Genomic DNA, 70,777 nt, shown 5'->3' with positions numbered 1-70,777 from the left:
AGAAAGAAAGAGAAAGGAAGGAAGGAAGAAAGGAAGGAAGGAAGGAAGGAAGGAAGAAAAACTCAGACAGACAGACAAGACAAACCAGGAACAACATTGATTCTTTGTTTAAGGAGCGAATTCCACTGAGCAAGGACTAATCCAATTTTGGGTGTCTGATCTAGGGCTGTGCTTCATTGGGGTGTGGCATTAGTCACCCCAGTGAGTAACCTAAGAGATCCCCACAAATAAGGCTCTTAAGCGTCAGGAATGCATTTTTTCCTACAACTTCAGAGGCTACAAATCTGAGGTCAAGGTTTGGACAGGGCTGGGCTCACTGTTCAAGGCCATTTCTTGCTTGCTGGATTCTGCTGACTACATCATAGGGCCTTCTATGGCTTCTGGCTGCATTACACCAGTCTCTCCATCCATATGGGGCGGCCCTCTCTTTTTTTCTTATTAGGGATCAACCTAATCCAGAAGGACCTTGTCTTAACTAAATATCTCTAAACTCAGTATTCCAAGCAAGGTCATATTCTGAAGTTTCAGGTGAGCATGAATTTGGGGAAGCACTGCTACTCCAGATAGAAGGAGGATTGTCTTGTATCCCATTCTGTCGGTCATCTGCCATGACATGCGCAGTTTTGGTCATGCTAAGGTTTGAGAGCTTAGCAGGCTTTTGGAAGGCAGGCAGATGGCTAACATTTCTTTAGGAACCGTATGGTGAGACCTTGGGGGTTCTTCTTGGGATATGCAGGAACTAGCCTTGCTGGCTTCCACATTCTACTGCCTACTGACAGTACATTTAAGAGAAGGTTACATGGTCACACAAAAGTCTTCATTTTGCAAACGGGAACGGGAAGGTTTCAAGTATGATGATCCAGTGGTCACTCAGCTAATAAGCACCTAACAATCTGGGGGTCAGACCCAGGTCATGGCTCAGGTTTCTTGCCATGTGATTGTTATATGCCTTTCCCACATCTTGGACTTTACTGTCCCCTTTGTGAGTGGCACAGAAGGTGGATGGCTCCCAGGATGAAGACAATAGAGAAGTGTTCAGCTGGGCTCTTAAGATAGACTGTCTGGAGTTCAGCTTCTTGAGCTCTTTGTATATATTGGATATTAGTCCCCTATCAGATTTAGGATTGGTAAAAATTCTTTCCCAATCTGTTGGTGGCCTTTTTGTCTTATTGACAGTATCTTTTGCCCTACAGAAACGTTGCCATTTTATGAGGTCCCATTTGTCGATTCTTGATCTTACAGCACAGGCCATTGCTGTTCTGTTTAGGAAATTTTCCCCTGTGCCCATATCTTCGAGGTTTTTCCCCACTTTCTCCTCTATAAATTTCAGTGTCTCTGGTTTTATATGTAGGTCTTTGATCCACTTAGACTTGAGCTTTGTACAAGGAGATAAGAATGTATCAATTCGCATTCTTTTATATGATAACCACCAGTTGTGCCAGCACCCAGTGGAGGAGCTAGAAAAAGTACCCAAGGAGCTGAAGGGGTCTGCAACCCTATAGGTAGAAGAACAATATGAACTAACCAGTACCCCCAGTACCTCTAGCTGCATATGTAGCAGAAGATGGCCTAGTCTACCATCATTGGGAAGAGAGGCCCCTTGGTCTTGCAAACTTTATATGCCCAGTACAGGGGAACACCAGGGCCAAGAAGTGGGAGTGAGTGGGTAGGGGAGCAGGGCGGGGATAGGGTATAGGGGACTTTTGGGATAGCATTTGAAATGTAAATGAAGAAAATATCTAATAAAAAGAAGATAGACTGTCATGGCTGGCAGACAGGGGTAGAATCCCACACCTGTAGAGGCTTCCTGTATCCCAACCATATTTGTCTTCTGTGTTCCCAGTGCCTTCTGCCAGCATGACTCGCCTGATGCGGTCCCGCACAGCCTCTGGTTCCAGTGTCACATCCCTGGAAGGCACCCGTAGCCGCTCCCATACCAGCGAGGGCCCCCGAAGCCGCTCGCACACCAGTGAGGGGTCCCGTAGCCGCTCCCATACCAGCGAGGATGCCCGTCTCAACATCACCCCCAACTCGGGTGCCACCGGAAACAATGCCGGGCCCAAGTCCATGGAGGTGTCCTGCTAAGCATCAGTCTGTGCATCAGTCATCCTGGACTGGTGGCCTCTCCCTTAGCCCCCAACCCTTGCCTGCCACCCTACGCTAATGCGGTATTAATCTAAAGCTGCTTTTGTAAGAATGAACTCTGGCGGTGGCAGACCCAGGTTGTTCTGGCTGCCTCCTGGGACCAGGGTGGGTGGTGGTGGACCCAAGGCAAGAAGCAGTTCAGTGTACTGTTCTGCTAGCAAGTGGCCTGGTGGACCCTCTCTCTACCCTCAGACACCAAACTGCCAAAACTAAGAAATATATAGCTGTAACACTGCCTGGCTCCAAACCCAGGCTGATCCAGCATCCTGGTTCACAGGCGTTTTGCCAGCTCTGCCTACTTCCTGTTTCCTCTCCACTAAACTCATTCCTGGAAACAAACTTCTGTTTTGAAAGGAGAGGGAGGCAGGGAAGTTGGGCGCCTTATTTTAAGTAGGGAAACCAAGAAAGGGAGAGAAAAAGGCGGGGTTTAGGGCAGGTAGAGGAAAAACCAGTCTACTAGGCTCTCTTGAAGGAATTGATTTTAAAGTTCTGGGCGCTGAAACCCACAACCTGTTTTTCTGGCAACCTTTCAACGTGCAAGAAAAACTGAAAACAACCCCCCCCTGGCTTTATAGAGAAACTGATTCAGCAAATGTGGGGCGTCATTGATTTAAGACTCAGTCTGTGTGCCCTACTGGACCCGGCTCCCGTTCCACAGTGTGAATGAGTGGATGATACCTCTGTCCCTGGGGAAGGTGGGTTTGATTTATAGTTGTATTCTTTGAGGCAGAGGGAGAACCCAGCAGGTGACAAGGGGTCCTTGTCTGGGATGAGTCTGTAGGCATGGGAAGGGTGGGGATAGAATGTCCGTGGGATTCTGATGACTCATGGTAGGGCCAAGTGCAAGAACCTGGTGGGTGTGGTTTCACTGATCTGGAATCTCGTGTGACCGAGCCACACCTTGTCTCCCATAATTGATGTCTGGCATTGATTTGAAACTTGATAACTGAATGTCTCTTAACTGGCCCACCGTTGGTTCTTCAGGGAGAACCGCGGGTTCTAGTGGGGAAAAGACTGCTTTTGGATTCTGTACATTCCACGGGGACTTGCTTCCCTCCCCTGCCCCGCCTGCTGACTGGGTTCGTAGCATTGGCCTCTCTAAGCCATGCCAGCCTAATGCCCACGCTCCATACTACTGCCTTTTGATTCTTACTGTGGCTAACCTTGGACCTTTCCTATAGGAAATGTGATCAGATCAGAGACACTTGACCGTTGGGAGTCAGCCCTCAAGGCCTGGAGAGTTCCAGGATCTTGGAGTTGCTAGAGGAAAAGTAGTTACGCCCTATAGGTGACATGAGTGTGACAAGGGATCAGTTTACCTGCCAACTCCTACCGTGGAGTCTTCCACTGACCTTGCGTAGAAAGATCACAGAGATCCAGGACAGGGTGACTGAGTGCTGACAAGAAATCACTGTATACGTCTTTCCAGGGCAGTTTCTAAATAAGATGTTTGTATTTATTTCCAGACCAATAAATTTGTAACTTTGCAGTGGCTTGTGTCTTTTCCTTTCTCTAGGAGGGTGCGTGTGGCATTGTGGAACAGGAAGTGGGGGTGGGACTTTATCCTTGACACTCAGAGCCCCTGCTGTGTGCCCCTTACTTTTGGAGTTCTTTGCCACAGAATGACACTGACCAGTAGAACTGGCACCATCTGTCACATAGGTTTCTAGACTTTCTGGTAGTGATAGTAAAGGAAGAAGAACCAGGCAAGGATACATCCCTGTAGCCTAATCTATCTAAACGATCATCATTTCTATGCAAGCAGTCAGGCATACATATCTTTTTATACAGTAAGGAATCCAGTGTGCAGGCAGCCTCGCCACACACCTACTAACAGGTCACCATAGTGACGAGAGAACACTTTTCAAGCTGGAAGAAGAGGGAAGCATATAGCTAAAAACGACTCCTGTTCTCACATCCTATGGGAGATGTTTGCTTTGTATGTTTGGTATATGTGTGTTGTATGCATGTTGCACTTGTGTGTACATTTGATGGCCTGAGGTTGGCACTGGGTGTCTCTCTGTATTGCTCTCCATTTTACTGTTTTTGAGTCAGTTCCCGCAGCATGTTTGCATAGCTGGTGCTCCCCAGGGTTAGTTTGTCTGAGGGTGGCTCTCCATCTGAAGAATCTATTTCCCACCCGGATGATGGTTTGTGGAAGGCCATACAGTAACGGTTGGGAGCCTGTAGGGGGTGAGTGTTGTGTGCTAAGTAAGTTGCTTCCAAGAAAGTGAGGAGGACAAGGAGAGGAGCTCCTTGGCCCAGCCCAGCATATATGATGACCCTGGCTGGGGACCAAGGTCATCTCATCTCTGAGAATCCATGCTGTGATGTGGCCCTTGACAACATGCAACGAAGACACTTGAAGGCTTGGAAGATGTCTCAGTTGGTAAAATACTTCCCTTGCAAGTGTGACGACCTGAATTCAATTCCCCATAGCTCACATTAAAAACAAACAAACAAACAAACCCCCTAAAACTAGGTAACAGGCTCTGTATTTAAGAACATTGGCTGTTGTACTAGAGTGCCCAGTTCAACCTGAAGCATCCTCATGCTTACATGGCTTATAAGTGTCTGTAACTCCAGTTCCTAGGATCAATACCCTCTCTACATAGGCACAGAACACACATGTGGTATAGACTTAAATGCAGGCAAAACATCTACACACATAAAAAACTTATGGTGGTACATGCTTGTCATCCCAGTGCTGGAGAGGCAGAGATAGAAAGATCACTAAGGGTACTCTGGCCGATTAGGTTAGCCCACTTGATGAATTCCAGGCCAAAGAGATGCCATGTCTCCGAAATAAGTAACACAGAGCAACAGGACAGATTATCTTCTAGCCCAAGAGCACAAAAATATACCTGCCCAAGAAGGGGCTCTTGACTTCTGTGGCCATCCTCCAGCTGAGGAAAACCTTATATAGCTCTCAAGTGAGCCTTGGCGATGGTGTTTTATAACAGCAATAGAAAAGTAACTAAGGTGGGCTCCAAAGAATCAGTGAAGTTGAGTTGATGAATTGACAGTGACATCACTGATTGACGGACAAGTCCCTTGGTACAGATACCATTGTCATTCATCGTTGCTCTGAGAAGTGGTTCCTGAATGGCCCACATTCTTAGGAAGCAAGGAGATTTGCAGATATGAAGAGTGCTGATGCATACTGTATACTATCCTATTTTTTCTCACTCATAAACTACTGATTATTTTTTAAGAATGTGTATTATATTTATTGAGTGTGCGTTCATGTGTGTGCGCAGGTGTGCGCGTGCTTGGAAGCCCGACGTCAATGTCAGACATCTCCCTTCGTGGCTCACTATCTTATTCTTTGAGGTAGAGTCTTTTACTGAACCCTGGACTCCTAGGTTTGGCTAGACTGTCTGACCAGTGAGCTCCGGGGGAGTCTTCACTCCCCAGAAAGAGTAGTTTCCGAACCTCAGAGAGACTCAATGGCTTAACGAGCCATTTTCAGTGGATTATTATCTCCCTGCCTATAAATGGCTCACACCCTCCCCTATCAATGTCTGGGGATGGTGGAATATCTGTGAGCTCCAGGGATCAGCACTGTGGGCCTGAAAGGTTTTTACTGGCCCTAGGTACCTTTGTTCTTCCATTAAATGGTCCCGCTCAGACTAGCAAGACACAATAGCTTTGATGTGGTTTTGGGTTACCCTCCCTTTCCTCTGTTGGCATTTCTTATATTATCAGTGAGTCTGCTTCTAGCAGCTCTTGCTCTTTTTACTGAAATGGATGAAGAAACCACATTTTTTTTTGTATTATATAAAAGGCAGAATAATGAAGCTTAGAGTGTAGAGCCTGAGATATGCTGTATAGAGTGTACCAAATGGTGAAAAGACTGTGCCAGCATCTCCTTAGAATCCATATGTGATAGAAAGATACCAGATTCCAACAGGGCATGGATTTCTGAGTACACAGTGTCACTAAGGTACAAATAGGTAGGTGGATAATAAGATAGATAGATAGGCCGTGCGTGGTGGCGCACGCCTTTAATCCCAGCACTCGGGAGGCAGAGGCAGGCGGATTTCTGAGTTCGAGGCCAGCCTGGTCTACAAAGTGAGTTCCAGGACAGCCAAGGCTATACAGAGAAACCCTGTCTCGAAAAACCAAAAAAAAAAAAAAAAAGATAGATAGATAGATAGATAGATAGATACATACATACATACATACATACATACATACATAGATGATAAATAATAGATGATACATAATTAATAGAAGATAGATAGATAGATAGATAGATAGATAGATAGATAGAAAGAAGATAATTGATAAGTAGGTGATACCTGGAGATATATGAAAGATTTATAATAGATAGATAAATAGATAGATAGATGATAGATGATACATACATACATACATACATACTTACATACATACGAGTGACGTTTTACTTTTTGGGAAAGTGGCCTTCCTGCTCTGTTGCCCAGGTTGGCCTCAATACTGTACACCCAAGAAGTTGTTACACCTTAGCCTATGGAGCAGGATGACAGGATCTTCAACCCTACCTAGCAATTACTGTATATGTTTTCACAATTTCCTTCAAGTCTCATTTTCTTCAATTTCAACCAGATAATACTGAGTAATATTGAATAAAGTTCATTCATTCCCCCTGAGTCTGATGCACTCATAGGACTCTGGATTGCAACTACACATTTGTTTTAAATCCTACTTTGTATTTTGATTACTTCACAAAGCAGGTTTCTTGTGGCACTTTCTTACATACTTTTTTAGTTGTTTTTCTTCCACACCCTCTTCTCCACAATCTCCTCACCCTCATTCCCCTTATCCTTGTCCACCCGCAGCATTCTGCTTTCCACTTTCATGTTACACACGTCTATCACCCTCTCAAATTCTCTCCCTTAAAGCTTATTTCCCCTTTCAAGGCCATCTTTCTGCTTCTCTGGAATCTATCTATAAACATTCAATTCCTACATAAATATGTGTACTGGCTGGTTTTGTGTATCAACTTGACACAGGCTGGAGTTCACACAGAGAAAAGAACTTCAGTTGAGGAAATGACTCCATTTTCTCAATTAGTGATCAAGTGGGGTGGGCCCGTTGTGGGTGGTGCCATCCCTGGGCTGGTAGTCTTGGGTTTTACAAGAAAGCAGGCTGATAAAGGCAGAGGAAACAAGCCAGTAAGTAACATCTGTCCATGGCCTCTGTATCAGCTCCTGCTTCCTGACCTGCTTGAGTTCCAGTCCTGACTTCCTTTGGTAATGAACAGCAATGTGGAGGTATAAGCTGAATAAACCTTTTTCTCCCCAACTTGCTTCTTGGTCACGATGTTTGTGCAGGAATAGAAACCCTGACCAAGACAATACACACATGAAAACTTAGAAGCTAGATCCATATATGAGAGAAAGTGCATGACATTTCTCTATCTGAGCTGCAGTCATTATAATATTTTCCAGTTCAATCCGTAATCCAGAAAATTCTAGCCCTTTGTTCTGTCTTACAGGTCAGTAAAATTCTATTGTGTGTATGTAGCTTTAAGGTTATTTTCATTCCCTGCTTGTTGTGAATGGATTGGCAATGAATATTGGCAATGATATCTGCATGGTGGTAAGATAGAGGGTCCTTCTGAGAAGAAGAAAAACTATACTTGAGCATAGAGGCGTTAATGGAAACAAGTCATGTGACTCTCCTAAACGGGAACTAGGTTTGTATTGGGATATTGCTCGCTTTGGGAGAGATGGACTAGAAACGGCTGAGAGAATCCGTCACCTCACCTGCCACAGCCATCAGCTCAGCTGCTCGTCTGGCTAAGCAATGCCACGTTGTGCAGAAAGGGCTGCCATACCCTTCTTGCCTTAGAGAGGCTGGTCAGTAAATGCAAAGTCACAATTTAAAACAAAAATACACCTGGGAAGATCATTTGGTGATTAAACAGTTTCCTAGTAAAGTGGAAGAGCGTAACTAAATGTTGATGGCAACTCATGTTTACTTCCTCAAATAATGCCGGCACGAAGTGTATAGATGCATACGCTATTATCAATTCTTTTTTTAATCAGATATTTTCTTTATTTACATTTCAAATGTTATCTCCTTTCCTGATTCCCCCTCTGAAAACCCCCTATCCCATCTCCCCTCTCACTGCTTACCAACCCACCCACTCTTGCTTCCCCACCCTATCATTCCCCTACAGTGGGGCATCGAGTCTTCACAGGACCAAGAGCCTCTCATCCCATTGATGTCCAACAAGTCCATCCTCTGCCACATATGTGGCTGGAGTCATGGGTCCCTCCATGTGTACTCTTCAGTTGGTGGTTTAGTCCCCTGGAGCTCTGGGGTTAATTCTTACTATAAGCCAGCCAACTATCCCATTTGCTATGAAACAACTCAGCTAGTGTTCATGGGGGTGCACATGGCTGCACATGCACAAGAGTGTGAGTGCATGGGGAGACCAAAAGTCAACGTCAGTTGTCATCCCTCAGTTGTCACACACCTTGTCCTTTCCAGGCAGTCTCTCATGAGCCTGAGTTTTGCCAATTCAAGTTGACTGTCTGCCCAGTGCATCCCAAGGATCCACCTGTATCTGCTTCCCATACAGTGGTCTTATAAGCACCTGTTGCCGTGGTCAGATTTTTTGTTCTTAATGTTGTCTCCGTGGGGATCAAACTTAGGTCCCTCAGGCTTGCAAGTTAAGCCTCTTACCTTTATGTTAGCCCTCTGTTTAAAAAACCAAACATGCAAGGCGCACTCTACCAAGAGGTAGGTGTTATCCTTTTGTGAGTTTTCCAGTTGAGGAGAGTGAGGGGAGACATGCCAGAAAGCAGCTCAGAGTTTTAAGACCCAGCTGAGCCCTAATGGCAGGTCTGTTTCCATGACACATTGCAGCCTGTTTTCTGCTTCTCTGTGCTCCCTTTGGTACTGAGGACAGTATGTAATAGATACTCGCTGTCCATCCATTTATCTCTCCACTCTCCATCATGTTCCTGACACTGTGCTATGTAATCATGGCCCTGACCTCAAGGTACCCAACATCTAGTTAATGTAGCAAGCTGTTAAATAAATGAGTCAGCATATGAATGGAGGAGTGGATCCTAAAAAAAAATCCCCCTTCCATTTATGCTTATCTTTGCACTTAGGTATATTGGCAACTCTGGTTGTTATGTAACATTTTATCCAAAGCTCAAAGCTTGTTAAAATCCAAGAAGTTATAAAAGAAACTTGTGAAGCCTCAAAGACAGGCTTGTTCTTAAGACAAAAGAAAAAAAAATTCTAAGAGTCAAGAAGCAAATGACTCAGGATACTCAAAAAGTTCCTAAAACTAACCAGAAATACAAGTCTGCATCCCTAAGCCTATGGAAATAGTAAGAACTACTCAGGAAACAAAGGCCAGTTTAACTGCCTAAAACAGACTGATCAGCAGGGTTGCTGAAAAAGTCAGATCCACTGAGCTGCCCGAGAGAGATGCTCTGACCTGTTGAGCTGCCTTCGAGTCATCCAGCGAGCAGGAAAAGTCCCACTTCCCTGAGCTGCCACTCATGCTGGAGCGCATTTTCTGCGGTGCGGCAGCCCTAAGTCATACCCACTTCTGGGAATAACCTCTGATCTAGACTCCGTAAGTAACTGGTCCACCGGGTCAGGCTTTGGTGCTATCCCTTCTATGCTGGATGGCAGAGTGCCCACCTGGGATGAGTGGGTGTTGGTTCAGGTCTGTCCTGGAATAATGTGTCCCAACGCTGGTGTCCCCTGGGCTTCAGAATCTGTGCTTCTAGGCTCATCAAACACTTATGCCATTTTTATTCCCTTCTATCCAATATCTGGGACTTCATTTCTCCAACCCGCACATTGGCTGAACACATCAAAGTCCTTGATCTTTGCCTCCTAACAACAGAATTTAGAAGGAAAAAAAAAACCCCAAAACCAGAAAACACCAAATCAAAGAAGTCACTGTTGCTGATGATTTATTGCTTTAAGGAGAAAAGCTGTAAACAAAGAATTTGAACAATGAAAACTCATCATGGTTGAACAAACGCATTCCCTGCTACACAGATCATGAGAAAAATGAGGAATGTGGCAAAATGTGACAGGCTGCCCAAGGGCTAGCTCTCCTCTATTAGGACATTCAAAGGTGTTTCTTCATGCGGAATCACTTACAAAATGGCAGGAGGAATATTTAAATACTCAATCACAGTTTGAAAATAGATAAGTACCTACAAATACACACACACACACAGACACACACACACATACATATGCAGGACTCACAGCTAATCATGGCCTTCTGCTTCTCAACCATTCAGGGCTGTCACTGTGGGTCCTTTGAGTAAAAAACCAAGTCTTTAAAAAGAAATGACAGAAGTCAATGTTATAGTCACAGGCTGAAATGTTCTTCACAATCTCTATGCATATGTAGTTCAGAATTAATTAAGGTGGTTACAAACAGTCATATCATGTGAAATTACTTTCTTTGATCAATCTCTAATCACCCTCAAAATTAGAATTTCTGCACTGTCCTGTGAGTTGACTCTGGTGACCCTGGAGCCTTTGGTTTAGGAACAGGAAGATGGGCCGGGTGTCAGGAGAGATGGCATGGGCGTGTTACATGACACTGGACTTTGGAGTTTATCTGCAGTGCCTCGGTTGGTAAGAACTTGAGCAAATCACTTAACACCCGGAGACTTTGCTTTCTCAGCCCTAAAATGGGCATCAGTAACGCCCTGGCTCTTGGGCTCACTGAAAAGGTTGAGTAAGCCTTTGTGTCAGGAAAGCACCGAGAAGCAGTCTTGGCTCTCCAAATGCTAATTGTAAGGTCTAGTAAGCTGCAGGTTCACAAGCTCAGGTCTCCGTGTCCAGTGACTAAGCACACCTAAGAACTTCGCTCTTGGTGCAATAGTGAACCTCTTCAATGAAGGTTAGCTCATCCTCATTGCTTTAGTTTCTAAGCATCTGGGGTTGGGGAGGGTGGTGGGACTTCTGAAAGCTTTCAAATATGAGTTTCCAATAGTAGTCCTTTAGGTTCTGTCAAGATCTCTTCCCCTGATAGAGTGGACTAAACATGTTTCTGGGGCTCAGCTCCTCAGTGCCTTTGAGCTTCAGCATTTCTATTTATTGAGTGGAGAAAGATTGTGTACTGAGCATGGCTCTACGAAGTGAGAGCCTGACAAAATGCACCATAGGGCTTAGCACCAAACGAGCTATCAATAATGGACTTTTGTTTTGAACTATAATTGATATTCTTAATTTTCCTTGAACCAGGCCAAACAATTACAGGCTGTTTCTGACTATTAGGAAGAGCTTCTTTATATTACATCCAAGTCTTTTTTCCCTTGGTTCAAAGACGGTTGGTCCCTCTGGTCGTTATGTATGCCAGGTCCATTTCTAAATAATGATGGAGCTACCCTGGCCAGCCCTTTTTCCTATTCCCAATGATCACCCTGACTCCTTTGGCTGAAGATGCTCAGCTCAGTTTCCCAAATGAGGATGGATACCTGGGAAGACCCTAGCTTATGGCTCCTATGGACGTTCCTACAGAGTTAGTTGTTAAGGCAGATTTTTCCAATCAAAGAAAATCAAACAAGATAACACATAAAATTTACCTAATTAATAACCCACAGTGGTAACTTATCTTTACATACAAGTACTTGTACACATATGAACATACATTTACTCAAAATACTAGGCCTCACTTAAGAGGGGATTTTTCACTGTTAAGATGAGATCCTGGAAGATATGGCTTCTAAGGAAAAATAGGAGTATATATATAAAATGTATTTTCTTCCCAAAATAATCTTAAGCACCACTGTTTGCCTTGCATAAGGGCAGGCCTTTGGGAAGTTGCAGGAAGGAGGGGAAATCTCAAGTCCCCTTTCCTACTTACAAATCCATTTTTGAGTGTGTATCGTTCTCCCATATGCCCACCATGTGTGGTGTGGGGCAAACTGAATCATCTTATAAAAGCATGCTGTAAGCTGGTTCTGATTCCAGGGCAGGAGGAGCCACAGGGGATGATGCAGTTGTCCTGTTCTGTCCAGTTTAGGTTGATCTTTAGTCCCTAGACATGCTCTCCTCTCATGTGAAAGGGGCTAGAGAGACAATACTAAGAGGGCAAGCTGCTGACTTCCGTATACTTTCCTGCCCTGACATGTTTGGAAGGTCCAGAAGCAAAGGGGAAATATGAAGGCAATCTATCTGACTATGAGTCTTCAGATAGGTGACTTTGATCGAACTTCCTATCCTCTATGAGTTGATATTTCACAGTGTCAAGAACAGAAATCATGAAGGGAAGTCCTGTGTGTTATCACCAAGTTTCAATGAGTAAATGTGTGGCAAATACTGAGAACAGTGGGTAGCATGTAGAGCGCACCCGATAAAAAAATGATGACAGAAAATTCTACCTCTAAAATAGGTAACAACCTCATTACCACTTAGGAAGAATCTCTTTCTTTAGCTTACAAACTCTTTAGCATTTACCACTATTAAATAGATCTCCATTTCTAAATGGCTGGTCGACTTCTGTCTTCAGACCAGAAAACTGGATTAATTTTCTTCATAGACACTAAGGCTGTAAAGTAGGTCACTGAAATAAAAAAGATGTGTCCTGGGTCCAGGGACTACTGTGGCATTACCACTCCAGCTAGCGGTCACCCAGGCCAGGGAAGGGTGATCCACTTGTTTAGTTGATGCACATACACATATTCTGTTAGGTCTGGTGTAGACTTCAAAAGAATCTTCTAAGGGCCATGAGGACATCTTCCCATCTTACTTTTTGAGACAACAGACAAGTCACTTTAAGGTCCCTACAAACTCCCATGAACCCTAGGGAGAGAGAGGCCCAGATTTGGCTAATTGTCCTAAGAATTGGCCAGCAGCAGATTCAGTGACCTGCCCAGCTGTGGCTTGAAAGATTGGCTGGCCTTGTCCCATCCCTATGGGATAAATTGGGGGCTACCATCTATCTGCAAAAATAAAACTTCTCAAATTATATTTCTGATCAACAAGAACCCAAGTTTTAGTTCTTCATAGTGTATGGGGAGAGGGGAGAAATTGCCCAAGTTAATGAAAATGACTTTCTTTTCTTTTTCTTTTCTTCTTTTAAAAACGATTCTCAATTGCAAAACAGAATGACACAACTATTGTCCTCACCTGGAAAATGTTAGGTGACTTGTGATATACAGACCTGTGGAACGAGAGCACTTTTGGTATGTTGTAGGCAGAAGTACCCAGGATAGTATCATTTGGCAGGGGCAAAATAATAGCTTATTCCTGTGTCCCCAATTGCATCCAGCTGTGTGAAAGGATCCCAACGACCTCAGGCTTGGCATTTGAAGAAGGGGTCCGTGATGCTGGTTCTTCAGCTGATGCTTTTCCTTAGACAGTCCCATCACAATTTCTGACAACTTGCACAGGCTGGAGCCAGACTAGCTGGGTCAAGCTTGGCTCTCATTGTGAACCGTCAGAGATGTGTTTTCTTTGGAGTGATGTAGAATGTCCCCAAGGAGGAACCCATTGTCTGAGCCTGAGCAGCCCTCTCCTGAGCCATTAGGATGGTCAAAACAGGAACAGAAACCGGGAATTCAGAATCGAGTAGGAAGTAGATGAAATAAGGCTCAATTGTGAAGTCCTGGACCACAGAGGGCTGGGTTGCTTTGCAGCATGGAACTTTACCCTGAGCCACACACCCACCTAATTGGCAATCTCTGCGAAGTCAGGGTAAGATTCCAAGTCAGCAAAGATATCGTTAGGATTTCTGCAGCTTAGGTTGCAGAAGCAAGCATTAATCCATAGGACCTGCCGGGAGAAACCTGGCCCCTCTGGACACTGGAAATCGACACTGATGGTCTTGGACTTGTAGGGGATGCAACACCTATTGTCAGTACAGACTCCACAGTACTTGGGCCGGAAGGTGCGTGTGCTGACACAGCCTGCGAGAGTGAAGTTCGTGGCCTCCTCTGGCTGGTACACAGCCAGGCATTTCTTCCCAGCCTTCAGGAAGGGAAAGGAGCCTTGGTTAGTACTGGTGATGTATAGCCACCATGCTCTGTCCAAGTACCAAATGCTCCCTTCCCATCACTGTGCATGGCAGGCATCATCTTTGCTCCAGATTCACAGACTCTTTAAGCAAGGAAGGACATCAGCCAACAAAACAAGGCCTTGCCACATAACACAGGCAACCCGAGGATTGCAGAAGGGCATCACTACGCCCTTAGATATCACAGCTAGCAGTCTCCCTTCTCTCCTGATTTTTCTTTGTGCCATGTTGGTACCCATATGTCAGTGTCACCAGCACAAGAAGCCTCTTTTAGCTAACCAAGCTTCCCAGCTAGCAAGCAGCTGAGCTGACATGGAATTCCATGATTAAGCCAAGGCACATTTTACTCTCATCTGTTCCCTTCTACCCCACCACCTCTCTTTCTCACAAATTCAGAATTGACATTATTCAAATACATTTCTAGCCTTCTATGAGTCTGTGGGCTCCTTGATACTCAGACCTCTTTCTGTATATCGCTAGTATAATCTTGAAGCTGGCCTACAGTAGGCGATTACTAAATGCCCTGTGCTAGTGTTAGGTTTTATTATCAGCACCCTAGCAGAGCTGGGCTCAGAGCACATCCAGTGTGGGTGGAGCATGCAAATTATCCAGTCGGGGGAACAAACCTACCTAGGGTAGATGATCATGGAGATGGGAGAGGAATCGTGAGCTTCTAGCGAAGGGCCCAGACTTGTGATAGATTTTTAGAGCCCAGATTAGGGTCATCGTTCCTATTGCTCCTTATATTGGGTCTTTCCCACCCATACTTCCAATTAGGAGACATTCAATAAGGACCTGCTGGCACCAAAGGTCAGCACAGCAGAGTGTGACGAGTAGAAAGGAAAGTGTGTATATCCATCAAAGATGACGAGGTGCTGTGTTAAGGATAAGGAGCAACCCGCATATCCGATGATGATGGTGGTGGGAAACAGGGTTGTCCTGGTAACTGGCAGCCTTTCCTTCGCATCTGAAGAACCTACCCTGCTTCGTCCACAAATAGAGCCAGGGATGAGCCCTGCCAAGTTTTCTTTGCTTGATATGATCAGGTAGGTCAAGCACTAAGGCGTGAGTGAACAGTACTGAGTTACACAGGATAGACCCATTTCTTTTGCAGTTTAGTATACATGTCCTTGATGCTGTTCTTGTCTCATCTTAGACTCTCAAAGCTGGGGGGAGATTCAGGGATTAATACCAATGTTATATTCACGGGACAGGGACTGAAGCTTAATGATATCTGGAGACTAGCCACAGCTGCGAACACTAACAGTAGAGAGGCATCTGACACCATGTGTTTCAAGCTCTAGTTTACAGTCCTCACATTACCCCAGTAGCTGTCCTGTGTCGGTGGATATGGGAAGAAGCCAGGGGGATGAGGGAGAGATGATGCAGGTCCTTCAGAATCACAACATAAAGAACCCAGATGGCTCCTGATACCCCCTTGGAGTGACTTTGCTTCTGATAGGATGGGAACTACAAAAGCATTCTTTCAGTGGAATCCATTCCTGACTATCCTAGCAGCCCCAATCCCAGGCCCGCCAGGCCCCTTTCCTTATTTCCATCTTATAAATGACTCCCAAGAAGTTTAGTGGTCAGGCTCAAGCCAGCTATACATGCTCACCATGCCTATACCTGCCCAAGGGACCTACCCCTGCCCTGGACTTACCTTGATGTGCGCTCGGATGTCCACATCACATGGCCGCAGGTTGCAGAGGCGACTTTCCTGCTCTGGCCAGCACCGGGCATTGACGTTAGAGATCCGAGTGGAGATGCCTAGGCCACAGGTGGTTGAGCAGGGGCTCCAGGGACTAGTGTAGGCTATGCAGTTCTCGTACCGTTGTTCCACGGCGCCCGACGCTGCTGTAGAGGAACACCACAGTACCTATGAGTCGGTAGCCTTCATGAGCTCCGGCAGCCCTCACCGTTACCATGAAAAAAAAGAAAACCATTTAGAGTTCATGAGACTCAGAAAGAGGCAGAGACCAATAGATAGGTGAAAGTTTAAGACAAGGACAGAGACAGACAGAAAGAATTGGGCTCTTCCTCCCCACAGGAGGACTAATTACCTTTTACTTAGTAGCCACACCTAGGTAGGGGGATTACGTTCTCCTCCCCAACATTGTCTTTTCTGACCAAGAGATGCAACATAAAAATCACAGAAGAATCATCAATCTAATTATCATTAGAGCTGAGTGGACCCCAGGTTTCTATGATGGTTACTATCACCTATAAACTGGACAGGGTCTAGAGCCACCCAGGAGATGGAGTCTGGCAAGGACTTTCTACATTGGGCTAAGTGAACTGAGAAGACCCACTTTAATTATGGGCACAAATGGGGCTTCCAGACTGAATAGAAAAGAGAAAGTGGGCTGAGTACCAATATTCATCTCTCCCTCCTTCCAAACTGGATGCCACATGACCAGACGCCATCTCCTGCTCCTGTTACCTTTCCCACTATGGTGGGTGGTATCCCTTTTTGTTGTCATTAACGTGAGATTTTCTTTTTATACTTATTTTTACTTGTGTGTCTGTGTCTATGTCTGTGTATGAATGCCACGTGTGTGCTTGTCCTGGGATAGACTAGAAGAGGGCATTTGAAGCCCTGGAACTGGTATTACAGGAAGGTATAAATGCTGGGAACCAAACTGGAACTGAGCCACCTCTCTTGCCCCTGCATCCCTTCTTAAAATTGGAAGCAAAATAAACCCTTTCTCTTGTAAATTGCTTTCTTCAGGTATTTTGTTACAGCAACCAGAAAAGTAAGTAATACAGTGACCACCTACCAGCTATGTGATCTTCACACAGTTCTTACCGGGCCTCAGTCATCACATTAGAAGGATATCTATCTACCTTGTGGGCCTACTAGAAAAGGGTGGAGATTTTGACTGAGTTTATGCCGTGCATCTGTAAGGCACGGAGCAGGATCGTTTAAAAAAAAAAAAAAAAAAAAGAGCCAGGCATGGTGGCGCAGGTCTTTAATCCCAGCACTCGGGAGGCAGAGGCAGGCAGATTTCTGAGTTCGAAGCCAGCCTGGTCTACCGAGTGAGTTCCAGGANNGCCAGGGCTACACAGAGAAACCCTGTCTCGAAAAAAAAAAAAAAAAAAAGGCACTGCCCATCCTACAGCCCCTCAGAAATGAAGTATATATCTGAAAGTTCAAAGGTGAGTCCCGTATCCTAGCACCTGACATCCCATCTCAGGAATTCCAGAATGGAGTAGCTGAAGACATAGGCTTGTGTCACAATTCCTGGGTCCATCTCTCTGCACTGCACTAGTTTGCAAGTTGTGTGATCCAGTGAGCTGGCTCTCACCTATAGGCTTCAGTTCCCCCTGCATCAAAGAGATCAAGAACAGAGTTCCCAGGTCTGGGGTCTGAGAGGACAGCATCGCGCATGTGACAGCGCATCGGATGTCCCTGGATTAGTGAATCCCTCGACATGCCAGCTGGTCCTGTTACTCTGTATTCTTTGCTCCTACCTGGTCCTATGAACATACAGAACCCAGCATCTGATCAGTACATGCATAGCCAGAGGTAAGCAGGGGAGAGTGGTGAGCTATGGAGGGAGACAGACAGACAGATGGCAGGTGAGGCAGAACAGCCTGCGGAAAGGTGGGGCAGACAGATAGACAGACAGACAGACATTTCACCTGTGTACTCATAGTAAATAGAAGAAAGGGATTGGGGAGAGACAGAAAGGAACCACGCACACACACACACACACACACACACACACACATTCACACACAAACACATACATGGGAGAGAGACAGAGACAGACACAGAGATGGAGAGACAAAGAGATAAAGAAAGACAGACAGGAGAGAGTGAGAGCAATGGCAGACAAGGTAATCAAAAACTGGGGGAAGGAAGAAAGGAAAAAACACACCAGGCAGACAAGGAATCTAGTTAGGGTAACATAGAGCTCTTCATACAGTCCCTGGGGCTTGCAGGGATGCCGCAAACATTGCTGGCGAGTGAATCTGGGAGTGAATTTAAGATAGGGAGGGCACCCACACACAGAAGGGAGACAGCAATGGAGGCATCCAAGGACAGAAGCGGGCAGTCTGGGATGAGCTGGCTGGGAGCCTGTAGCAGGCATGGAGGGAGGGATTTGCCAGGGAGGATGAGAGGATAAAGGGCTTTGGTTTCTGGGTCTCCTCCATATGGCTCCAGGGCCTCCGCCTGGGATGGCTAAGAACTGGGTCACTGGGTCACACACAACGGGGCAGGCAGCCTCTGCCTCCCTCCACCACCCAGGGACTATTGTGCTATACTGAAAGCAGGTTTAGTAAGAAGAGCTGTCACTCTTCCCTGAGCTACCAGGGACTAAACCTTCCCTGCTACTGGCTTTCATCTCTACCACATTGTTTCTCCGTGGGGGAGATTTTGTCCCCTAAGTCACAGTTGTTAAGGTCTGGAGTTGTTTCAGATGGTCACAACTTGGGGATGTGTTGCTGTCATCTAGAAGGACTGGCTAGGGATGCTGCCAAGCCTGGAATGCCCCTTTCCTCAAACAAACAAACAAACAACAAAAATCTTCTAATCCTTAGCGCTGCTGGCACCAAGGCCAAGAACACAGCTCTGCACAGGCTCTGAGAAAACCCACATACTTAGACATTTTACAAACATTAGCACCCCAAAGCCCAGTGGTAGGCAGTCTTCCATCCTTTGGCGTCACCTGCCCCAGAGGCATTTTCCTCTAGTAGTGCCTGCATTCCGAGGCCACTGTGTCGGAGTCTCTTGGGTTCTCCTCATTTCCCCAGACACTGTCTCTTCATAGTCCCTGGCCTCCTTTTTCTCTTGTCCACTCCTCAAAGGTCATGTTCTACTCCAGGCTCCTCCATCTCACCACGTGTGCTAGTCCCAGGACATATTAAAGACCAGCAGCTGCTCTCTCTCTCAGCAGAGCTCTCTTCCTGTGGGACTCCCTCGTGAGGTTGCTCTGACTGGACATTTCTCCCTGGGAGCGCTCCTCAAACTCAGCCTGCTCATGCCAAGCAGCCCACCATCTCCCTAAATGTGCTCCTTCGCTGTATTCTCTCCTGGGCAGTGGCCAGCCCCAGGAGCCACCCTGATTCCTCCCACCATGCCATATGCAACCCAGATGCCAGGCCTTGAGGTGTCCTCCAGCACTGCTTCTTGTCCTTATCCTTTACACCCTGTTGTCCCCTCTGCCCTAGTTCAAAAGCTAACTATGCATAAATATCCACCAACATCCAATCAGACACCATCTGTGCATATCAATCCTTTATCTACCCATCTGTCACCCATCCATCCACTGAAATTATCATCATCTACCTATGTATCTATGTATCTATCTACGTATGTATGTATATATGTATGTATGTTTGTATCTATCTATCTATCTATCTTATTCCACATATCTGTTTTTCATCTAGTCTATAACAATTTCCTCTCCATGCATGCCTTCATATACCCATTGTCTTAGTCAGGGTTTCTATTCCTGCACAAACATCATGACCAAGAAGCAAGTTGGGGAGGAAAGGGTTTATTCAGCTTACATTTCCATGCTGCTGTTGATCACCAAAGGATGCAGGAGTGGAACTCAAGCAGGTCAGAAAGCAGGAGCTGATGCAGAAGCTATGGAGGGATGTTCTTTACTGGCTTGCCTCCACTGGCTTGCTCAGTCCACTCTCTTATAGAACCCAAGACTACCAGCCCAGAGATGGCACCACCCACAAGGGGCCCTCCCCGCTTGATCACTAATTGAGAAAAGGCCTTACAGCTGGATCTCATGGAGGCATTTCCCCAACTGAAGCTCCTTTCTCTGTGATAACTCCAGCTGTGTCAAGTTGACACAAAGCTATCCAGTATACCCATTGATTTAGCTATCATCTATCCATCCATCCACCCACCCATCCACCCACTCATTCATCTTGTATCCATCCATCTATCCACTTCACTTCCCTTCTTCCACCACTTCTCCTCTAGGCATCTATCCATATATCTATATATTGCTGATGCAGCACATACCCATCATCTAACTGTGATCTATTCATTCATCTATCCAGCCACCTATAGCCAAACACCTATGTGGCTACCTCTGCAAAGACCAGCTGGATATTTTCCAACTATCTTGGAGCAAGTGCACCACGCTCCAGTAGGCAATGGTGAACAAATCACATCCCTGTCCTCCCTCACAGGGCTTCTTCTTATTAGGCTTACCTAGATAAAGTTTCATCTGCTCACATGACTATAGCAATAGAACCCTTGAGTTATCTGGAAAGTCCACCTACTCCCTCCAAGGCACTGCCACCTGCTCCTCTTTCTAGGACCCTACCCACTCCCTGGGATACTTTAATAAGATAATAGAGGACTGAAAATATCATGCCAGGCTTTTAAGCTGGGAGAAGCCCATAAGGTAGGCAGGAAAGATGGTGTCATTTGGATTTTTATAGACGGAGAATTTGGGTTCCAGACAGCATATCTCTAAGGCCATATAACTGGTGAATTATGGAGAGAGTAATGGCCTGGGGGCTTGATTTATGAAGAGAACATTAGGAATTTAGGGGCTCTGTGTTACTCAGGGATTCCACTTGCCCCTGCCCATACTTACCAAAGGCTCTGGTGTCCAACAGTGCAGTCTGGCGTGGTCTCCTTGCGTCATCATCACACACCCACTGCTCACAGCACTGGCCAGGGACTCTCACATGCCGGGGCTGGCGGCACCAGAGGCGTGGGGGTCTGGGGCTCAGGCACAGTGGCGTGCAGCCCACCGTGCCATCGATGCAGGTACAGTTGTACCTGCAGTTGGGTTGGAAGGACTCGCCATTGGTGTAGCGCACGCCATCCAGGACACAGCCTACACCGACCACCTCTGTAAACACAGGTAGCAAACATGTCAGGCCAGGAGGTATGGGCTCCGTGCCAAGCTACTTCTGTGCAGTTTCCCTCTGCCTTAAGATGCCATGCCAAGAAATCGCTCATGTGAGAAAAGAGGGCCTGGCCCACGTATCAGCTGGCTGCATCCCAAGGACAAAGAGAGGGTCATGTGAAGAGGTGGGGTGCAATAGGGAGAAAGGGAGAGAAGGTACTGTGAGGGTGCTTCATGACATCAGGGGACAGCCACTGAAGGCCATGCTAAATGTTGGGTGGAAGAGTCTAGCGCCTTAGCGCAAGAGCTCAGACATCTTTATTCCTACAGTGTCCCAACACTGGTACTGGTGCATGCCTGTCCAAAGGAGGAAAGCTTACACAGGAGACCAGAACCCAGGAATGAAGTGGGCTGCCTTCCTCAGCACTGACTGTGGAGCTGGGGACCCAATGCTGGGCAGGATGACAGTGGGCTGGTCCTTGAAGTTCTCACGATAAAGTGGGAAGATGGTCCAATGGTCGTAGGAGTGATTGTTGATGGTGACAGCCACTGTGATAAGTGTTGGGAGATAAGGGAACAGGGTATTGGATGTACATGTGGCTATAGACTGAGAGCAAGTGGACCAGGAAGATCCTATGGACATGAGAGGGCTTCCTTCCTCAAAGACCAGAATGAGAGGGAGCCAGTCCAGGTGCTGATGACATTCTTCCTGCTAGGGAGGACATCTACTAGAGGTGTAAGAGCCTGATGATGGAGTAGGCTTGGGAGGTTGGGGTGGAAGAGGGACAGGAAGAGAGAAAGAAAAGGGTGTGTGTTGGAGAAGATCAGATATAGCTTCCTTCTGTCTCAGAGGAAGTTGTGGAACCGTCAGTTTCTATAATTCTTACCGGCACAAGTAGGTGTTCAGTAAGTAACTTGAATGAATGAGATGAATTATATACTTCACAAGAAAACTTGTGGTGCTAAGTACACAATAGGCAGGAGAAGGCTACAGGATGGCACCTCAGTGACCCAAGCAGAGGTCAGTGGCTTCTCAAACCAAAGCAAGGAGGGAAGCTCAGCTTCCAGACACATTGGCAAAGACTCTCGGGAGTCAAGGAAGACTTTCAGCACTCTGTACTCAGTCCGAGAAAATGAGATCTTCCATCATCTCTGGAGGAGCTGAGACTGGGGCCAGAGTCTTCATTAGACATGAGATATAACTATGTAATTGGTTATGCAAGCTGGCTTTTTGTGGTTTAGCAAACCACTGGGTCAGACTCTAACCTTGGTGCTATGTGTTCCTTGGGGATAGCATCTGGAACTGTAGGCAAGGGGTCCTGGGACAAGAATGCCCACAGAGGAGGGACAGCTAAGAATCTGCTGATTGCAGTAACTCTGTCCTGTCTCTGGGATTGGTGGGGGTGGTGGCGAGCAGAAGCATCAGGGTTCCTGGCAGGAGCAATGACTTCTGTGTTTCCTGGCACATTTTATTTTGTTAGGAAACACATTGTTGCTTCCATTGTTATGTATAACAAGACAGTCTCAGCAAGGTGGCATTGGTGCAATCTGGCCAAGGAGCAGCATGCTTGGGGTATGTACATCTATCTTTCCATTGCTACCATTCTCTGAATAGCCAGGAAGCAGGTGCTGGCACACTTTGACACAGCTTCTGGTCCATGATCTCACTCAGGTCTCCAGTGATGACTTCATCAGGAGAGCTTTGTTTACTTCACAGAGACAGGAGAGGTCTGGGAGAGGAGGGGATTTATTGGCTCAGAGAGCTGGTGAATGACAGAGTGGAAACAGCAAACCGGAGTCCTTCCTTCTACCTGACACTAGAAGAGGAGGGAGATGAGAGGAGAGGAAGAGGAAACAGAAAGCAGGATGTGAGGAGGCGCTTGAGCTTTGCCTCCTCAGTCACCTTGCCACTCCCTCAGATGCCAGGAAGGTGTGTATGTGCATATGTGTACATGTGAATGTGCACACACATGTGCATATGCTAGTTTGTATGTTTATTTGTTTACAAGAACATGTATGTATGTATATGTTGTGTAGACAGATATATGCATGATTATATGAATCTCTCTCTCTCTCTCTCTCTCATGTGTGTGTGTGTGTGTGTGTATGTGTGTGTGTGTATTGGGTGTGAGAAGGCTGAAGTTTGTTTTGCCCTCATGTGTAAAGACACCAGTCCTGGGTTCTGGAGTCAATGGCAAAGCAATCCATCCTTCCTTCCATCAGCTTACAGGAACTCACAGAACAACCTGTAAAAATGCTAATACCCAGGCTACATAACATGAGGCAGGCCTAGATGCTGGGCCACTGCTTCCCTCAGTGTTGGCATCTCTGTAGACTGGTTAATGGGACCCACGGGCAGCTGCTAAAACTGTCCCACATAGACCTAGGGGAGATCAGGGCTGTGATGACCACGCATTATCCCTCAGCAGAGGTGGGGGCCCTCTTGGTGCACATATAGCCTTTCTACTTTCCCAGGGGACTAGTCATGGGTGAGGGGAAGCAGCCAGTGCCTCGCTAACCTCTCTTGAAAGTTCAGATGAGACCTGGCTAGGCTTCTTACGGCTAAAAGATTTGCAGCCACCAAGCCACCATGCCCCTTTACAGGGACTTTCATGTCCCTCACCATCTGTGGTTTTGTTGGAGTAGGAACGTGGCTTGGGTCCTATACCCTTACCTTCACATTGTTCAGAGTCAATGGGCAGATGGGTGGATAGAGGCACACACAGGCCTCCACTAAGTTCCTACTGTATCTAAGCATGTGACAACCTGAATTCCCACAGGGGTCCCCACTCTTCATCACGTTGTCCTTATTGAGGACTCGGAGGCTTAAAAGGATTGGACTCCAGCTTGGGTATTCTAATCCCAAGCACCATGCTAGATTTTCCTTTCTCCCCTTTAGCAGCACGCAGGGTATGGAGGTCCCGGAATGAGACCTCCCCACTATGGAGGAGGATAGCCATGGACAGAGTGGAGATGATTTCCATGGTGCAAGCAAAAGCCAGTTGCCATCCCCCTGCTTCCCCCTCCCTGCTCAAGGCTGATCTAATGAAGATCCTCAGGTGCGTGACCCAAGGCCAGCTGTAGCAAGAGCCGGAGCAGTGATTGAACCCCACGCCTATCAGCCTGTAAACACTTCTGTTTCCTTTGCCAGACCTTTTTGCTCTAGTGCCTGTTCAAGCTCCATTAGGGCAGTGTTGGGGCAACTGAAATAGTGGAACCGTTTAAAGTAGAGGGCACTGTGCCCATCCCTGTGTTTAGGTTGGCCTGGACACCCTTTTTAAAAGTTTCTCTGAATGTAGCTCTAGTATTTACCAATCATACGCAAGCCTAATTTCCTCCTAACAGCTGAGCAGACGAGGTAAGACTAGACTCACTGTTCTGCTTGGCTTTGGTGGCCCAGGATAGTGACTATGGACAGCCAAAGCTGGCATTTACTGGCTTGCCGATGGCTCTTCTGAGCTCCCTGGGCCCTGGGTGGCAGCAGCTGATGGCTTGTTTTTCACTTGCCTTGTCTTGGCCTAATTCTCTGTAGACAAGTTTAGCTCATCCTGAGGTCCATCCACTAGCTAAGCTGATCACGTGCTGACAGACTGTTTGCACGAGATGCTCTGTTGTCTTGGGTCTCACAGATACTCTACACTTCCATGACTCGCTTTGTTTTTCGTATGTGGGCCTCATGAATTCTGACATTATGTCATATTTCTGGGGGAATGCTTAGAGGACTCAAGTGAATTTTGTATATATTTGCATATGTTTACATATGATACATATGATACACACACACACAAACCCACCTCTCTCTCTCTCTCTCTCTCTCTCTCTCTCTCTCTCTCTCTCTCTCTCTCGTCAAGTGTTAGAGTTAGAGATGAAAATGGCTCTGTGGAGGAACCTTTTGGAACTTAACAATGGGCTGGAACATTTCAAGCTCCTGTAACTCCTGTTTTACTCTATTTATTTCAAGGTCTATAAACCCACACAGTCAGGGAACTCATGCCAAATGCCTAAACCTACTGAATCCTTCCCTTAGATTATTGATGTTTTATTTAATTTTCCTAAATATGTGGAAAGGAAAATTTCCTGGTGGCAGGGAGCTAAGGGATGAGAGTGGTTTGCCGTGAGATCTGCAATTGGCAACTGTGAGGGTGAGGTGGGTATGGGTGGTGAGCAGGAAAGAAAATCTCTGGATTCATGACACAATGTCTATGGCGTGTAAGATCCCATTATGGCTTTGGAGATTAGTGTAATAGCAGTGAACTGAGTTACCTTTCAAATGACCTTGACGTACCTGCTAGCAGGGAGAGGAATTACGACCTGGTCTCCTGTGCCTGGTCTTATAAGGGATTCCAGCACAGGGAAGATGGTGACATCTCCCCGGGTTATGGAAGAACGTAGATGACTGTTTATAATGTCAGTCTTAGCACAGCAAGCAGAGAGCACCCGTGACTCAGGGGTTTATTTAAACAGGTCTGGGTTAATGCTCAGGAAATACATTTTAATCAGTGCATACGCACAGATTATGGTGCAAGTCTTCTTTGAACGTGTTTTGTGGCATTATCAACAACAACAAAAATCCAGCAAGAGTTAAAAATCACAGAGGATGGGGAAAGCAGAGGTATTTATTTGAAAAGCCCAAGATGTAAATCTAAATAAATGAAAAAAATAAAAGAAAATAAACAGGAAGGGTCACAAAGGAACCAGGAGGCTCAGACACTGTTTACTGACTTGGATTTGTGTGTACAAACCTCATCGATACCCCCCCCCCCCACACACACAATGGGAATATGAAGTATTGGGTAGGACTAAGGATCGCACTGTATATGAATGGATATTAGGGGACACATGGACCAAGAATTATGGAGGAGTCTTGATTGAATAGTCATGGGGGAGGAATTTCTGTATTTACAAGATTTAGAGGAGCATTTCAGAAGATAGACTGTCATGTCACATGGCAGACCATTATTCACCATCATGTTGGCTCACACTACATGGCCAGGCAATGATGAGAGGATTCAGACTAAATAAAGAGAAGCAGGAGGCAGTGAACTCCCAGAAACATGGTCTCTATGAACAGCCAGGACAGAAGACACAGGATGGATCCTGTAAGAATAAACAACAGTCTTCCCCAAAACACAAGGATGCTGTACACACCCAAACCAAAGAGAGCAAAGGCAGCTAGAAGCACCAGGAAGAGCAGATGGTACTGTGAAAAGTGGCAACTAAAGCACGTATAGCATTCAGGCTCTAGTGAACATAGTCATAGCATAAAATACATTCATGATTACAGAGCCAAAAGTCAGGACAAGGACATTTGGAAGATAACAAAGATATCTGATGGCATCAGGGAGCGAATCCTTCAACTATCCCAGAGGAGTGGTAATAAGTGACACAAATTAATATAGCAAGGTATAGTATAGTATAGTACAGCACAGCAGAGGTAAAATCTCACAGATGACATTAGACATTTATTATGTAGTCATACCTATAACAATAAAGGGCCAACAAGTTAAAAGTAGTGGTGGTCAATCACAAAAGAACACACATGATATGCACTCACTGATAAGTGGATATTAGCCCAGAAATTTAGAATACCCAAGATACAATCTGCAAAACACATGAAACTCAAGAAGGAAGACCAAAGTGTGGATACTTTGTTCCTTCTTAGAATGGGGAACAAAATATCCATGGGAGGAGTTACAGAGATAAAGTTCAGAACAGAGCCTGAAGGAATGACCACCCAGAGACTGCCCCACTTGGGGATCCAGCCCATAAACAACCACCAAACCCAGACACTAGGCAGATGCCAACAAGAGCCTGCTGACAGGAGCCTGATATAGCTGTCTCCCGTGAGCCTCTGCCAGTGCCTGGCAAATCCAGACGTGGATGCTCACAGTCATCCATTGGACAGAGCACAAGGTCCCCAATGAAGGAGCAAGAGAAATACCCAGAGAGCTGAAGGGGACTGAAGCCCCATAGAAGGAACATCAATATGAACTAACCAGTACCCTCAGAGCTCCTTGGAACTGTTCCACCAATCAAAGAAAACACATGGTGGAACTTGTGGCTCTAGCTATATTTGTAGCAGAGGATGGCCTACTCGGTCATCAGTGGGAGGAGAGGCCCTTGGTCCTGTGAAGTCTCTATGCCCCAATATAGGGGAATGCCAGGACCAGGAACGGGAAGGAGTGGGTTGGGGAGCAGAGGGAGGGGGGAGGGGATAGGGGATTGTTGGAGGGGAAACTAGGAAAGGGGATAACAATTGAAATGTAAATAAAGAAAATATCTAATTAAAAAAAAAAAAGAAAAAGAAAACAAGCCAAATAAGAAGTATTTGGAGCTAGAAGAAAGAATAAAAGCAAAAGCAGTAAAAAAAAAAAAAATAGTGGTGGTAACTGGAAAAGCAGGGTTGCTGGGAAATGGGAAATGGTGCAGGCTGCTGGTTTTGCTATTTCATAGTCATTGGCTTTCATATATATATATATATATATATATATATATATATATATATATATATATTTAAAGGACCATTAAAGCATTTGAAGTATGGCAGTGACTCCACATCATTTAGAGGCCATTGGACATCTACTGAAGAGTCTTTTCTACCAAGAGAATGGAACTAGGTTTGACTATTTCTTGGCAGAATCTCCTTCTTTAGGGGAGGGGGGTGTCTCTAATAGGAAGAGAGCAAGACGTAATATCTTAAGGACAAGAAGAATGCAGTTATTAGTCTCTTCCAAGTATGATCCATTCTGTGGCCTCTAACTGTGGATTGGTTGGACTTTTGTTTCCTGACCAGCTAAGCCTGGGCAGCTGAAGGGCTGTGGGTATTCATGGGCCAGAGATAATAAGGTGTGGGGGCAGTTGGAAGGTATGGAGTCTCTCACTTACGTGCACACACTCCTATTGCGTACCTCGGGCGATCCCCACTGTAATCGCAGTAGAGGCCCCGGTGTGGGTCACAGATGGCAGCCTCTGTGCAGTTGTCCCCGAGCTGCTGGGCACATATCTTACAGCATTCACAGCCATCTGTGATTAGGCTAACGCCCAGCGGGCAGCGAGGCGGGGATTGTGGGCACTCACATGGCCACTTGCAGAATTCGGGGCGTGTAGTCGTTTCCTCTAGTGGTGCTGGGGTGAAGGTCATAGTTGTGGGGGTTGGAGAGAGGGCCTGTGGAGGAAGGGCAGAAGTGAAAAGGGGTTGTTGAGTCCAGAGTTTCCAAGCCCAAAGAGCTGCAATTGCCTTTCCACCTTCAGTGTGTTTAGAGGATTTCACAATTATTGACTTCCACGTGATCAACAGACAAACATCGATTTTCTTTCAATAAAGCCAGGAAGATTAAGGAGTTCAAAGTTCAGAGGAATCAGAACAATTCCCAGCCAGTGGAGTACTGGGGCCTCGTATCCACCTTGGCCCACCTTGGCTTCCTTCTTTCCTTGGTGTCTTTATGGTCCCCGAAGTACCTTTGGTGGCACTGAGTTATGGAAGACACAGAGCCCTGGATTGGGGCTGTGCAGACTCCAAACCTCTCCCTTCACAGAGTCTTCTGTACCTGGTGGAATCAGATAGTTGTGTGTGTGTGTGTGTGTGTGTGTGTGTGTGTGTGTGTATCTAGGCCAGAAGACATCCTCAGCTGTTTTTTTGTTTGTTTGTTTGTTTGTTTTAATCAATGCTACAGAACTTGGTTTTTGTTTTTGTTTTTTGTTTTTTGTTTTTATTTTTTGAGACAGGGCCTCTCCCCTGGATAGCAGGCAGGTGGAAGGACTCTGGTATCTAAGCACAATTCCTCAAAGATGCCTGTATCTCTGTAATCCATGCACATCCCAACCTGGATGACTACCTTCCTGACCCCATCTGAGTACCTCACCCCGCACTAGAGAGGAAACTGAGAAGGGGAGAGAGAATCCCCTGAACCCCTTTGTTCCTTCTGGGCTATTTCAGCCATTAAACAGATGTTCATAGAGCTAGCCTGGAGCCTTCTCTACATTTTAGACACTTGAAGACAAAATTGAGAAGGTCCTGTAGATGAAGCTTATGCAGCACATAGGAGAGACACGCATTAGAAGTTGTGAATCATAGCATAAGGCTCTGGGTCCCGTGGAAAGTGCAAAGAGGCTCTCTGTGGTTTGGGTCAGGAATAGCTCTGGCTAAAAAGGAGTGGAGTTGAACTACTGCATTAGTCTGACCTGCAGGACCTGGTCCTGGAACATCACAAGTGCCTAGATACTGATGCAAACAAAAGAAAGCCTAGAAGCTTATAGGGTGACTCTGGTCAGCCTGCATTGCTCATAGCCTGAATTTCAGGCCCAGACACATCCCTTCCAGGGCTCAGCCTGGTGCATCCTTTCCCTGCCTAAAGGCATCTTCCCTATGTCTGAGATAAATGTCCCTACTCTCTATGACCTGCTATGACACTCTGAGTTCTTAGTTACTAGACGCTTGTAGTGCATGGAGTGCCAGGCTGCCTTGTTGGTGACAGACACAGTGGCTTTTCTGTTAGGGTTCTGTTTTTCTCTCTCTGCCTGAATATAACATACTGTGCACAGTGCACAGTGTAGGGTTCTCGAGGTATCAACCTGCAGAGGGATAAAAGTGTTGTGGGATACTTGACATCATACTCTGAATCAATCTCTTCTCTCAGGGTTAAGCTTGGGAATCGAGAAGAACACAGAATCCAAGAGGGTTAGATGGGGGTGTTTCTAAGTGGGTTTGGAAACACATACCAGCCCCTCTGAAGTCTGTAACTGGATACAAGATGTCACTTTGTGAGCAGTTATATAGAAACAGGTCTACTGGGTGTGGAAACACAGGGACTTAGCATATGAAGACCACTTAGAGCAGCATACCTCCCCAAACCTGTGCCGCTCATTGGAAGCTCTATAAGCGGGTGTACCAGACTCTATGAGAACATCAGCAGACTCATCCCTTCATCCCAGGTAAGCAGCCTCAATAGGCAGCCTTCTCTCTTGGTACCTGCCTAGAGGCCCTCAGGCATCTGGGTAAGGAATATATATAGGAAGGCCAGACAGTGACTGGATGGGCAAAACCTTCCTTGGACCAAGTCTTAGCCGTTGGTGCCATCTAGTGGTATCAAGGCTTCCAGTTCGCCTAAGTAAGAGCTCCCCAGGCTCTTCCAGGCTTTGATGTGCGGCTGCCTGATTCATGATGTCTTGCCCAGCTTTACTGTCCAAGATGTATGACTACAGGCCAGTGATGAGTTCAGACGCCTAATGGTAACCCTCGGTTACATACACATAGCTTTCTTCAGGGAACTTTTGCCCCTGAAGTAAGGCTGTTCAGGCAGAAAAATGCACGCCAGCTCATTGGCTAATGAATCTACAGATACTTAGCAAACACCTACTGTGTGCTAAGCTCTGTGATGGGTTGAAGGAAGCAGCATTGCATAGAATCACTCCCCTCACTAACATAACCAGTGGTGATGTATACATGATAACTGTAACCAAGGTGATCAGCGCTACAGTGACGTCACTGATTCATTTTGCTTACTCAGCACGGCTCTAGCTTTGTGCTGGGTGCCGAGGACACAGTGGAGGGAAGCAAACAGACGTATATGACTTCAGGAGTAGAAAGAAAGAATGTGGTGGGGGGTACAGAGTGGCGCCAACTGCTTCCGGGAGGTGATAAAGCTGTGGAAACGACGATGGAAGAGCAAGAATGGACCCAGGATAAGGAAGGAGGGTAGGGGACAGCATGCAGGGCAAAGTTGGTGGCATGCAGTGTCTGGGGGTGCAGGAACATGTGTGCAAATCAGAGTGGGTCTGACGAGGCAGAGGCTGGCTGGCTGCTGATGCCTATAGCGTACATTGGCCAAGAGTAGCTCCGAATGCCTCACTCACTGAGAGATCTTACCGGGAGATGCTCGGGGAAGATCTGGACTCAGTGATCTTACCGGGAGATGCTCGGGGAAGATCTGGACTTGGAGTAAATCACAGTGAGTCCCCTGTGCCAAGTCTTTATTTATCATCATTCCTGTGGCACAAGGGTTTTCTGTCTGAGGCTCTGCTTTCTCAGCAAGTGGCATTCTTACTTACCCCCAAGGGAACAGCTTTATGCTAGTCTCTAGTTACTTTGTCTACTGAGGGCTACCAGCCCATGGACGCTTGAGATGAGCCTAGTAAAGATCTCAGACTACCTCATCTTCTGCATGGAGATGGGCATATTACTTCATAGATCAGTGAGATGACTAGAGTACCTATCTGCCTCTGAACATGGATTAGAACTCAGATCTGGTGGATTTAGCATTTTCCCCTTGATGGTCCATGGAAGGAGAATTTCTTGATGGAAGAAACTAGCTAAAAGGGTACTCAAGCACCATCTCGGGAGGCAACCAAGAAGTAGGTGCCCAGGAGCTGGTGAAATGGCTCAGCCAGTAAAAAAAATCTGATGACCTGAACTCCACCCCCTGGAATCCATGTGTAAAAGACAGATGTGGCAGCATGCAGTTCTAATCCTACAACTCCTACAGTGAGATGGATGGAAGAGAGAGGAGGATCGCTCTGAAGCCGTGGACCAGCCAACCCAAAGTGTGTAGCGCAACGGAAATGGCAAGAGATATCTGCCTCAACCAGGCAGAAGGAGAGAACCAACTCCTGACCCCCACATTCACACACTGATACTAAATAAAAAGGAACAAAATATTTAAAAAAGCAAATAGTAGCTGGAAGTTATAGGGACAGAGATCAGGCCTCACAAAGCTGGGCACATAGTAGGTGTCAGTAAGCCCCTCTCAGCAGAAATGGTGAGTTCAGTCCATAGCCTCAAGTGAACTTTGAACTCTTAAGGGCAGGGTTGCCTTCCTGCCACTCCCCTGTTTTGTGGGATGAATAAACGCACAGGTCTCTGAGATCTCTACAGCTAATAGTTATGGAGGGTTCCCTGCAGCATGTGAATAGACACCAGCTCCTATATTGTCTAACATATTACAACGTGAGCCTGCTGATTTTCCTCAGAGCCCTCAGAGAGTCTTAGGTGATCTGCCAATTGGTCTGTAGAAGGTCACCTAGGGAGTCAGGGGATGGGAGTTCCTCTTGGCCTAAAACTTTAGGAAAAATGTTTTTAATAATAATAATAATATAATAATAATAAGTGTGTATATATGTGTATATCTGTGCGTCAGTGTATCTGCTTGTATGCCATATGCCCATTCAGATGAGAAGAGGGTATCAGATCCCCTGCAGCTAGAATCATAGAGGGGTCATGATCTGCTGGACACAGATTCTAAGAACCAAACTCTGGTCCTCTGGAAGAGAAGCGAGTGCCCATTACTGCAGAGCCAGTTTCCCAGCACCTTCTCTAAAGCTTTTAAGCAATTAAACTCATCTGCTTTTGCGATAAACCCATGAGGAGGACTTCTCCTGGGGCCTCTGGTGGCCAAATAGAACAAGACTTGGTGAACCTTGGACTCAGAATACAAATAGTAAGTCTACCCACATCCCTGTGGAAGCAACAGGCATGCAGGCAGCCCAATAGCTGGCAAAGCTTAGCCTCACAAGATCTGGGACCAGGGCCCTGGGTGCATTGGGAGGATGGGAAGAATCTCCCGGTGACCCAAAGGGAGGAGCAGCCCTGTGTGCACTTTAAGGTGACATAAAATGTCCCAGAAGCACATTGCTTTGTAGGGACACTGTCTTAGAGCTTTAAGATCCCTTTTCTGCACCCATACTTTTCTTGGGATTCTGTCTTTGCTGTCCGTACAGGAGCCCTGCCCTCTTCTCAGAGAGTCCTGGCTGTCACATTGCAAGCAGTCAATGTGCCTACCGCAAAGTAGGCATCTGTGCAGACACAGTACCCTGGGACACTGTAGTACCCTTAAGAAGGAAGAGAGGAGAAAAACCATCAAGTAAGGAGAAGGCTGACTAAGAAGAACTGAGAAAGGAAGAGAGAAACAATAAAAGCTCCTTGCTCTTTCCAAATTGATGTGGTTCACATAAAACTCCTTTTACAATGTGCTTCTGGCACTGAATTCTGCAGATGCCACAGTGTTAACAGGATGACAAGAAGAGAGTGGCGTGCCCAAGATGCCTCCCAAACCGCATGCACAGTGCATGCTCAGTCAGAGCTGGCCTACCCAGCTCCATGGCAGCAGGTCTACCTGCCTGTCCCTGATCACTCTGAAACCTTCTCCACTCCCTGCTCAGGAATCTTCAGCAGAAGCAAAGCCCAGCAGAACTCCCTGGCCTTTCTTCCCCACCAGAATCACCTTGACAGTCACAGTACACTGATGCCCATCACTGTCTCCAGAGAGCCAAACATAGGCTGCTGGAGGGGATACCGGGCATCGAGGCTCTTCTAGATAGTTCTGAAGGCAGCAACCATCAACACAGATGCCCTGATCTCACTTGGACTCTGGATTCTTCTAGACAGGCATGAGTCGGCCTGTCGTGCTTGTGATTCTTAAGTGGGTAGGAGGCTTGGGAACATTGGGTGGAGGATAGGGTCAGAACAGAGTCTCGGGTCATCTTTCTGCTTTAACATTCTTTATGCATAGTATGAAGTGCCTCAAAGTGTCCTACACAGAGCCACCAGACATGGCTTTGGGGCATATCTTTCTTTCACCCTTCAGGGCAAAATGCTGTTAAGTGATGATTTGAGATTCATCTTAGCCCTTGAGAGTTTGTTAAAGTACCTGAAAACAGAGAAAAAGAAAGGCATAGCTTGCTAGCAATGTCCCTAAGAGTCCCATACCTCTGGGCAAAGCGAAGAGTATGGGTAAGCCGAGTAAAAGTATTTTTTTTGATCCCTGCTGTTAAACTTACAGGAATGCTAAAGCTGATTGAAATTGAGAAGAAAAGTTATCACTGTAGGGAGGCCCACAAATGCTTGTACCAGCATTGTGGGAAAGCCTGAATATGCATTTGTACGAGTGCCATGGGAAAGCCTGAATACGCATCTGTAATATGCTGTTAACAGGGTGGGGCAGCATGGTCCAGTGCTCTAGATGAACCCAGAAACTAAATGATCCCCAGGGTTTCACACAATAGGATCACTCCATTTTTAAAAAGGTACTCACTAGGAACATGGGATCAGAAAATAGGACCTTGCCTGGGTGGAGAGGGCCCTATAGGGCACCCAGTGATACGGGAGACATGTTAGTCTCTTTTCTCAGGGCATGAGTGTGGAGAGGGCTCAGGGAAGTGGGGGGATCTCATGTGACACCCTTACCACTGCCAGGACTGGGCACTGGGGACTATCGTTCTATCAGAACTCTCATCCTCATTTTAGAAAGGGTGGCAGTGGCCGTTCATCAACCTGATGAGAGGCACTAGTGATATTTCCATACCCAGTGGAAGAAACAAAGACTCAGAGAGCTGAAGTAACATTTTGGAGGTCTCAGTGCCCACCAGTCCTGTCTGACTCTGGTGTCCCTCCACAGTGGTTGTCATTGCTATCTGCACCATACATACCCTCATCCACCCATGTTCATTTATTTATTCTCCCATCTTCCCACCATACCTACACACTATGTCTCTACCAGGTACCTCATCCCTTAGGAGACAAAGCATGGGCCACTGCAGGATTGTATCACAACAGGGATGATCCTTAATTCCAAAGGGCCCCGGAAGAGGCGAGAATGGCTGGATCCAGAAGTCCAGAAAGGGGAAAATCACCCGAGTGCACACCGGTGTGAGAACACACTTGGGCAACGCTCAGGGAACAGCAGTGTGTGGGTGGGGAAAAGCCTGGCTGAAGCCTTTCAGCGACTGTGCTTAGATTCTCCACCAGAGGGCAGTGTCAAGGCAGAAATGGTAGCTCACACCCTAAGGTCTGGGGATGCTGAGAAGTCTCTGGGCCTAGAAGCAGCTGTTGAAAAGAGAGGCTCTGTGGGAGACAGGAGATAGGGTAGGTCTGGGCCCAGGCTGTGGCTTGCACCACAGGAACGTGTGTGTGTGTGTGTGGGGGGGGGGGGGTGTCCCACTGCTTTGATGCCATATTTCTGGTCCAAAGGACCATGCCAGGGAGGGTACCACTTTTTCAGTGCCCCCTGGGAACTTCTGGACACCAGGTTCCCTAGACCACTGGGTGGGAGGATCTTAGTTCTCAGCCTTGCAGAGCTGGGCCAGGCATGCACGGGAGGCCCTTTCACTTTACAACATAGCCTTGGACCACCTCAGGCTTCGTTCACGAGGATTTTCAGGGAGTGAAGTTGCCCCAAGTTTTCACTCTAGCTGGCTAGAAGGTAAGAACAAGCAAGGACTGGGGTAGTTTTCTACCCATCAATTTAACTGCATTTGGGGAGTCACTGGCTGGACAAGGCAATTTGTGTGGAGAGGATGAAGGGGGCAAGAGTTGAGGATCTTTCCAAATGATAAGCACTAATTTAATCATTCCTCCAATGTACAAAGAGGCAGGGCATGGTGGACAGGGCTGTGATCCTAGCCCCTGAGAGACAGAGATAGAAGAATCACGAGTTCTGGGCTAGCCTGGAATGACGATCAATACGCCATCTCAAAAGGAAAGGACAGTGTACTTAGAGCCTCTGCTAACCTCCAGGTACAACGATCCATGATGGGTACCAGCTCTAGGCCCTTCCTCCTGAGGAGCCGAGGGTGTGGAAAAGACCAAGGGCTGGGTTATGGCAGCCACATCCTGGCTATGTAGGGCCCAAAATGGTTTTATCGCTTTCAGAGAATTTTAAGAAAATCACAATAAAGCGGGGGTACATGAATTTAATCTTAGCATTTGGGAGGCAGAGGCAGGTGGATCTCTGAGATGGAGGCCAGCCTGGTCTACAGAGTGGTACCAGGTCAGACAGGGCTACACAGAGAAACTCTATTTTGAAAAGTCCAAAATAATAATACTAACATTACAATAATCCACTGTCATCCTTCATATTTCTTTCTATGCTTACCTATCTATAATGCACATTACATAACATATAACATATACTACATTATATGTGATCACAGATTTTATAATGAATGTATATACAATTCATATGATATAATTAAATTATATGTGCTTACATTAAATTATATTGTGCTTACAAGTTTATATATGTAATTTAGCATATATAAACTTGAAACATAATGATTGTGAGACAAAATATTCAAGTGAGAATTTGAATCTCTTGAAGTTGGGACAATGACACTATCCCCATCCCCCCATGACTAGCCTTCATCACCACCTGTACTTTGTTGACCTTGTTTGTTTTTCTGTTGTCTAGACACACACACACACACACACACACACACACACACACACACACACACACACACCAGTGCATGCTTACACATTCCAGAAATGTAGGAAGTCGTAGGCACCCAGTGTTTTCACTGAGATTCTTAATGTGCCTGTGAAATGGGAGAGAGTTCTAGAAAATGCCACGTGCATACAATTATGATGGCAACACAACGATGATGACGGTACTGTTGTATCATTTCTTCATATGAATCCTCAGAGCATGCTCAAATGGCACGGGCCACCTAGAAGAGCATTTTAATGGCTTCTTTGAATCAATATTGCCTATAATTTATTTATTTTATGTATTTATTTAAATTTTTTTGGCTTTTCTAAGACAGGGTCTCAATGTAGCCCAGGCTAGCCTCAAACTTACTATGTAGCCAAGGATGATATTAAATACCTTATTCTCAGGCCTCTGCCTCCCATGTGCTAGTATTTCAAGCATGTGCCACCATGCCCTGTTTAAAATCTGGTTTTCAATAGACGGTTCTATCTTGGTGATAATCACAGAGGAAAGGCAGAATGGCAAGTTCTCTCTCATGCCGTGAGCGAAATGAACCATAGGAAGTCAGAGCTCGAGGCCTCTGGTATGGAGCTGAATCCCAACTCTCAGGCATTGCTCCTTCAGATCATACTCAGACAGGATTCCTCATTTGGTAGCAGAGGGAGTGTGAGGCAAAGTGAAGGGAGAGAGAAAGAGAGGTGAGAGAGCATAATACATTTCCGGGAAGAGGAGGCATTTGCACTGCGTCTTAAATGGGGAGAATAACTGACCGATCGGTTATTCAATTCAGGGAGGGCATCTAAGCTGGAGATAGTCCTAGATGAGGTGGGGTGAGATTCAGGCAGCCACTGGTGAGGAAAGATAGCCTTGGGTTTTAAGGACATGATGATGGGCCATGGTCCACGGAGAAGACAAGGTTCCGTCCCCAAAGCAGTCAAGCCATGGTGATGGTAATGGTAGAAGCACCTTGGGAGGTGATCACAAACAGGGAACCTGAGACCCTGAGATGTTTGAACTGTTGCTCATCTTCCTCTACTTCTAAAAAGGGGTGTACATGTGTACGTGTGTATGTTTGCGTATGTGTGTGTGAAACACACACATATATATATATATATACATGGATGTAGATTTCAGTGAGCAAGGCAGGAACTGGAAGACTTGATGACTCCAGCTCCCAAATCATACTGTACTCACCACCAGAGGAACCCTCCTCCAATCTACAAGAAACTTGAGCTCCAGTCTCACTCATACGCAGTACAGCTTGTGTTTAAGCAAGGCTCTGTGAAGAGGGCTTCTCCATCCGTTGTGGCTAATAAACCATTGCCTGGCCTGTGGATTGGGCTGACTCTTATCTCTGGGCTGCTTAGCCTCCCCTTTTCCTGACCTCTGTCCAGTCCAACCTGGTGTACAGGAACAGTGAACCATCATGTCTACTTCCCAGCTAGGGACATCGAGGCTGAGGCTAGCACAGGGCCTGGAAAAGCTGAGTTCCTGACTCTTGATTTGGTACCAAGTCTGGAAGTCGCTGCTTGTTGTCCGGGCTACCTAGCAACTGCATCAGGCCCTCTTCTAACGTTCTCTGGCCCTCTTCATCAGGCATCTCCGTCTTTAGACAGGTCATTGGTCACTCCTTACTGTTCATCCTTCACACATACAATCTAAATAGCCATCATCAGCATTGACCTAGTTTTAGGAGTCACAGCAATGCCTGCCCTGAGCATCTACAGTGTTCTAGCGCAGCCGTTGACAGACCACTAGGGGACATGCCAGATCAGGGAAGAACCTAGCATGAGCCAGGGCAGTGTACAAAGGCCTGGGGTTGAGGGGTCCAGGTAGCTTGAGAGTTGAGAGATGGTACGTTTTTGTAGGAGTAAAGGGCATGGGCAAAGGATGGTCTTCCATGGGGTGAGGCCAGTGTAGTTGAGTGGTGTGACCCCTTCCACCTGACAAGGGTGAGATCTATGGAGACATCTGTAGCCCTGCTTGGGGGAATGTGAGGAAGACTTCTTGGAGGTGACCCACGTTGGTGCCCTGAAACAGACAAGACTGGCATGGAAGAAGAGACAGCAGTTCAAGGAGGCTACCATTTTGCTTCAATACAGGGTTGAAGTTTAGCCTTTTCTAAATATTCCTCTATCCTGCCAGCCTGCTTAGACCTCTCTAGTCCTGGGGAGGTTCCCAGCCTATTTTCTTTCTCTTTATTCATAGACCAGAGTCAGGGTCCCTGGAGGAGCCCTCAGAGTCTGAATTCTGCCCTCCCCACCCCCTGCCTCACAGCAGATCTGCAATGGTGGTGGAAATTTCCCCTGGACTTGCCTCCAGATCTCAGGCTGGTGGGCGGGCTAAGATCAAATCACATCCCTGGAGTGCTCATTATCCCCTTTCAGAGGCCCAGTTTCTCCCTCTTCTGCCTCCTCTCTCCCTCCTTTTCCTTTCAGTGGGAAAGAGTAGAAGGAGGAGGAGGAAGTGGGGAAGGGGGACAGGGAGGGAAGGGAAGGGGGCTGAGGAATCAGGATGTCAGCGCTAGAGCAGAGAATACCTTATCTCATTCGTTGTTTTAAAAATCATTATCATCATCACCATCGCCTCCGCTATTTCTAGTGACACACCATGTGTGTCACAATCATAAGTACCATTATCACCACCATTTCTATCGTCACCATTCTTTCATTACCATTATTGTCGTCATCATCATCATTATCATCATCAGTACCACCACCCTCATCACCATCTCCCTTAACGGTAGCAGCATCACCTCACCCATCTTTCTTTCTCTTTCGCAGTCTCCTAGGATGCTCATCAACCTCCCTCTCAAGGCTGGAGACCTGGTTAACAGGCTTTCAAAGATACCCTGCACTGAACTTAGGAGAGCGGATGCTTCACCGCCCTGCTCTCCGCACACATAGTACTGAGTCCAGTTCCCCTAGTGCCCGCACGCCTGGGTTGGAGGCTTGCCTGAACCCTGGCCGCCACTAGCTTGGGATCTAGCATGGCTGCTGGGATGGATAGTGAGCCTTCCCCATCCCCAGAATCTCATGTGAACGGTTAAAGGGACACTTGCCCTCTTACGTGGTGCACCAGGGACACTTTCTCCTCAAGATATTTGCCTTGTAAGCCTGGCTCAGAACCCTCCAAAATGCTCTCCTCTCACCGAATCCAATATACCTGTGTGTCCATTTGCCAGCCACAGATGGAATTTTCTAGTAGCTATATCAAAAGGAATCAGAAACAGGTGAAATGGACTTCAATCGTATGTTTTGTTGAACCCCAAACACAGTCTAAGCATATCCCGTCAATGGGAGTTAGGGGAGGAATGAGTCTCCTGCTCTGGACTCTCTCCACTGACGTCTGCAATCCAAGGTACCACTCAGCGTGGCTGAAGGATTGGCTGCAGCGCAGAGGTCCGGTGGCCCATGGTGGAAGGATCTGCAATGGGCAATGAGAATCTGGATCACAGAACAATCTTGTCTTCTCGGCAGACAGTGTTCAAATGTGTTGGTCTCATGGAGGGTAAAGCTGTGGGCCGGAACCGAGTGGGCCTCTTACCCTCCTGCGGCTGCCGAGTGAGGTTTGATCACAGTAAGAACTCATATGCTAAAGCCTAACCCTGAGACCTCACAGTCACCTCCCCTCTCCACCCCCCAACCCTAAGTGGCTTCTATGGCTATGGCAGTCTGGCTGTGGTTTTAACTCCTCCTCTGTTCTTAGTGGGGTCACACTGGGGACATAGTCTTGAAGTCCCTGGGAGATTGTGGGGAGGGGGGCCACTACGGCAGGCTTGAGAGTTGATTTGTGTACTAGGTGGCATAGACAGAACTGTCACTAAACCCTGTGGCGTGTGGTGTGTGGTGTGTGGTGTGTGGTGTGTGGATTTGCCAAAGGAGCACAGGGCTGTCCACAGGTGGAGCTCACGTCTTTCAGGAATAGTATGGGGCAGGCCTCCTACTTGCCAGTCCTAGACAAATGCTATGCCTGGTGGGGCAGACTGACTCTCAGCAGCTTTCCTGTAGCATCCTGGTGGGGCCAAGCCAGACAGGAGCTTAAGTCACTGCAGACTCTGATCTGGGGGTGGCGTGGGTGGAGCTGTTGACTCACATCTGAGAAATGGCTAGGTACGTGGAGACTATCTGTGGGGTCATGCTTGCGTTTTCAATTAAAGGGAGGATTTCATCACGTGTCCAGGCTTGGGATTCTATAAGGGGTTCTTGGAATAGAAAATGAATTGTCATTCCCTATCCAAACAATGAGTGGCCCTGCCCCCAGCTCTCTCTTCACCCCCTCACATACGTACAATTGTGTGAACAGCCCCACCCCCCACCTCCCCACACACATGGAGAGAGAGAGAGAGGATTCAGCCAGTGGCAGATCCTGCATTCTAGCCTATTTATCCTGAAACACATTGGCTGGTCCCTCTCTTATCTCTCATTTTAACACATGGGTGGATGTCTCCAGCCTGCAAGTGTTGTTAGGGTCCAGCTTACATGTATTCTGTTTCTATACAAGGATTCAGAGGAGAAGAAGGCTGCCACTTAAGTTCAAATGTCATTAGCTGTGTGGCCTTGGGTAATTTACCTAACCTCTCTGAGCATCAGTGAATGTTGGTTGTTCTCAGGCAAGGATTCTGTCTCTGCATAGACATGACACATGGGTGGGTATTACCATGTACATTGTCCTTGGGATAGCTCACACAACCTCCCCTTTCTCTTAGCAGGTGGGCCCTCACCACTTGTCCAAGAGAAAGAAAAGAGATTAAAAACAAACTGTTCTTCACACAGAGCGTCAACCACAACACTGTCATAGGTACCAGGCTTTGCATCTGAGCCCAGAATCTGCCTCCCTCCCCCCCACTTTGAACGGCCCCCCTCCCCAGCTGGCCTCCTGCTCTTGCCAGCAGCCCATTTAGCTATATGCACACCAGACAGCGCCTCCCCTCCCAGCCTACTTCCTCAAAGTCTTCTTGGCAATGCTCACTTCCCACATACTTTTCCTTCCATATGGTCATTCTTTCCATGGGGCCCCCCCTGACCCTTGCTGGACTTGAACTCCCTGTCTTTGTTAGTTCTGGAGGATGCCATGTGTGGAATTTGGTTACAAAGCCGGGTACTGACTTCTGGGCACAGCCCAGCTCTGTACCATCAAAGGTACTGTGTCAGTGGATAAGGGGTTTCGAGGACATCCTGGAAAACAAGATGCCAGGAGACCCCCTAAAAAGCCCTGACTCTGTCCTCCACCATCCCTCAGTCCTGGCTGCTCCAGCAGCAGGCTCAAGTGCAAGACTTGGGCTCTAGTGCAAGACTCGCCGTGAACTTCCCCTCTTGTGCCCTCATTCTGATGCTGGCTCTCCAGTCACCAATTCTCCATCTGCACCCTGCCCTCCCAGGCCCAGCCACCTGCAGGCTTGTACCCAGTCACAACCAGCCCCGAGGCAGAGGCGGGCCTGCTTGCTTAACTTCCTGGACTCTAGGCTTAGGGAATGTTGGGAGGGCTGAGTGGTGAAAGTGTGCCATGAGAGATGCCAGTGTGACCCAGGCCACTTGCTCATCCCGACCCTGGGCCATTCCTTTGCTTCTGGTCATCCTTTGTGAATAGAGCTGGTAATTTTACTTGTCGTAGCGTCAGATGAACAAGCATCGTGCAAGGGCCGGAGGACTCGGGTACAAACTGCACACGTTCATTGTCTGCACGTAACACCTCAAGGTGCCTGGTACCCAGTCCCGGCCATGCCTAGTTCTGAGCTTCAGTTGAAATGGGCTGAGCTCCTGTGCCCACAGGCAGGTAGCTATACCCTGACTCCAAGTCTCCTGGAATAGGCATGTTAGCACTCCCAAAGAAGTCCTTGGTATAACTCAGTGTCGGTAAGTAGCCTTGCGACTCCTACTGTCTTTGGCCCTCATGTGGGGGCCTCAGACTCAGCAGCTGCCCAGCAGCTCACCCTTGTTGCCCAAAGCTGCCCACATCACTCACTGCCCCTAGCAGCTTGCCCTCTTGCCCAACCACCCCCCGCTGTGCTCCAGCAGACTTCCCTGTTCTGCCACGTGTCTCCTTCCCTGTGTTTCTGGAAGGTGCAAACTGATGTCCCTCGCTCCAGGATCCAGATGCCTTCTGGAAATGGCAGGACAGGAACAGACCATGGAGGGGTCACAAGGAGCTCATGGTGGCAAACCCAAACCCTGCTTGCTTGGTGGAGATTTGCTGAAACCCGGAGGAGTGCTCCTTCACATCTTTCCCTGGGGTTTCCCAGCACCTCTCTTTTGGGGGAGCTCAGATGCTCCGAGTCGAGGAGTTTTAAAATGGGTAGGCTCTGGATGCTCCTAGCAACCCCTCATTTTATGCTGCTCTGAATGCGAGAGTGACCCACCCAAGATCACAGGGCCAGTCCAGGGTGCAGATCCCCAGGCCCTTATTTTGTTGAGTGTTGTCTGTGAAAAGAGGAAACAGGGTGTCTCTCTTGAGGGATGTGCCTTCTGCCCCACGCCACCACCTTCTTCCAATTCAAGAAACTCTCTTCTCCCGCTGGTCATTATTCCAACCCACCTTCTCTTGATTCCCCCAGTCCCTCGGGCCCCGCAGATCCAGGCAGGAAGGGATCAGGTCCCCTCACTGATCCCTTCTAAGCAGGACTCACCGTGGCCAGGATGTTGCCCACCCTCAGGACTGCCACGGCTGCCAGCGTCCAGGGCAGGAGCCACCTCATGCCTGGAAGTCAGCGTCACAGGAGCTACGGTTCAGCCCAGAGGATGCGGGTGCCTCTCCAGGGAGCTGGGCCAGGACTGGGCTGGCCCATCAGAGCAGCGGAGAGCCTTCCTCAGCCCCCGGGGCGTTTGTCAAAGCGACATCTGACGTCAGGCCAACAGACTAGCCCTGCATTTTCCTCTAAAAAAACTTTTTCTGCTACTCTCCCCCTCTCTCTCTTTTTCTTTCCTCTGTCCCCACCTCCAGCCCAGCTTGGCCAGCCTCCCTGCTCTGACAGCTCTTAAAGGGAAAGTCCCAGGACCGACTCCACAGGGGAAGGTGAATGAATTCTCACCCAGCATCCTCCACGTTCTAGGAGGGCTCAGGCACTCAGGGCAGGAGGGAGGAAACAGAAGGGTACGGGCTGGAGGTAGGGATGGTGTTGACACTGTGAGGGTTTTGGGGATGGGGGTGGGGTGGGGAGGATTTCCATCTCACTTAGCTCTTCCCGTGTGCTAGCCTTTCTTCACTGTCTCCCCACGTCGGAGAGTCAGAGGCAAGCAAAAAAGGTTCCTACTCCAACCAGAAATGACAAGAATTTATCACTGACATGCCTGGAGGTGCGAGCTCTCAGCAGGGTCTGCCCCTGCTCCTCAAGGCCATAGACACTGATTCAGTTCCTCTCCCAGCCTGGCTCCTCTGCCAGGGATTCTCAGTCCATTAGCCTGTCTTCAGTGTCTTTGAATATTTTTTTTTATTCTCGGAAGGACAGAGCTCCTGGCCTTGGTCCTTCCCAGACCCTAGTCAAAGAAATCTCAAGTTTGCATAACAAAGAGATGGCGGGGTTGGGGGTGGGGTGGGGATGGGGAGGAATTTTTTGAGGCTTTGAGGCTCCAGATCCACCTCCTATAGCCTCAGCATCTCAAGGGTGCTGTTCAGTCTCTTGTCTCAGATTCCCCTGTTCCCTCGCTCTCCTGTTCCTGCATCTCAGAAAAACCAGAGTGGTTCTCAGCCTGGCACGATGGACAATGCAGGTCATCTCCTGGGTACTGCCAGCCAGTGCCTGCCCTGTGATCTTCCCTTCCTCTTGCATACCATTCCCTTGTCCGGACTCCATGGCACCTGTTCAGGGCTGCCTGTCCCCTACCAAGTGTGAAGGCTTCCTTCTGTACACAAAGCACTCCCCACTCCCGTTTTCTGGTAGCTCAGTGTCACTGCCTGTTTGTGGATGTTGTCTGTCTGGAGCTGCAGCAGCTGTACCCACTGATATCATTTTGTTCCCCTCCCGGTCCACCCTCTGACTACTCCACATCTCATACCTTCTCCCTGCCCCCCTGTCTCCATGAGGATGTCCCCACCCCACCCCCCACCTCCATCCCACCAGACCTCTAAATTCCCTGGGGCCGACAGTCTCTTGAGGGTTAAGTGCATATTCTCTGATTACACGCAGACCCAGCAGTCCAGTGCTGTATACGTGTTGGGGGCCTCACATCAGCTGGTGTGTGTTGCTTGGTTGGTGTTCCAATATCTGAGAGATCTCGGGAGTCCAGGTTAATTGAGACTGCAGGGGACCTCATTTCTTAAAAGAGAGAGAGTAAGAGAAAGAGAGAGACAGACAGACAGAGACAGCCAGCCATCCAGAGACAGACAGACAGACATACAGACAGACAGACACACACACACACACACACACATACACACACACACACACACACACACAGACCTATTCATCTCTCTGGTGTGTAATGTGATGGCTGGGGCTGAAGCAGCCATTTTGTTATAAAAACAAGCCCCTGAGACTGGCGAAAAGATCTGGGTTCCTGGGAATTTATCTTCTTATTGAACCAAATATGAAATGAATCAGCAACTTATGGCCTTAGTCATAGATATCCAGATATTTTGTTCTTTGGAGCCAATCCGTATTAACTAAGGGTATTGAGTATCTAAGGGAATTATATATGTAAAATGCAAAACCAGGCAGGGTTGTGGACCCATGAGATTAACCACCCCATCAGCTTGGCGTTTTTCTGACCATTAACTCCTTCAATTGGTTCTGTAGCTGGACCGTGGCAAAGCCCGTGTGCTAGTAGGTAACATTAAAGGAGTTTCCCCAAATACTGGGACCAGTGAATCATTTACAGTCACTTGGCAGACAGAAAGCAGGCATAGATACATACCCTTCAGCTGGGGTGATTGGCAGGCTCATGTCTCTGGCAACTTCTCAACAGCTATTCTTTAAAACAAACAAACAAACAAACAAACACTGAAACGACCTATCTTTGGGGAAATTGAGGCTCAGAGAACAGAAGTCTAACATGCATCTTAGTATAAACAGCATAAATTCTGAGTATAAATTCTCGTGGTGTAAGTGGGACTTGGACTCTTGTTGAGGGCAGGTGCCATAGCCTTCTTTGATCTCTACTTCCACCCCATTCTTCAGCCACCTCTTCCTAAAATATGGCTCCTGACAACTTCCTCATGTCTGTCACGTGTGACTTTCAAGTCTTAACTCCATCTTGCTCCTTTAGTGAGAGGCGCCGGAATACTTTCCGTTCCCCGAAGCAGACCCAGACGGACTCTTAGGTTTTAGGAGTTTCTCAGGATGTGGGACTCAGGACTCATTCTCTGGCTATCACCCTAGCTGACGTCATTTCCAGGTGACTGTTCCCATGGACCAGGGCTTTCTGACGAGAACTGGGTTGAATTCCTGCCTCCTGACACTTTCAGCTGGGTGGCCTTGGAGAATTCACATGAGTTCTCTGTGCTCTGGCTTCCTTCTTGTGGCTCCTGGCCCTGAGAAAGTGGAGTGTGTGTGTGTGTGTGTGTGTGTGTGTGTGTGTGTGTTGCAGTTGTAGGCAAGAGTAACCCAGAGCACATGTTCAGTAGGCCCCCTTCTCTAACCCCGGCTACAGAATGTTCTCCATCTTCTCGGCCCCTGTCCTGGTAATACTCCCAGGGTGGGAGGTGGATCTAGAGCATTTCTGTGCCCCATACCTCACCCTCCACACATATGCAGGTCCCAGAAGGACTGTGCTTGCCTGTACTCTTGCTTCTTTCAAAGCTCTGCTTTCTACTTTATCTCAGCAAAGGTATCTGTACTGGCTGCAACAGGCCGACAGGCTGGAGGAGTCCTGGCAGATCTCCCTGGAGCAGCTGTAAATAATAAATAAATTCCAAAGAGGAGATGGGGGGAAGGGCTCCCAGATTAGGGTCAGAGAAGGGCATTCCTCCGCCAGGCAGCAAGGCTGGGCTGACCAGGGCCAGATGCACATCAGATTCCAGACTCAGTTCTCAGGACCAGGTACCCCGAGGCTCCAAGGCTGACATCTGTATCGGATCTGCTCACAGCCTGTTTGCCATTTATTCGTCCCATGAACATGTTGGGAGCCCACACTGTGTGCAGGTGGCAGAGGCCCAGATCTATGCAGGCCCTGACTGGGCTTTTAAGCAAGCACGTTGGTGGCTGCATTGCTGATCTGGGATGTTACCCTGAGTGGTACTGGGTGGGTTGAGCTGTTGGGCCCAGGCTCCAACTCCCTTCCTGGGACCCAAGGGACAATGCACCCTGGAGACCATACTACCACCCTCTGTAATCACAGTGCCTCTGTGGGGGATGCTGTCCTTTTGGGAGAGGGTCTTCTAATCCCTTTAATGGCTGCAGCCAAGGGATGCTGGGCTTGGGTTTTATGGGTCCTTGCCCTCTTATCTGCTTTGGGGTCCATTTGGGTCTCTGCCCAATATTTTATTCTGTGCTTGGGCCCTTGGTTCTAGTCACAGTGATCTGAGCTGGGCGAAAGATGACTGCTTTTGACCACCAGGGATACATTCGTCCTTTTGAATCTCTATGCTTCTGTGGCCTGGGCTTGTCTTGCATGCAGTAGGCACTCAATAGATGTTTATTATAAGAAAAAAGCGGGGCTAGATAGATAGCTCCGTTGGTCAAGTTGCATTTGCTATGCAAGCCTGAGGACCAGAGTTCAATCCCCTAAACCAATGTTAAAAAGCCAGTCATGGTGGCACGAGATTTTAATCTCAACATGGGGGAAATGAGGGAGGTAAGGACTGGTGAAACCCTGGTACTCACTGTTCATCCAGTCTAGGTTAAGCTGTGAGCTCCAGGCTCAGAGTCTTGTGTTAATTGCCTTTTTTTTTTCCTGTGAGATATTGTTTCTATCGTCAAGAAACAACTTGAGGAAGAAAGGATTTGTTTTGACTCACAAATACAGAGTACCGCACATCACCAGGAGGAAGCCATGGGGGCCAGAGCCTTAGGGAGCTGGTCATATCGAATACACAGACAGGAGGCACAAACAAGTGCATGCTGATGTTCGCCTTGCTTGCTTCCTTTCATTCAGTCTGAGATCCCAGCCAATGGAACGGTGCTATCCACAGATACGGTGGGTCTTCACTCCTCAATTAGCCAAACCTGGGTAATCCTCCCAAGACATGTCCAGAGACCTGCTCCTCGGTGCTTCTAGATCCTTTTGAACTGACAGTATTAATTACCATAGACCCTGTCCCCAAAACAGATCTTGAGGAATGACACCAGAGGTTGATTTTTGGCTTCTCCAATTGCACGTGTACAGATAGACAGACAGACAGACACACACACACACAAACACATACACACATACAGGAATGTACACATATACTGGGCAAAGTTCTTTTCCCTTTTGTAGCTGGAAAAAAAGGATGCCTGTTCTGTCTTTCTCATCTTTCAGTGATATTAAGCTGAAGGGAGTATGTGTCTTTCTGTGTCTCAGTTCTGAGTGATGAGAAACAACTACTGACTCCTGAGGCTGGGCATGACCTCCTCACGGCAAGGCAAGCATCAATCTCCTCTGTCTCGCACAGAGGCAAACACCAGAAAGGCACTAGGGTCTGGATCTCCGAGTGTGCTGAGGCTCCTGAGCTCTGGGCTCTGGAATACTCACAGGAGGAAGCATTTGTGGCTCAGAGGTCCCGCAGACCTGCTGAAAGAGCTGGGCACATGCTGCATCTTGGCTTCTGGCTGGTTTGGCTTGGCAGCAGCTAGCAAGTGGGCATTCCAGTCTGGGGAACAGCTAGCAGCTGCTTCACAGCTGCCACAAAGGATGGCATGCTGCCTTCCTCCTAGGTGCCAAGGGTTCCAGGGAACGAGGGAATGAAGGACAGAGAGGTAGATAAAAGTTTGTGGTAGAAATATCTAACACCTGAGCCATACCAATGGCTCATCATAGTTCTTTGTCCCCACTGAGACATCTGACTGCAGGCCGAGGGTTTATGCCCCACACCAACTGCCTCAGAGGTATTGCAGTGCTAAAGAGGGCATCTCTAAGAGCCTATTCATGAGACTCACTGGAATATCATATTGCAAACCTAGGTCTACATGCTGAGCTCCCATGACAGCATGTCTCCAAGAAGCCCCTGTCCCCACTGAGTCCCGAGGGCATCCAAGTAGAAAAGCATGTGCAGGCTAGACCTTGTGTCAGCCTCAGGAGGTCAGGACTTTATTAAGGGCCTCAAGGGTCACCTCTGTGAGGTAGGACGATAGCTCACTTGTTTCCCTGGCTAATGTAATCCACGGAACCTCAAAAATGGATACGCTCTGTATTCACCTAGTAGGAAGAGAGTCGTGCAGTCTTGCTTACGTTGATGGGACTGAAGCAGCCTGAAGGAGGGGAAAATAAACCTTGGGTGGTGCCAGACTGAATCCCGTTAGGAACTATGAACACTGGGGAAGAGCTCCACCCAGAAGGATAGAAGGAAGAACATTGGGAACAAGGCTCCACAGCCATCACCGTGTGTGTAGGAGTCAGAGGCAGACAGTTTGCAAGGTAGGTGTACCAGAGATGCTGCCTACAGCAGTGAGAAAGGGAGGTGGATACCAAGATGGGCTCAGAGAGGAACTTGGCACTGGTTGTCCTTGAGCTATGGATGATGGGAAAAATCTAGGCGACTTCAGTCCAGCTGCTCTTCGCAGAAGTAACACCCACCTCAGAGGAATTGGAAAAGAGAGAAAAGAAGGATTGTATAGAGGAGAAAGGAGAAGAAGAATAGAGAAGGGGGGAATGAGAGGAAATAGTAGGCTGGGAGAGGGTGATGGGGTGGGGAGAGGAAACGGCAAGATGGGAGAAGGAAAGTCAGGTTTGTGCCAAACCGAGTTTGGGCTTTCCCCAGCAACTTCAGTTCCAACCACCCAGCTGGAACATAACTGGATTGCCCTTCCACAGACTGTATGCTATAAGGTGAAATAAACCCTTTCCTCCCTAAGTGGCTTGTGGCTCTGGTGTTTTATGACAGTGATAGAAACCTAAGTTATGTGGGTAGGACTTCTATCATCTGTGTCTGATGGGTGACACTCTTTAGCCCCTATCAGATAGCTGGTTACCCACAGAGGTGGGCTTGAGGCCCATACCCCAAACTGCCCACTGACATCACCAAGAAATCTTTCTGGGTGCACTGTTGGTACCCACAGTAAGTGGTGCTTGCTCAAGACCTTGCCTTATCCTGTTAGAAAAGCCTCAAACCTCATCTACAGCATGCCCAGCTATAAATAGCTCATTCTTACCCTCATACCCTTAAAAAAAACAGGGTGACTCAAGGGTGTCTGAGCAGCTGGGCTGTTTCCGTGTGTACCCCAGCCAGATTTCCTTAAATCTATCATCAGCTCACATTTCCCCAAGGACAGGAAGTAGATTCGAGGAAGGCTAGGCGGAGCCAGATATGGCTTGGCTCAGTCTGGAAGAGTGCATAGTGGGGTTGGGGGATGTCAGGCGGCTCCTGGGTCTCTCCCAGAGCACAGGGAGCGTGCGGTGTGGACAAAGAGCAGGTCTGTGACAAGTGATACTTCTCTTTGGCATCGATGTAGCCAGTTGGATGCAGATATGATTTTTTTTTTCTTTTTTAAATTTGGCAAGAGCACCAGGTTTCACACACTCCAGAGGCTGTGAGAGCCAGACAGCCCTTCCCCCAGTACAGAGTCTTCCTGTCAAGACTGTCTGGGAATCTTGGACAGGAGCAGGATGGGATTTCTTCTTCTGCCTCTGTGGAGTGTGACATTCTCTGGAGTTGAGTCTGTGGGTGCTAGAGTGCTGCCCAGCCTTACATCCAGATTCCAGAGCCTGGGGAGAGACAAGAGTGTCACCATGATGAAACAGTGTGACCATTTCCCTTCCTCCTCTCTTTACAGAGTGACCCGGGTGCGAACCCTTACCTGCCCCTTACTGGCCCTTGGGTCATATGAGTCATTTTTGTTCCATAGGTGCCTGGAGTCTCAGCCAGGAACCAGGTCTGAGCTGACAAAGAAGGACTCCAAAGGCAAGGGAGGGGACAAGCCACCAGAGAAATCACAGTTTCTCTGTGTCAATGAGAAAAACCAACAGACAGTCAAACAAGCACTAATTAGGCCATGCAGGACAAACAGGAGTTTGGTCTCTGGGTAAAGGGAGGTGACAGGATTTCAATCTTAGGAGGAGGAGGAATTCAATTGCCCTATTACTGTAATAGGATCTACTATTTATTGAGCATGCACTACATACCATGCCACTTAAGGCACCTTGCACATATTAATTTATTAATCTTCATGACAGAACAAAATGATTTCTGCACACAAACTCCATTTACATATAACTATGGACAGAAACCTCAGATTCTCTGGCTAGGCAATGGTAGGTGACAGTCTAGAACCTGCTCCTTATCTGTCTTGTAGCTCTTAAGTGTTGTGGAGAGATTCTATTATTGCTCATTAAGCACCTATTGTATGCCAGACACAGCAAGAAGTTTGGATCTCTGTGGTCCAATAACCACAGTCTTGCCCTCTAAGGACATTAACATATGGACAAAAAGCCAAGGTCAATGATGTCTGCAATGGTTGTAGTTGAGACAAGCCCACAGAGTTATGGGCATACAGGGAGGCCTTTCACTCAGCCTGAGTGGAGGTGGTTAGGATCAGAGGTAGACAGGAGCTAATGGATAAGATTTACTTAGGTAGAGGGAGAGAGCATGACTTTCTATGTGGAAGGAAGATTAGTGGCTCAGGCAGACCGGGCTCCGTATATTTTTGGGATTTTAAAGACTTCAACCTGATGGGGTTCTCTGAGGTGCCAGGGTCTCCTAAACACTCATTACCCTGTGAAAGCCTATGCTGACCTTCTGAGATAACACTGAGAAGAGGTCAGAGAAAAAGGCACATACTCAGGAGTTTTAGAGTGTTCCCTGTAGATGTTGTGGGGGAAGGGACATGGCTGAGAGAGCATTGATAACAGGGAGTCCAGTTGGTGAAGAGGCTGGGTATGATAAGTGGATGGGGCTCACAAACATGTGAGGGATAGCCATGAGGAGGTCTGATGCAGAAACAGAAGGTGTCAGGATGTGAGTCGCTCTCCAGGCGACTGGGGGGTATGGAGGAGTTCTGATGAGTAACAGTGAAAGAGATGGAGGCACACACATACTAAAATGGACAGGTAGGGGAGGCTGGCAGAGCTGGGGAGAATGGACAGAAATGGGGGAGAGGGCTTAGCCGTATCCATTTTCCTTGGGTGATGGACACATGACTGCTTGGGGAGGTGGGAGCACTCTGGGGGAGGGGGGTTGTTGATGAGTCAGGATTCAGTATCTGTATGGAAAGCTCCACCTTCCCATCCAAGCCAAGTGGTGAGTGGGGGAGAGGACTGCTCTAACTGCCAAGCAGTATATTTCTCTGGGATGCCGCAGGAGTGCATGTCCGCATGAACTGTAATGATGGAAGACTGATTGAGATCACAGATTTGACATAGGCATTTAAGGCAGAGCTGTAGTCAGGGACCACACCACACACTACTGTCCTCAAAATGCTTGGGACTTCCCACATCCAGGATTTTCTCACCATAGACACTGCTTGTGGCCCCAGCCAGAGAGCTCACCTTCCCTGCTGTGGATCCTTTGGCATGAGAATGTTAAAAAGCTGTCATACATAAAGCACACATGTCCTTTGTGGGCTGCAACAGCTGCACACATGATCAATTCTATGCTATCTGGGGACTCTTTTCTTTATGTTCTTTGAGCTAAGTGTCTGGCCCACATCCAATTATGTATTAAATGCAAAGTTAGAAGGAACTGGGAAGGAGACAAGAGCAAGCAAAGAGAAGAGAAGAGCTAGTGAGATGGCTGGCTCAGTGGGTAAGGGGGCTTGCAGCCAAGCCTGGGAACCAGAGTTCATTTCCCAGGACCTACATGGTAGAAAGAGTGAGATGATTCCCACATGAGTCTTCTGCTCTCCATATGAGCACCACAGTGCACATGACTCACTTCAAACACAAGAGAGTGAGTGTAATAAACATTTTCAAAGGGGAAGAGAAAAAAGGGAAAATAATTTCAAAAGATGAATGAGTGGATTGGTCAAGTGAAAGCCTTGCTGGCTGGCTGGCTAGATGTGGGTCAGATGGGTGGATGTGTGTATATATGGATTGATGTGAGGAGGGAAGGCTATTTGGATGAATGGATAGATGGATGGACAGATACTGATTATGTGGGTAAGAAATGGAATAAGGAGGCAGGGATGGGGGATGGCTGAGACACAACTTTGGAGAGCTTATGAGCCATCAGGATGGCAGAGCATACCCGACATCTGTGTTCCACTGGCTTCAGAGAACCGAGAGAAAGTGTGCAGAACTGGGCTTAAAGCTCTAGAGATCTTGGAATCTTGGTATACCTGTAAGTGGTGCTATGTAAACTACAGTGGTTTGGTGAGCAATGGCCTGTGCTCCATGTCCACTGCAGCATCCCTGTGCACCTTGGGTACTACAGCATCCTTGACCCCTTGTCCACTGCAGCGTCTCTGAGTATCCTGTACACTACAGCATCCTTGATCCCTTGTCTACTGCAGCATCCCTGAACATCCTGTGCACTATAGCATCCTTGATTCCTTGTCCATTGCAGCATCCCTGAGCACCTGTAACCTACAGCATCCTTGCCCCTTGTCCACTGTGGCATCCTTGTGCTCCCAGAAGGATCTGCGGTTTCTCAGTCTTATACTCCTTTCCTGTGTGTCCCTGTGTGTCCTTTTCCTCTCTAGGCCTCTGTTTCCTGTTCTGTAAAATGAAATGTTGGATTCACGCTCAGAGGGACATTCTACTTCATAAGCTTCCTGCCACCTTGGCCTCCAGCTCCTTCCTCAGTTGAGGGCACTTGGGGACAGCTTCTGGTTTTGGCTGGCTGGCAGTCTCTGGCTGAGGAGGTATCTGATCTCCTTATTTCTGCAGACTCTCTGGCAGGTCTGGCTCTGTGTGGGCAGTCATCCCACACTGTCCTGAGCCTGTGCTTACCCTCAGTCACAATACTGCCTGTCTTTTCTCCTCCAGATCTGGGTTAGATAAGCCTGCTACTTTTCCGTTTTCTCTCTTCCCTGGGTTTCATCAGTTCCCCATCTGTAATGAAAATTGCTAAAGTTGGACACCAGGAGCTTTTATGAAAAGCATACTAAAACATTTAAAAGTCTGGCTGCAGGTTTGCACATGGAGACAGTGGTTACTTTTAACTCCGACTTATGTGTGTTTGTGTCTATAGCCCTGTGTATTTTTGTTTGTCTTGTGTGTATATGAGTGCTCTGAGGGTGGCGGGCAGAGGAAGTGGGGCTACGGGTGGTTGTAAACTGCCCAACATGGATGTTGGGAGCCAACTCTGGTCCTCTGAAAGAGTAAAAAGCCTCAACCACTAAGCAATCTCTTAAACTACTGTTTGTCAATTTTACTATTTTTACAGTTACATTGATTAAAACAAGGGCATTATACAAAGTCAACAAATGCTCTATACTGAGCCACAGCCCAATTCCTTACTTAAAAAAAAAGAAATTGGAGCATACACACAGACATATTTCTACATGCATATACATATACACAGACATATTTGTACATATACAGTACATACATATTTAGAAGCTGAGACAATGTTGTTTTGTTGACTTTCTTCCCCATAACAGGTATTGTCTTATTGACTAACACACTCTCATTAAATTTAATATTGCATTGACTAGGTGTCAGTCATTCTATATGTAACTCAAAAGACAAGGAGGAGATTTTCATTAATTCTACCATATGAAAGAGTATACAATTTACCAGCTAACAGAAACATTTTATCTGTTACAGTTTTTTCTTAGAAAATTAGTTGATAAAATAAACAAAAATTTCAGAAGCTCAATTTAAGCAAAGTATTATTGACCCATAGAAAGGCATGCAATAATACTTTCTGTTCTCATATAAATTTGCAAATTAGACTAGATATACTTGAACATATATATTTTAATTCCTTTACTGTACTTAATGAATATTATAATGGAAAAACCTCTCAGGCAATCAAGAATGATACAAAAATGGGGGGGGGTGAGAATTTTCTTTGGATCCATTTTTTTTAAATGGGACATAATTGGCTATATATTTTGGTGCCTTCTGTGGGGGCCTTGTTTGAAACAGATGTATGTTGCCTAGTGTACGACAAGCCAGCACCTCATTGGAAACAGCTTGTTTCCAGCTTTCCAGTTCTAGTAGGCTTAGGATCTGGAACGACTTCCATGAGAGTCCAAAGCATGTGACATGTGACATTTTTGTCATTTGCAATGCCTTCTTGTGGGGCAAGACCCTGTAGCTCTCCTGATCTCTCAAGATATTTGTTTTGGATGCCATCTTTATTCTCTGTTCACTCCTTACAGCTTCTCTGGACTGAAGCTCAGTAGCCAGGCACTACACACAGCTCATTGAAGAGTTTCAGATGCATCCTTGTAGAACCTGCTTTGCCCTCTCTGCTTGGCCCCTGCCGGGAGTGAAGTGAAGGGGAGAGGGAAGATGGACTCGGGAAGGCTGGGGCATATGGAGCAGCTGCATCAAGGTGGGAAGAAGGATGCTCCTTGGGGTGAGTCTCTTTTCCTCTAGCCTTGGCCCAGAACTTCAAAGCACAACTTAGAAGCTTCTCTTGCAAGTGTTCCAGGCTGCTGCTGTTTGTGTGGGAGAAGCCAGCACCATGTGTTTCTGGTTCTGTTTACTCCACAGAAGGAAACTGGGAACCCATCGGCTCTGCACCATGCTGTGTGTGTGCTGGGTAAGACCCTTTGCCTGTTGCTTGTGGATGTGGCACTTTAGTGACACCTGGAGCGCCTAGAAAGTGACCTATGGAGATCAGAGCAGCCAACAGTTCCCTCTCCCCTCCCTGAAATGCCCCCCAGCCCCCATCTCAAATTCTCTCCAGCTGCCTGAGCAATGGCTCAAAATAAATCTCGCATGGTCTTTCTGAAAGCCCACAGGCACATGTCCTCTGTTGACCCCTCTGCTCTCATCCTCCCTTCACTCGGTGCCCCACCCCACCCCCCAGATGGTCCTGTCTTCTTGTGGGGTGGCCATTTTCTTAACTTGGAACACTCCCTCCTCCCAGAAGGAGCGTCAACGTATGCGACTGACTTAAAAAGCTCAGGAGACCCAGAAAGCCACAAGTCCCTTTCCCAAGGTTCTATGAGACAGGACAACTACTGGGAGGGGAGTGTGTCAGGTCCCCAGAGGCCACCTGTGAGCCATGGTGGGGGTTCCAGGAATGCAGCCTCCAGGAGTCATCACCATCGGGTCATCGTCATCCATGCCGGGGTGGGGTTTTGGTGATGTAGCTGCTTTTGAGTTCTGTAACTAACCACGATAAACTCACTGGTCTACCAGGCTAGACTTGGGGAAGAATTGCAGCTTTAGTCTTTTATCCCTGTCCTTTCAGGGATATATAGACATTTGCTTACAATTTCTTTCCACTCTATTCTCTCCTGCCCCCTGAACATCCTGCCCCTCAGTCTGAAAATGCATCACGGAGCTTGTCTTCTATACTGGGTACATTGTGTGCTCCCAAATCTATGTCTACCTGGGGGCATCTCAACTTGGAAATCTGGATTTTTAAATTGATGTTATTACTTTAGGATTTTTAAAAACTTATCTTGGATTGTAGTTGGGCCCTAAGTCCCACACTGCTCTCCTTAGAAGTAGGGATGAGGGCACAGAGTCACAAAAAGAGGAAGTTCTGCAAAGATGGAGATACAAATGAAATGACACAGCTGTGAATCCAGAGATGTCAAAGGTGACATCTATAGATGCCAGAGAAAGAACCAGGCTTGTTCTCTCCCATCAGAGACTGCTAAGGAGCCAGCCCTGACAGCAAGAACTGACCAAGCAAGCCTGGCTACTGTCTGAAGACATGATAAAAGGCTGACATGCAGAGAGCCTGGGAGTGGTCAGACATTGCATCCCAATTGGAGAGAAGCATCCATTCCCAAAGACTAGTGCCCAGTTACAGATGTTGCCCTGACCAGTCTCCTTGCCCTGTGACCTCTGAAGTTTTGTGCTGTGTTCTCCATGTTGTCTAGATGTGGACTCCAAAATTACCTATCTCTCTATGTCTTTGACTTTGTCTCCTTCTATGTACACACACGAGAGAGAGAGAGAGAGAGAGAGAGAGAGAGAGAGAGAGAGAGAGAGGTCTATGTAGCTGGAACCACTAGAGCCATCTCTCTCCTCTAGTCTCTCAGCCCATGTACCATCTTTGGAGCCTCTCTCTAGCTTCTCTACACATCCACCACAAGTCCATCTTTGCTTGTCATTGTTGCTCAAGATTATAATATCCCCCTCAAATGAGCAGCAAAGCCACTTCCTACACAGCTTTGTTAAGATGCTATCCGTGCAGATGGACTTAGTCTGTGGCATCAAGAACAGCAGCCTTACCTACAATTACACACACTTTATGTAATTACAATTCTTGTTCTCCCTCTCTGAGTGTGTACTTCAATAGGGAGGGGCTTCTCTGTTTCCACTGTTAAGACTGTGGTGTCTTAGGGCAAAGCACATTATAGGAACTCAGTGGAGATTAGATGCTAGAATGAGTGAATGAATGAATGAATGAATGGATGGATGGGTTGATGTATAGATGGGTGGGGGAATGATTGGATGAATGAATTCTGGTGCCAACTAGATCTTTAGCAAATCCATTGTACTACCCAGTAAATGATCAGGACCCCAACTATAGATTCAGTGCTCATATCTGGGTGAAAGACATGTCAGATTAGCAAGATGGGTCCTGGATGCGGAACTTTGGTGTCTATACAAGGCCTTATTCCTAACTGGCATCGCTAGCCTGCCCACTCTGCCGTTACCGCTGGTGAAGGCCATTACCGTCCTCTCCTGTTGCTGTCCTCTCCAGCCCATCCAGGGCCATGGCTGAGGTCTACCTAACCCTTCAGACCCCCTCTTCCCAGGCTTTTCATTCTCCTATCAAGTCTGAGGCAGCCCTCTCCCGTGGCTCACAACGTGCAGATCATGTGTTCCTCCCCGTGGCTCACCACCGTGAGCTTACTCACAAGCCGTGTGTAATTTCAGAGATAATGGAAGATTGATTCCTGCCTGTGAGGAGAAACTTGCGGCTAGTTAGAGACTCCCTAAGCCCACAGAAGGCCTCAGGCTTCTATCCCTCTAGCCCCGTGTTTCTGGGATCCTGGTGGTTTTGTTTGCCTGCTGCGAGTGATGAACAGACATCTCAGGAATGTAGCACAAACCATTGTCAGCCTTGTTCATACACGTGGCCCAGAGGTGGAACTCAGGCTCAGAGGCACTGCTTAGAGCACTCATTCATCTCACAGATACAAGCCTGAGCTCCAGGCAAGCTTGGGCCAAATTAATGAGGAGGTTGTATTCCAAGCTCACTTTCATAGACAATTGGGAACTGAAGGCAAGAGGATAAGGGAGGCCTCAGAGGTATTATTAATGAGTATCAGACAGAGGTGGGATCCCGTCCTACTCTGAACCATCATCGGTTGTTTGTAACTTCCTGGGTGTTAGTCAACTGTTCTGAGATGCACTGTTCTTATCTGCAGAGAGCACTCACATCACAGAAGCTGCCGGGAAGCTTACATGAGAAGATCAATGACATTCAACACAGTTGCCCTTTCAAATCCAATGATCTTTGATACCCAAAGGGAAGGCTGTTGTTCTCATTTTACTGAGAAATGTTAAGAAGGCTGATCAAATCACACAATGAGTGTATGGTAGAACTAGAATCTGAAGTTCCAGTCTTATTAACTTATCTGCATCACTGTAACTACGAATATCCATTCAGTCGTGATTGGTTCCTTGAATGCACCAAATTCCTACAAGGTACCAGGCACTTCTCTTCTCATTAAGGACACAGCAGAGCCCAGCACAAACTGGATCTGCTCTCAGGGAGAAAAGTCACATAATAAATAAATCATCTTACCAAGCAAGATGATGATGGGTCCTATTAATGCTGCTGCAGGGAAAGTCAAGGTAACGTAGCCCCAAGGCAGCAAGTTCAAGTTAAAGGAAGGTGGTCCAGAACTGCTGACATTTGAGTTGTTCCTGAGTCCTGAGATGGAAGAGAGACATCACAAGACAAGAAGTTTGGACAGAGCAGAAGTAGGCACAGGCTTGAGAAATGTTATGTCTATGGTTGAAGAACAAACAGGAAGGGAGTAGAGTCTTGGGTAGTGAGAGTGTGTAGCAAGAAGTCAGAGAAATTGACAGCAGCTGGGTCCCAGAGCAACAGGTTGGCTGTGCAGGTAAGTTAGGTGCAGAGAGAATCCAGCATATGTGTTAGTCAGGGTTCTCTAGAAGAAACCAACAGTGAGAATGAATGTACACTACACAGGGGATTTATTAGCCTGGTTTACATGGTGAGGGCTGGACCTTCCAGTAGCTGCCTACGTGTTAGAATCAGTCTATGAGGATGGATGCCTCAGCAATCTCCATCTGATGCGGATGGCTGGAGAATTCTTGAGGGTTAAAGAGGCTGAGTGATGGCAGCTAAGGATGGCGGCTGTAGCAACCAGCAGCATAGCACAGATGCTGAGGTGGTTTGAATGAGAATGCCCCCTCATATCTTTTAACACTTGGTCACCTGTTGGTAGAAATGTTTGGGAAATGGGGATACCACAGGGACAGCTTTGAGGCCACAATCGGTTCCTGTCAGTCTCACCAGGCTCTCTTTGACTCCCGTCTGTAAGAAGTGAGCTCTCAGTGGTTTCTTTAGCTACCTGACATCATACCTTGGCTCCTGCAACATGGACTGTAACCCTCTGAAACTTTAAGGACAATTAAAAGCTTTCTCTTATAAGTTGCCTTGATCATGGTGTCCTATCACAGCAATAGAAAAGTAACTAAGGCAGAACTTGGTACCGGAACTGAGCAATTCCTGTAAAAAATCTGGCCATGTGGTCCTTTGGAGGAATGTGAAAGACCCTGGGACTCTGGAAACTGGTTGAATGCTGCAAGCTAGGCTTATTCGCTTGTCTTAGTAGGAGCTTGGGAGATAGAATTGAGAACTCTGTGAACTGTGGAAGCCCAGCTCAAGAGACTTCAGGGGGAAGCAAGGACCTTAACAACACCTGGGCCAGAGACTGTTCTTGTGATGGTTTGACAAAATAAAACTGTGGCTTCCTTCTGTCTACTTCCTAAGAATTTTCTTGGGCCTAAATTGGAAAGTAATGAACTAATTTTTTTTTTTTTTTTTTTTTTTTTTGGGCAGAGGAGCTTTCAAGACAGCCTAATATCGATTCTGTCATTTAGCTGTTTAGTAATCACTCTTATTCTGGGCTACAATAAAAACAAAGCCATGGGGGAAAATGAAGCACAAAATATACAATTTGGAGAGAGAAAGAGCAGCAAGAGATTTAATGTGAGAGCCCAGGCTTGAGCTGAAATAGATGAGAGATTAAGGTGAGGCCAAATCCATTTTGGAACAAAGGAACAGATGCCCTCAGGCCAAGAAGCTACCCAGCTAAGCTTCCGGCATGTGAAAGGACCTTAAGGAAATTTCTGCTCCTAAAAATCAACAACAAATGAAAGTTTTTGCAAATGTTATTCATTAGGACCAGACTCCATCTCATAAACAAGACTGAACTTGGATATGTCATCTATGTGGTTCCAGCTTCAGAGTCAGGAAGGATACACAAGTAATGGGGTCATGGACTATTCCTCAATTATTAAGGAGAGTCACAGAGCCCAGGCAATGTATGGCTGGAAAGTGCTCGCACAAAGGCCCTGAGAGGGCAAGAGGGCCTGAGAAGCCATTGCATGAAGCTGAGAAAGTGGAACCTGGATTGCGTTAGAGATCCCAAGATGTTCCAGGTGCCAGAGCCATGAGATATCTGCCAAGAAGAGGGGCAGACGTGGAGTGGAACTAGCTAAGATCAAAGGGTGAAGCCATCTAAGCCCTTTCATATCAGACATGGAGCTAAAGGATTGTGTGAGAACCAAAGTTACATTTTAAGTTTTCATCACTGTGCTTAAGACAGCTATGAAACAAAGATGCTCTAAATTGTAAGCCCCTTGGCCATGGCTAGATACTTTCTGAGATGGTGGAGGCTATTGTTTTTTGGAAGATGACAAGCCACATGTTTTTGCTCCCATAAACATGTATGTGGGAGGTACATAGGTAGGAAATACATCAAGATGGATGCTTGCCCCTGATTGGATGTAGGCTGGAGGTATGCAAACCAGAGGTATGTCAGGCTATGTGCTTTCCTCTGATTGGTCCTGATGGAGAATATGAAAGCCTTAGATAGAGGTTTGCCTTTTTAATTCCTGGCTAAATGTGACTCTGGATATCAACCTCTGGCCTCCACATGTGGGTACACATGTGCACACATCCTCTCCCCACCTGGAATAGATAAACTCGTCGTCACTTTCTGGGAACCCAGGTACAAACCTGGCCAGAGTTCATCATTGTGTCAGTATTTTATTAAAGGTTGCTTCAATTTTGGCTCAAAATTGTGGTCATGGTCTTATTTGCTTCTGGGATGGACTAACATTTTCGAGCTTGCTCGTCTGGGTTTCAGTCTTTGATAATGTTATTTCCTCCATATGCCCCATCCCTCTCTTTTGGGATGGAAATACACATTTTGCGCCATCATATGTTGGAAGGATATGATTTTTAATTTTATCTTATAGGGAGTTGCAATTAGGAGATTACCCCAAGTCTCAGAAAAACACTTTGTACTTTAAAAGTGTTGGAACTCTAAAAGATGGTAAGGACTTCTGAAGTTGGGTTGAATGCATTTTACTTTATGATCCAACCATAAGCCTGTGGGAACCAGAGAATATGATGTGGTAGTGTGGATGAGAATGCCCCCCCCCCCCCCAATTAGGCTCATGTTTAAATACTTAGTCTCAGTTTATAGGACATTTTGGAAAGGATTAGGAAGTGCGGTGTTGTTGGAAGAGGTATGTCACAGGGGCAGGCTTTGAGGTTTCAAAAGCCTTCCAGTCTTTCCAGTGCTTTTTATATAGGAGCTCATAACTGAAATGCTCACTGTGACATCAGCAGGTAAACGTAGAGAACAGCAACAGCAAAAGACTGGGGAAAGGCACTGTAAAGGTGGGAGGAGCCACAGGCTTCGATTTAGCTAAAAGGACTGTGGTAGTGAGAGGTGTCTATATCAGTATGAGATGAGGAGAATTCAGGCCTCTGCTCACTTTGTTCAACCCCATAGGGATGCAGGCTTGCAGCCCCAGCGTAGGAAAGAACTGAGTGTGTGTGTGTGTGTGTGTGTGTGTGTGTGTGTGTGTGTGTGTATCTGTAGAGGGGTAGAGTGGATCTATATACTGGAGTCTCTTTTGCTCTTCTAGACACAGCTGGGCAGCTGCTTATAGGAACTCATGGTCATAGGGACAGAATGCACTGGACAGGCACACTCTCAAGCCAGACCAAATCCCAGCATGCAGAGAAAAGATGAACAGGGGGTTCTTCCCTTAGCTGAGGAGATATTGTCAATTGTAGCTTCTGGGAGTGAAAGAGTCAACCTTTCTCAAGAATGTAGGCCCTCCCTGGCAAGTTGGCCAAGCTCCAGCAGAAGACCACATACTTCAAAATACAGCATAGATTGGACACAGGTGACCAAAAGAGGCCCCTAAGTTGGGTGGATAGGAAGAGGTTGGGTGATGAGGAATCTGCCATGGTTTCCTTCTGACTCTCTCTCCCATTTCAGTCTTTTGACTTTTCAGAGCTCTCTCTCTCTCTCTCTCTCTCTTATTTTTTGCACAGGGTATATTTTAGCCATGGTTTATTCTGCTCAAGTATGCACAGTTTCCCTGGGTTGAGGGAAAAGACACTCTCAGACCTCACATCCCACCTGGAATGGGGGCATAAATCAGTCATTTTGGGGGAGAGAGGTCAGCTATGTGCTATTGTCTTAGAAAAGTTGCCATTCTGGAATCAGCGGTCTTAGAAGTCAAATGGTAGCAATTCCTCACAGGTACTCCATCACTGACCTGAAGGTTAATTTTAGGGATGTAAAAAGAACAGAACATGATTCATCAAGAAGTCCATACTGTGTTTTCAAAGATGTCAGACAACAGGGATAATCTGTTGTCCTTGACTTCTGACATCTGGCCTTGAGGTCCTGCCTTATTGTGGTAGTTTGAATGACAATGGCCCTATAGACTCATAGGGAGTGACTCTATTAGGAGATGGGTCCTTGCTGTAGTAGGTGTGGCCTTGTTGGAGGAACTGGGTTAATGGAGGTGGGCTTTGATGTCTCAGAAGCTCAAGCCTACCTAATAAACCATAGTTCACTTCCTGTAGCTTGCCCATCCAGATGTAGAACTCAGCTCCTTCTTCTGCACCATGTCTACCTACATACTTCCATGCTTCCTGCAGTGATGATAAGGGACTGACCTCTGAGCTATAAGGCATCACCAATGAAATGCTTTCCTTTATAAGAGTTGCCATGGTCATGGTGTCTCTTCACAGCAAGAAAAACCCTAAGGCAAAAGTTGGTAGCAGGGACTGGAGTATTGCTGGAATAGGCTTGACCATTACATGCTTTTGTTTGGAGGACTGTGGACTTAGGAACTTTGAATTAGAAAAGCAGTTGAATGCTTTAAGTGGGGCTTAATGGGATTTACTAGTAGGAACATGGAGGGCAGCAGTGCTGAGGGTGATTTGCACTGTGGGGCCCTGGCTCAAGAGGTTTCAAGAAGAAGAATTTTAGCATGTGTCTTGGAGACTATTCTGGTGATATCTGGCAAGGAATCCGGCCACTTTTGCCCTTGTTTGAAAAGTTTGCCTGTGGCTAAAGTGAAGAGCTTTGGATTAATTTCATTAGTAGAGGAAATCTCAAAACAGCCTAGTGCGGACTCTGTCATGTGGATATCAGTGTTCACTCTTATGAAGATTTATAATAAAAGGAGCACACTAAGCAAGTAAATGTACAAAGTATAGAGATCATGGAGAAAATGGGCACCAGGAAGTGGGATGGAGATAACTTCCCTGTTCAAGGAGATACACAGATTAAAGAAAAGCTGTGAGGTAGGAGGAACCAACGACACAATGATAGCAGATTTTGTTGCCATTCTGCAGTAGGGAACAGAGGAAGACACATCACTAGAATGAGTGACCACAATTTGATGAATGAGATTGTCAATAGAAATTAGGAAGATGAAATAAATGGCTTTACACTGGAGAAAAAAAATATCGAGAATCTTGTCTGGAGCAAAATGAATGAGAGAAGCCATGAGATGATGAGTGGACATAGCAAGCTGACATTTGGTGACATATTTGGAGACGAATGGGTGGATGTGAGAGACAAGGTAAAGACAAACTGGCTTTCTGCGGATACCATTCACCTGAGAAAGATGTCCACACTAACATGGCTTTTCTGGCTTCATGTCCCATGGAGAGATTCTGCCTGACATGATGACCACCACACCTTATCCTGGCTCTGGATTTTCCTAAATGAAATTCATCAGCAACCCACCCACCACCCCCACCTCCCATCCCCGACACTTCTATTCATACCAGGCATCTGTGGCTGATACTATCATTCTAGCACAAGAGAAAGAAAGCCAAGCTTGGTAAGAACCCCGAGACTCCTTTCAGAGCTTTAAGACCTAAATGCTGTGGTATATATGCAGAGCCAGCATGAAAGGAAGGAAAAGGAATACAGCGGGAACACGGGGCCTGGCATGGGACTGTGGGTGGAGGCATGGTTTCCAGACTGGCTTAATGCAAGTCCTGTCAGCTAGACCACAGCCTGAGGCCAGCAATATCCCGCCTGCAGCCAAAGATGACTGTGGAATCCCACACCACAGAGGAAACTCTTCCAAGTCATTTACTTCAGAATCCTCCAGGATCTGGGTATTTTGTTTGGAGTAGCTGAGTTGTTTTTTGAGTGTTGTGAGGGTCTCTCTCCGCTTCAGTGACTTCATACATTCCAGTGGCTTCAGTTCCACTACATGGAAGCAAGTCTACACGTGCTCTTCCCACCCAGACTCCTCCAAGCCCCAGATTCACATGTCCTGTGGCCTCTCGTAGACATCCTAGGGACATCATGTCCAAAACTGAGGTCTTGGTAGGACCCAAGAACTCTGTCTCCCCTTGTCTTTCCATGTTTGGTTACTATAGCCAGAAAAAAATGGGACCGTTTCTTATAATACAGCATCTTGGCTTTGTCTCCTAAATGGGTCTTAGTCTTATTATCTCTTCATTTCCTATTGCCATTGCTGTGACCTGAGCCTCCTCTGCTCTTTCAGGAAATCAGAGGTGATTTGCTAACTAGTCACCATTCAGTGCATCACTCCTGTGACCTGTGACCAACAGCTTAAGCGGTGTTTCATCCACAGTACCATTTTTTTTTCAAAACATTAAACTGTACCTTGTAACGCCCTCATTTGAACATAACAGTGTCTTCATGATGACCTGATGATAAAGGTCCTAGATGTTGATGATGACCTGCCCTCTACCTGCCCTTCCTCCTTCCCATCTCCCCTGCCTTACCTCAGGGACCACAGACGTCCCACAGGCCCAACTCACATCTGAGATCGCTCCTGCAACACCCTTCTTTATGCTCTTTCCCTTCTACCCTGTGCCACACTCTTGCCTTCAGATCTCCCCAAGAGGCCTCCTAACACTACCGCTTGAGGCCCTCCTCTCTGTCATCCACTTATTGCATATTACTGATCACATTGGGCATTAATTAGTCACAGGATAGAACCCATAGCTGCCTTGTTCATTGTGTTTCAAAAGTCACCCTTGCCAAATTTAAATATTATAAGTTTAGCTGGAGACCTAGTATTCTGTGAAGTACCTTGTAGGTACAAATATTAAAAAAGAAAGCAACATATGTGGACCTTCTGCATCCTCCAGAGGTCCTAGTAATTAAGATAAGACTAATTACAACTTTTGTAGTCCTAGTAGAGTTTTGTTTTCAAATTGAACTTGTTAATAATTCCTTATCAATTGTATATGGACACACTAAGATTACTGGACACACGAGTGTGTTTTAGACTCTGTGTTAGATCATAGAAACCTGGAGGCAAATAAAGTATGGGTCATAATCTCACACCCTTCTCTCTCTCTCTCTCTCTCTCTCTCTCTCTCTCTCTCTCTCTCTCTCTCTGTCTCTCAAGCCAGGATTTCTCTGTGTAACCCTGGTTGTCCTGGAACTCACTTTGTAGACCAGGCTGGCCCTGAACTCAGAAATCCACCTGTCTCTACCTCCCAAGTGCTGGGATTAAAGGCGTGCGCCACCACTGGCCAGCCACTCTTCACCTTCTTACACAGCTATGGGATATCTCTTTGCCATCTCTTCCCTCTGAAGCCTGTACCATACACAACTCTACCCACCAATGAGATCACTCCAGCAACCCATAGACACCCCAGGCATCTAGGATCAATTCTGTTTAAACTCTATTATTCAAATAAGAAACTATTTTAAAAGATTTACTAAAAATCACAGGGTCATGTGTGTGCTATTAGACAGCATACAACATTGTTTTTCAAGGAGTCTTTAAATCCATTGAGTCCAATATTCTCACAAACTGGACTATGGTTGCTGAATCTCTCACAGCAGACCGTCTTTCTTCCCCTTGCTTAGATTATGCACATATGTCAGGTTGGGCCCACAGTAGCAGAGTCTAACCCTTGTTTACAAACGTATTGTACTACCAACAAATAGTAGTTGTAGCTCCAACTCCAAAATTTGACATACTTGGTAACCCAAGGTGAATTCAGACCTGTCCAGTCATAGATGGAATCCATTGCCTTTATGTATATATTTTAAAATGGTATTTTAAATAAAATTTGATTAAGCCTCAACTAAAAAAAAGAAGAGGACAAAGACCCCATATCAAATACTCTGAGGAATGAAACATAAAGTCAGATACGGTATTGCACACCTGTGATTTTGCATTAAGGAAGAAGAGACAAGAGGATGGTCACTTCCAAACCAGCCTAAACCAGCCTAAGATACAGAGTAAGTCTCAGGTCAGACTAGGTTACATAATGGGGCCATGTCTCCTCTCATGGCACATCTGGGATTCGATGCCCACTGGCATCAGAGAGCCTGTGAGAATGCAGACAACTGAGTGATTTCAGGGTGTAGCCCTAGAATGTTTGGGAAATGAAATAATCCAGGCATTTGAAAAAGCTGATTAATTAAGATTGTAAGATTCACCATCTGTTGGCTACTTCATGCACAGAAAGGCCAAGAATGAAAAAGACACAGTGGAGAAATACTCAAAGCTTGATGAAATTATGGGTGAGTTTTTTTCATTCTGGTTTGTATTTCAAAAGTTTTCTGTAGTGAACATTTATTTTTATAATCACGAAAATAAAATAAAATAATAAGCACTGTTTAGTTTCATCAGATGAATACTTGTGTATCCTAGAACATTCTATACTCAAAGCATTTACCTAGATGACTAGATTCTGAGTCTCATTGCTCATGGCCATGGTGCATGTGATGAGGGTTAGGAAAGGGCTGCACCCGGACCACTAAGTCAAACCTGCTATTAGCATCCTTCTGGAAGGTGCCTGACCTCGTTGCTGCTGAGGCGAGTGTGAGTCCTTTACCTATGCAGTTGCTCCCTTTCCCTTCAGTCTTTTTGGAAGCAGCTGGCTCTGCAGAACAGAGGGAAAGCCATAAGGAAGCACATCCTGTAGGTCAACCACCAGGATGTCTGCACACGACCTTTTAGACTAAATGAGGGCAGGTGCACAGGATCAAATGGGTTCCTCAAGGATGCAGGATTAGCAGAGAGCAGACTTGACCCTGAGTGAGTCTGGTAAAGTTTGTTCTTTCAGGTGCCTCTTCTGGCTCCTGGCATCACCTGCGGTTTACTGAGGTTTCGTGGGTGTGAGGCAACTTGCCACACCTCTTTTTACACAGGCCAGAGTCTCATCCTCAGTGCATTAAATGCCTTAGCCATGGACTGAACCCAGGTGGGTGGCAAGCCCACACTTTCCATTATTACCCAACTGAGAGTTGTCGGTCTGTACTCCCACCCATGATGTCAAGTTTTGAAAGGAGGTGACACGAATGGGACATTGCATGACCCAGCATTTTCCAGTGAATTTCCTGCTGTTCAGATGGTGGGGTGGAGATGGGGTCAGCTGCTTTTCCTGGAAGTTCCAGGGCTGCCCTCTCAACACCACAGTGCAACTTCCATTCAGACCTTCTGGGGTTCAGGATGAGAGGGGAGCCAGGTAGAAGAGAGAGATCCCGAAATCCACAGAGCAAAAAGAGACTTGTCTTCCCTCCTGTACTCTCACCAGCTATCCAGTGGGGAAGGGGGCAAGATTTCCGAGGCTCCTCAAGCGACTGGAAGCAAAGGACATCATTCTGTTTGCCCAGTATTTCCACGAGGAGCTGCTTACTGTCTCCTTTCTGGTTTTAAATTTATGGTCTGCCACTCAGACATGAGTCTCCACCAGGACATGAGCCTGGGACCACGTGTGCCACCCATACTGACCCAGGCACGTGTTCCCCAAACACCACAGGCTGTGTGACGTTCCACTGGATACATCTATCCTCCACCTCATCCCGAGTCACACACAAGTTGTCCACGTCTGAGTTTTTCCAGGTGAAATCTTGGGGTAAGATGCACATTTCGGGGAAGTGTGTGGGAAACTATGCGGACATCCCACACGGGGGGATTTAGATTAATCTGGATGGTGAGTGTGATTGTGGACTTGATGAGATTTATAGCCACAGTGGAAAGAAATCTCTGGGCATGTGAGCAGTTATCTAGATTAAGTTAACTGAGCATGAAAACTCACCCTAAATGTAATCCATACCATGGGCTGAATAGTAGCAGAAAGGAGCTGAGGACAAGCATTCGTTAGTCTCTGTTTCCTGACTGTGAGCACAGTGGGGCTAAGCTACTTCACTCTTGGGATGCCGTGCCTTCCATACCATGATAGAACGTATCCCCAGAAACAAAAAAAAACTTGAACCAAATATACCTTCCCTTCCTTAAATTGCTTTTGTCTGAATTTTTTTTCCAGGAACGAGACAGTAACTGATACACATTGAGGATCGGGGAAAACCCACTAGGGTTATCCAAGAATGTTGTCAAGAGGCAACCACAGGTATCTGAGACCTTCCCCCCTGGGAGAACAGGGAGAAGGCATAGACCATGACTCAGAATCATAGCATGCGGGCCAGGGAGAAGATGGAGTCTCTGTCCAGCAGCCTCAATACTTTGTCCTGGTGGAGGACTGCTTTATCAGGGCCATTGTTAAACCATATGTAGTGTCCACGTTGGTTTCTGTAATGATCGGAGCCACAAAATACCAGAACAACACTTTCATACTAGTATGAACTTTTTCTCTCTCTTCAATTGGCCTCGTCTGTAAAATCGGAAGTCACAAGATCTTTGTCTCAAATCTCAAGTCTTACCTTTCCCCCATCTCTCCAGCTCACTCTGCCCCAACCATTTGATTGTTTCCGAGCTCTCAGACAGGACAAGTGCCCTCCTGCCCTGGGGACTTTGTTTCTGCTGTGTTCTGCACTGTGTTAGTCAGACTTTTGTCCCTATGATGAAAGCCTGAGATGAAAATGTCAAGGAGCTGATTTGGGCTCATGATTTCAGGGTTGTAGTTTATGGCTGGCTGGATCAACTATTGTGGACCTGTGATGAGGCAAACACTGTGGTGATGGGGCCACGCTGCTTAACTCATGGCAGCCAGCAAAGAGAGACAGGCAGAAAGGAGGCAAGGATGATATACTCTGTCCTAGGTAGGATTCTATTGCTGCAATGAAATGTCATGATCAAAAGAAATTCAGGGAGGAAAGGGTTTATTTGGCTTACACTTTCAGATCATAGACCCTCATTGGGGAAGTCAGGACAGGAACCCAAACTGGGTTGGAACTGGATGTAGAAGCTGATGCAGAGGCCATGAAGAAATGCTGCTTACTGGCTTGCTTCTCATGGCTTTCTTAGCCTGCTTTCTTATAGAATCCAGGATCACCAGCCCAGGATGGCCCCATGCACAGTGGTCTGGGCCCTCTCCCATTTATCACTAATTTTAAAAAAAAATGCCCTTCAAGCTTGCTTACAGACGATCTTATGAACCCATTTTCTCAATTGAGGTTCCTTCCTTTCAGATGACTCTAGTTTGTGTCAAGTTGACACACAAAAAAAACCTATCCAGCACATTCCCAGCCATATTATCAGGAACTTACTTCCTCGAACTAAACTATACATCCACTGGCTCCCCACAATGGGGCCATTCCTGGGTTAAACCATGGATGAAGTCCAAGCCTTTGTGCCCCAACTACTTCTGAATCACAGGACCTACCACAGGAGTCTGAGAGTGGGGTGCTTCCTATCCATATACCATCCATATAAATAAATGCATGGTCCACACCCTCAGTACCTTCCAGCCATTATTGGTCTTTATCACCTGACCTCCAAGGAACTTCCCTGCTGGTTGATAGCCCATTTCCACTTCCTGGTTTTGTTTTTGTTTTTGTTTTTAATTCTTCATGGTACTTGGAACCATTTACAGTAAGCTTTCTGTCCTTATCTTATTAATTTCTGTATTCACTTATTAATTTTGCCCCATCAACTCCAAATAGAGCAGAACACTGTGAGAATGTTTCATTTGTCTGTTCTTATTGGTATACTCTAAAGTAATGTCTGGCAATAACATCCGTGTGTGTGTGTGTGTGTGTGTTATCCTTTGTGTGAGTTTATGTATGTACAAGAGCCCACAGCAGCCAGAAGGGGGCAATGAATCTCCTGACCCAGAGCTTTAGGTGAATGTAAGTCATCATGTACGAGCAGGGAATGAAACCTACCTTGCTCTCTGCAATAGCAGTAACTGCTGAACGTCTTTCCGACCCAGTTACTCTGTTATTACAACAACTTACCCTATCTATCCAAACATTTGATTCCTGATTTGGAAAATAAGAGAAGTAGACCTTCCTTCTTCTAAAAGAGAGAAGGGATAAAATATATTGATCACTCAGTGCCTCGTGCACAATGTGTCTTTTGAGAAAAATACACTTCTAAAAAAGTTTCAGTTTCAACTTCATTGGTGGCTTCATTGACGTCTTAGTAGAAAATCGAAACAGTCCATGGAAACAGATGTAAGAAAACAAAGAGAGGATGTAAAATGTATGTAAAGAATTAGCGAAGTTTCGTAAACGTCCATTCACCCACACAAGGAGACCGAAGCCCAGGAGAACATATGTTACAATATTTACAGTGCTTATTGGACAGCAGTCTGGCGGGGCTATAGGTTTTGTATTTATACTCCTTTTATACGTAACACTTCCCATATGGAACTATCTGACTTTTACAGTTCAAACAAAGCAATGAACATGTTTAAAGAAAATATGGTTGTGATACTGTTGTCTTCAAGCTGCTCTTGAAGGGTTATGGGTCACATCTCAACTTTCCCGAGTCCAAGAATCTACTGTTTCTAACACACCCAGACTACCTCCTCTAGGGCTCACACTCCTACCCAATGGTAGCCACTACTCACTTGGAGGAAAAGCCTTCTTCCTCAACAACTTCCTGCAATCCCCCCAAATCCCAGTACAGTATATTAAACATAAAAACCTCTTGGATATACTCCAAATTGAGCAAGCTCTAACTTATTTTCTTATAACAGCCCAGAGAAGAATGGTGGTTCTGGGTAGAGAACTTGCA

The 70,777-nt window shown here is 46.7% G+C and overlaps 2 protein-coding genes across 3 annotated transcripts in view; one reads left to right on the top strand and one right to left on the bottom strand.

The window, feature by feature from the left end:
- The window catches only part of Ndrg1 (N-myc downstream regulated 1), a 44,953-nt gene extending 41,316 nt beyond the window's left edge, over nucleotides 1-3,637 (top strand). For both annotated transcript variants that reach the window (XM_021216407.2, XM_029547893.1), the window contains exon 16: nucleotides 1,844-3,637. In XM_021216407.2, coding sequence (XP_021072066.1) covers nucleotides 1,844-2,085 — 242 coding nt within the window. In that variant the 3' untranslated portion in view covers nucleotides 2,086-3,637. The remainder of the gene's footprint in view (nucleotides 1-1,843) is intronic.
- Nucleotides 3,638-10,048: 6,411 nt separating this feature from the next.
- On the bottom strand, nucleotides 10,049-43,084 carry Ccn4 (cellular communication network factor 4). The gene is made up of 5 exons (XM_021216730.2): nucleotides 42,805-43,084; nucleotides 27,865-28,144; nucleotides 20,722-20,982; nucleotides 15,810-16,003; nucleotides 10,049-14,100 (listed from the first exon to the last, which is right to left on the bottom strand). Exons 1-5 carry the CDS (start codon nucleotides 42,871-42,873, stop codon nucleotides 13,801-13,803), a joined length of 1,104 nt encoding a protein of 367 aa, XP_021072389.1. The 5' UTR covers nucleotides 42,874-43,084; the 3' UTR covers nucleotides 10,049-13,800.
- Between the last annotated feature and the right edge of the window lie 27,693 nt (nucleotides 43,085-70,777).

Source organism: Mus pahari, chromosome 17 (genome assembly GCF_900095145.1).
Source record: "Mus pahari chromosome 17, PAHARI_EIJ_v1.1, whole genome shotgun sequence".
NCBI classification, from domain to species: domain Eukaryota; kingdom Metazoa; phylum Chordata; class Mammalia; order Rodentia; family Muridae; genus Mus; species Mus pahari.
The sequence above is the reverse complement of the archived record's forward strand: the minus strand, read 5'-3'. Positions and strand labels throughout refer to the sequence as shown.

Excerpts from the sequence above, each read along its gene's own strand:
- Ccn4 (XM_021216730.2), bottom strand. The coding sequence starts at position 42,873 with ATGAGGTGGCTCCTGCCCTGGACGCTGGCAGCCGTGGCAGTCCTGAGG. Across the intron at positions 20,983-27,864 it reads CGCAATAGGAGTGTGTGCAC|AGGTGGTCGGTGTAGGCTGT; the intron begins GTAAGTGAGAGA and ends CTGTGTTTACAG. Across the intron at positions 14,101-15,809 it reads ACATCCGAGCGCACATCAAG|GCTGGGAAGAAATGCCTGGC; the intron begins GTAAGTCCAGGG and ends CCCTTCCTGAAG.